The sequence below is a fragment of the Zingiber officinale genome, chromosome 6A (genome assembly GCF_018446385.1).
Source record: "Zingiber officinale cultivar Zhangliang chromosome 6A, Zo_v1.1, whole genome shotgun sequence".
NCBI lineage: Eukaryota > Viridiplantae > Streptophyta > Magnoliopsida > Zingiberales > Zingiberaceae > Zingiber > Zingiber officinale.
The window spans coordinates 150,621,794-150,693,230 of NC_055997.1; the positions used below are offsets into that span (position 1 = coordinate 150,621,794).

A 71,437-nucleotide genomic window follows, 5' to 3' on the forward strand; every position below is an offset into this window, starting at 1 on the left:
GGGATTGACCGGATACTTGGCACAGAGAAAAGTCCAAGTGGGTCAAAGGGATTGACCGGACACTTGGTAAGGGAGTCCTAGCAGGTCAAGGGAGTGACTAGATGCTAGGCATGACATACCAACAGGTCAAGGTTGACCGGATGTTGGTTTGGGAGGTTTGGGACTTGGTTTTGGACAAAAATCAAGTGCTGGATCGATCAGTGGATCGATCCAGACCTGTCCCAGCGAACAGAGAGCCTCTGGATCGATCCGTGGATCGATCCAGAGGTCCCAATCGATCAGTGGATCGATTGGGACGCGGCTGCTTCGCGCGATAAGCGCTGGATCGATCCGTGGATCGATCCAAAGCCTCCCCGATCGATTGGGAACATTCGAATCGATCGGGATCCGACCGTTGGCATCGATAAAGGCCGCAGGCGCACGATTCCTTCGGTATCTCTTCTCCCATTCACTCCAGATTTCTCGCCAGCTCCTCCACAGCACTCACAAAGCTCAGATCGCCAGTTCTTGAAGGATCTTGGAAGTTTTCCAAGTCAAGAGGCGGATCAAAGCCAAGAAGAGAAGCTAGGGTTAGGGTTTATACTCATTGTAAGCTTGTAAGCTTGTATTTCTTGTATCTTTTCCCTCTCTTCTTCTATTGAGTCTTGTAGGGCTTCTCCGCCCTTGGTAGTTACCATAAAGGAGAGTTTTATTTAGTGGAGGGTGTGTGTGTTGGTGTGGATCCTTGGATTAGTCACCTCTTGTGAGGTGGATACTAAGTAAAACCAACCGTGTTAGCGTTGTGTGTTTGTTTCTGTATTTTCTGCTGCACATCTTTGAAGGAACAAGCAACGCCGAGCAACGAGCGAACGCGACGAGCTATTCACCCCCCCCTCTAGCTACTTTTGGTCCTAACAAGTGGTATCAGAGTAAGGCCGCTCTTCACCGGAATCATCGCCGGAAGGGTCAAGCATAACAAGAAAAGCTAGAAGGGTGAAAAAGTTGAAGCAAATTCTTCAAGTTCAAGACTTTATCAAGCTCAACTTCAAGATGCAATTCCAAGATGGACTTGGATTTGACACAAGGGTGGCTCCACCATACACATCGGCAAGCTTCGATTCTTGGAGATCAAGAATCGAAAACTTTCTTATGATAGAGATAGAGCAATGGTTTGCTCTAATGGAAGGCTTCAAAGCTCCAACGAACTCCAAGGGCAAGCTTCTAAAGAAAAGCAGATGGAGCTCAGAGCAAATTCAAAGGGGCGAGGCAAATGACAAAGTGACCAAGCTTCTGGTCAACTTATTACCTAGCCACATCTTGGCTCGAGTTGGAGAATTTGAAGATGCTAAGGAGCTTTGGAGCAAATTGGCCAAGCTTCATGAAGAGATCCCCTCCACTGTACAAGATCATGAAGAATCCAAAGAGGGTGACTCTTTGGAGCAAGACCAAAAGGAGGATTCCGAGGTTGAGAGATGCTCAACCTCCGAAGAAGAGGAAATCCAAGATGCTTCATCCTCAAGGGAATGCAACGAAGGGAACAAGGAGGGAGCATACTCCTTGTTTCATATTCAAGATGATGAAGCCTCCACCTCTAGGATTGAGGGGGAGCAATCCTTGGTGACACCGGATCAAGAAGAAGGAGAAGCTTCTACATCCGGGTCAAGAGAAGAAGAGGAGGAAGAAGCTTCTACCTCCACAAGTCAAGAAAAATCAAATGGAGAAGAATCAAGGTCCTATCAAAAGGAAGTTTCTACCTCTGGATCCAAAGAAAAAGATGTCACCCCTACAAGCAAAGGTATGAATATTTCAATTAATAATAAAAATCATATAATATGTTTTGAGTGTAGGGAACATGGGCACTACAAGAGCAAGTGCCCTAAATTGACCAAGAAGAAGGGTCAAGTGGCACAAAAGGGCAAGGTGAAGCCCAAGGAGACTATCCCCAGAACGAAGAAGAGCAAGGAGCATATCATATGCTTCTCTTGCAATCAAAAGGGGCATTACCGAAGTCAATGCCCCAAGGGGAAGAAGGTGGTCACGGCTCAAGGAGGCACTAGTCAAGGGGGAGCCTCTAAGGTAAAAAGGAAGGTAACTTTCATTGAGCCTATTCTATTACAAAATGGTAAAAAGCATGCTAGGTCAAATTTCTATCATTTTAATGCTATTTACCATGAAAATAGAAAGCATGATAGCGTTAAAGAAAAACATATAGCTTTTCATGCTAAAACTACTACACCTAAGACTAGGAATGTAGGTAAAAGTCTAGGTAAAAACTCTAAGGATTGCAGCTACAAGCCTAGAAACAAAAATTCTCATGAACTTAATGGAAAACCAAAAACTAAGGACTTAGTGATGGAAAATCAAGTCTTGAGGTCAAGACTTGATAAAATTGAAAAGACCCTAAAAAGGATGGAAAATATCCTATTAGGGCAAAATGAGCATAACCTAGGTTTAGGGGTACAAAAGCCATCCAATGGTCATAGAGGCTTGGGATACAAACCAAAGGCTAAGAAGGATGTGCCCTCTTACCATAGAGTTCCATATAGTTATGGAACAAACCCTAGGTCTAGTGGTCAAGCCAAGAATACTAGGGAAGTCATCCCTAAGAGTATTTTTGCAATAAATGTGACTAAGACTTCTAAGAAGTCTAAGAAAGTCACAAAGAAGGTTACAAGGGAAGCTATCCCTAGAGTTGACATAGAAAATGTGACCAAGGCTTCTAAGAAGCCCAACAAGGTCACTAGGAAGGTATGTAGGGAAGTTATCCCTAGTGAGTACCTAGAGCATCCAAGGAGCACCAATAGGTGTTGGGTTCCTAGGAGCATCTTCTCTACCCCATAGATGGGTTAGAGAGTGTCAACTCCGATTAGAAGGGTAGTTAACCCAACTTTGAGGAAATTGACACTCAAGGAGCATTTTTAAGGTTTTAGTTAACCTTTGAAAATGAAATGGAATTATTGTTTACTCCTTGAAAGAGTAAAATGTGCCTGATGGTGGAAGAATTGATTTTAATCTTAAATGGCACATATTGGGAAATTCATAAGAACTATCAAGTTGGGATTTTGGTATGTTCTTAGGCAATTTAAGGCAATCCGGGCCTTAATTTAAAAGTGCTACTCTTGAGGAAAAATGGAATATGCCAACATTTGAGGACATGTTTATTTTCAATTGGCATACATTAAATCAAGGAAATTAGAAATGTCAATTTAGGCTTTGGCATTCTCTTGAAGCATTTTAGGGCAATCTAGGTTTAAGTTGTAAGTTTAGCTAAGACTTTAAGGATACTTAGATAGTTAATCTAGGTATATTTTATTTATGTTAAATCTTGCCATGATTGTTTGCCCATTATATGCCATGACATCATGTTTTATTTGTGCATTCATGACTTATTATGAAAAACTCAAGAATATCATGTCATGACATACATACATCATGTAGTTATAGGAAATTTTCTTCTGAAAATTATTTCCTTTTGATGTATGCCATAACATTATCATGCATTAAGTTTAATTCCTTGTAATTAAGGACGAATGACATTTAACGACACTTATTGACAAGTGACATCCTGGGTGGATGTCTAATATCTCTAAAATGCCTAGATAAATATGCATGATCCCTAGATTAGGGCAAAAACCAAAATCTACATCTCACAAAGACTATAAGGTGACTTGTATGTGTTTTAGTGCATATTATATACAAGTGAGATGTTAGGATGATGAACAAAGCTCAAGATGTTGATTTAGTGCATTCCTTTGAGTTTTAAATTCATCAAAACACATAGTTATGTGTTTTCCCATCATTGGGAAAGCTAATGTACAAGTCATGTGCATTATGCCCAAGGAACATGATGGGATATTGGTTTTGAAAATGTTTTCAAAATGATTTTGGAAAACCTTGGTGAAGGCTATCTTTTGATAGTAATCACCATTGAATAGTTAGACACAAACTTGAAGAAAACACTAAAGTTTTTGCAAGTTCTCAAGTTTGTGTCAATCTTTGAAAATATGAAGTATTTTCATAGAAAACTATTTTTTCGTGATAGTAAACGCCCTAAATAATGTCTACACGAAATTTCATAATTTTTGGATTTTTGTAGAATTTTCTAGGGGTTTCTGAAGTTGACTGAAATGGAATTTCAGCAACTATCAGAGCTCCGATCGATCCATGGATCGATTGGAGTTCCTGAATCGATCCATGAATCGATTCAAACGGCAATTCCCGCGAGCAGAAGCTCGCTGGATCGATCAGCCGATCGATCCAGGGAGTCTGAATCGATCAGTGGATCGATTCAGCAAGGTTCAATCGATTGGAACCCAACTTCAATCGATCCAAGTTGCTGGTTTTGGCTGGGAAGGCCTGATTTCAGCATCTTTGAACCTATTTTAGTCTAGGTAACCATTCCAAACCCCTAAAATACATTTGTATCCATAAAAAGGGTGTTTTCATATGAAAACAAGGATGGGTTGGTTAAGGAAGGCTAAGTTGAAGTTTAGGTTGAGGTGTGTTTCAAATTTTGAATATTTGAACCTCAAAACTTCTAAATTTGGGTTTCCTAATGTTTTAGGGACTCCAAGTCATTGTTGGTGCAATGACAGAAGTTACCACCATGTCTTTAGGGGGAGGGACTCTTTAAAGACATGAAAATTATTTTTTCATGAACCTTGGAAGGTGGTTAACCTTCTGTTGTGAACTTGCTCAAGGTTGAGCATTTAAACTTGAAATGGGGAGTGGATATCCTCATTATTTCAAGTGGAAACTCAAGTGGTTGAAAATGCTCAAGGTTGGGTATTTGTCAACATTGAGGGAGAAGTTAAGGTGATAATGACGGGTATGGGATCTCATTATCGTGTGATCACAATGAATGAAGTTGTGATCACGATGAGCAACTCTTCAGGGGGAGAGTCTTCAACAAATGGATTTGTTGAAGTGTGCCCAGAATTGGAGCATAGGTTGATGTGTGTCCAACGATGGGTTGATGTGTGCCAATAGGGGGAGAATGTATGGTTAAGTTTAGGCCTTCATTACCTATGGGAAGGTCATAGGGGGAGAATGAAAGGACTCATGAAAGGGAGTAAGTTAGGCTTTCATTACCTAGAGGGAGTTTGCCCTCTTAGGGGGAGAATGAAGAGCTTAATTTATGCTTTCATTACCTAGTGGCATGAAAAAGGAGGCTATGGGATTAGCCTAACTTACATATGGGATTGTAAGTGTTATTGTGGTATTGTCAAATATCAAAAAGGGGGAGATTGTTGGTGCAATATCCCTCAGGTCAAGGTTGACCTGGGTAACCAAGCTGAGTCTTGGTTTGGGTTTAGATGTTTGACAATAAGATATTGATTGAAGAAGAGTCAAGTAGGTCAAGGTTGACTGGATACTTGATTGGGAAGTCCTAACTAGGATGTTAGGCAAAATGAAAGACCTAGTGAGTGAAGCTAGGCAGTATGAAAGTCCTGGTGAGTGAAGCTAGGCAGAAGAAAAGTCCTGGTGAGTGAAGCCAGGCAGAAGGAAGTCCTAGTGAGTGAAGCTAGGCAGATGGAAATCCTGGTGAGTGAAGCCAGGTGAAAGTCCTAGTGAGTGAAGCTAGGCAGATGGAAATCCTGGTGAGTGAAGCCAGGTGAAAGTCCTAGTGAGTGAAGCTAGGCAGATGGAAAATCCTAGTGAGTGAAGCTAGGTGAAAGTCCTGGTGAGTGAAGCCAGGCAAGGGAAAATCCAGATGGATCAAGGATGATCGGACATCTGGTGCTGGGAAGTCCAAGTAGGTCAAAGGATTGACTGGATACTTGGCATGAAAGAAAAGTCCAAGTAGGTCAAAGGGATTGACCGGATACTTGGCACAGAGAAAAGTCCAAGTGGGTCAAAGGGATTGACCGGACACTTGGTAAGGGAGTCCTAGCAGGTCAAGGGAGTAACTAGATGCTAGGCATGACATACCAACAGGTCAAGGTTGACCGGATGTTGGTTTGGGAGGTTTGGGACTTGGTTTTGGACAAAAATCAAGTGCTGGATCGATCAGTGGATCAATCCAGGCTCTAGATCGATCAGTGGATCGATCCAGACCTGTCCCAGCGAACAGAGAGCCTCTGGATCGATCCAGAGGTCCCAATCGATCGATTGGGACGCGGCTGCTTCGCGCGATAAGCGCTGGATCGATCCGTGGATCGATCCAGGCGTTTTCCCAGAGCACAGAGGCGCTCTGGATCGATCCGTGGATCGATCCAAAGCCTCCCCGATCGATTGGGAACATTCGAATCGATCGGGATCCGACCGTTGGCATCGATAAAGGCCGCAGGCGCACGATTCCTTCGGTATCTCTTCTCCGATTCACTCCAGATTTCTCGCCAGCTCCTCCACAGCACTCACAAAGCTCAGATCGCCAGTTCTTGAAGGATCTTGGAAGTTTTCCAAGTCAAGAGGCGGATCAAAGCCAAGAAGAGAAGCTAGGGTTAGGGTTTATACTCATTGTAAGCTTGTAAGCTTGTATTTCTTGTATCCTTTCCCTCTCTTCTTCTATTGAGTCTTGTAGGGCTTCTCCGCCCTTGGTAGTTATCATAAAGGAGAGTTTTATTTAGTGGAGGGTGTGTGTGTTGGTGTGGATCCTTGGATTAGTCACCTCTTGTGAGGTGGATACCAAGTAAAACCAACCGTGTTAGCGTTGTGTGTTTGTTTCTGTATTTTCCGCTGCACATCTTTGAAGGAACAAGCAACGCCGAGCAACGAGCGAACGCGACGAGCTATTCACCCCCCCTCTAGCTACTTTTGGTCCTAACAGAGACCATGTCTCAGGTTTGTGTCTTAGGATCACGCCTCAAATTATGTCGTAGGATCATGTCTCAAGATCATGTCTTAGGATCACATCTCAGGATCATGTACATGATTCGCCGAGCAGGCAGATCGAGCGGTGAGGCAGAGCAGCCAAGTGACAGAGCAGCCAACTGGGTAGATCGGTTGAGCGGGTAGATCGACCGAGCAGGCAGAGCAACTAATCGAACCGAGCGACCCAATAGAAAAGCAGCCAAGTGGACAGTGTGGTCAAGTCACAGATAAGCCGACCGGTCAATGTGGCCGACTAGGTAGTGAGTTCAAACAGGTAGATAGGCCTATCGGGCAGTGTGACCGAGTCGCTGACCATACCGAGTGTCCGACGAGGCAGAGCAGCTGATCGAGTAGTGAGGCCAAGCAGGTAGATAGTTTTTAATTTTATTTATTCGTAAAAATTTTATCACTATTCTGGATTATTGTTTCTAAAAGTGACAAAAAATAATTCTAGAATTACTTTTTCAAAAACTAGTTTTTAAATCGTAAAAATTTAGATTTTTGAAAAATAATTTTAAATTTTTTCTAAGTGTTGATCACTGTTTTAGTAACCCTTAGATTTTTTTCTCATATTTTTTCATATAAATACTCCTATTTTTGATGTAATCAAAGGGGGAGCAATAAGGTTAAGTTTAGGGGAAAGTACATTTTTTTATCAATTATTTTAATTTGCATATTAACTATCTTAATTTGTATATTTATTTTATTTTAATATTTTGGTTTAACCCTAACTTAACTTGGGTTGATCCACATCAAAAAGGGGGAGATTGTAAATACCTTGTGATGATTTTGATGTAATCAACCAAGTTAAGTTAGACTCTGTATATTTGATGCCTTGCATCTGAGTGTGTAGGGACTTAAGAATGCAAGAAGTCGAGCAGAAGATGTGAGAAAGATGACACAGGATGGAAGTCGATAGGCTCGGTGCGTCCGAGGGAAGAGGTGTTGTGGAAGAGTACGTTGGCAGACAAGAAGAAAGCGCGCGGTGCTTCTGAGGGACGAGAAGCTAGAGCAGAAGACTGCTCGAGGAGAAAAAGTCTGAGTTGGGTTCAGATGAGCTCAACTCTGGATGGCCGAAAAATCACCCAAGCAACCAGAGAGGAAGATTGGACCACTTTGGTGCCACATAGGCGCCTTTTCAAATGGATCACCTTCAGGTCCACGTCAGCCCGGGGCGGGTCCGAACGACCAAGATTGGATAAATTTTTATCGTTTAGCCGTTGCATGGAGATAGAGATAATTGCCTCACAGGGGGCACCCAGAGAGGGTTCAGGCGCTCGGAGTCGTCACGTTAGTAAATGACTAATTTCGACTAGTGAGTTATAAATAGAACTCTGGTCTTTTTCATTCAGAACAACACTTACTGTAATCGAGCTTTCCATTCTAATTTTCATTTGCTTGAGTTGTCAACCTCCTGTATGAAACTTCTCCGCCTAGCTCTGACTCGTGTCGAAGAAAGAGGGGGCATATAGAGCTTCATTTACCTTGGATTAGCAATCTCCCCAGTTGCAAACCAAGAAACCTCAATTGTCTCATACTTATTTCTTAGCATTTTAGTTTTATTATTAAATTAAGTCAAAAGCTTTGAGAATGATACGTTTTTTATTTCAAGATATTCATCCCTCTTTTACCGACCGCACCGGGGACTAACAGCATATTGTATCTTTGTATGTGTGTGGTGTGTGTAATGTAATAATTATGAATTGTTATTATTTTTATTTTCCACTGAGCATATTTATGAAACATATTCTAGCACGCACCCCGTCGAGCTCCCTAACACCTGTCCCTTAGTTGCATTGTTATAAAGAGCTTGCGAATGACCTCAACGTCTCCATCACCCAGTCTCAACCTTCTTCTCTTCTCAATACAAGGCATCCTAAATTCTCAAGTCCACCAACTTGAACTTCTAGTAGCCTATATTCTTACATGGCCTTAGACCTGCAATGTCGTTAGCTTCTAACTGTCTCTTCATGTGCATTGACAAAGACCTATGTCTTGGTATTAAAATTGACATTTTAGGATTGAGATCATAGTTATGGTTTATGCATATTTTTAAAAGCACCCAACACCCATTTACTTGCTTGATTGCGTTAATTCTAGCTAGACAATCTATTCTCTTTGAAGAAATTTCAAACCGTCATTTTCTACCCCTATCACAAATAATCACCGTATACTTATCTTCTCCACTAACCTTGTGAGTTGCTTGCTCTCTTCGCAATGCTAAAGCCTTTGAGTCAGGCATGTTCTTGATAAGTGGTGAACATACTATCAATACTATCAAATCATACTAGGTGAAGGCTCGACTTCAACATTTAAATTATTCGAGAATCCTTCCACAATCTGGGTACTGCCGACTTTGCCTGAGTTGGATTCGTGTTCATGTTCTGAATTTTTCTCGAACAAACTTTCATCATCAAAATCAAAAATTTATGCTATCAAAGAATCCATATTTATGAAGTTTTCGATCTCCATAGTTTTTAATAGAGAAGAAGAATATAATTGACATTGTGATTTTCAACTTTCTGATCAATTTTATTTTTGAACTAGTTAAAGTCATCATCAAAAAGAGTAGCATAATTAAGAGATAATTACTAATTTTTATGGAAATGCAATTAAAAATTTTCAATAAATTTTTCGGTTGGTTTCAAATTCTATAAAAAATTGTAAAAGATGGGAATGATTAATAGTTTAATTAAGGGTTAATTAATCATTTATTAAGTGTAAATATCATTAATAATACCTAATTAATTTTTTAGCTGACCAGAATCATTTTCTAGTTGAACAAATTCTAACCATAAAGATTTATCCGCCGGTAATTAACAAACTCGATCATCAATGTGTTTATAGCTATCAATCGAGTGAAAGGTAACTGATTAAGCGACATCAATCATGCGAAATCATTTTTTGTCTCCTATTAAAATGGTGGAACCAAGCATGATCAGATGTATCATATATCCTTATACGCCAATAACTACCATGCATATATACATACCCTGATACACATACGAGCTGAGTACTTCCTCTTCCTTCCTTGCTCTCTAGCTATATATATCATACTAAGAGCAGCCATTGCATGCCCCAAACCACCTCTTAATTTTAACAAGTCAAACCCAAGCCCTAGCCCTAGTTGGCAAGTTGCTGTTGTTGTTAGCCATGGCAATAGCCGAAGAGTGTACAGAGCCTCTCAAGTACTAGGCACTCGTTAATTCCCCTTCTCCACCTAAACTTGCTATCTAGAAATCCATTCTCTAAGTCTTTGATTTTGTTGGTGCGTGTTCCAGACTTGGATTCTCAAGGTCTCCTATATATACTAGGCACTCGTTAATTCCCCTTCTCCACCTAAACTTGCTAACGTTACTTTTTAATTTGGTTGTGTTGATTGATTCAGGGGTTTACAAGACGACGGTGGATTCATAGCAGCACAAGGTGGTAGTGACTGGCAACGTGGATGCGGAGGTGCTCATCAAGCGCCTCCTCGTTAAGCTCGGCAAGCACGCCGAGGTGTGGTCAGATCAGAAGACGCTGCTTGCCGCCACAAAAGAGAAAGGTTATATAAAAAAAAAAAGGTAGAAGGAGAAGAGGACAATAATAAAAGAATAGATAACTAGAACATAATAATTTTTTAATTTCGATCAATTTTAAATTCGAGAATGAATTCTTTTTCACCCGAGACAACTGATGCAGCAAGATCACGGGAGGGTGTGCTTGTAGAGGTCGTAACTTTTGACATGGGATGAATTTTGAGATGTATTAGGCTCCAAATCGAAGTTCACCCATAAAATAAAGTCTAATTTCATGCCCCAAAAAAGACGTTTTAGGCCTTTTCAGAGTCTCGAAAGACTTTTTCTCCTTTTCAGAGGAAGGCAAAAGGGTTGAAAGATGAAGGGAAAGAAACGTTATCACTTTTTTAATACCAACATTTCCCACTCATCCAAGTCAAATCCATAAAGATCGTTTAGTTACAAAAACCATAGAAGAACATTCAATTCATATTTTAGAAAAAATGGTTCGTGCAATAACAAACACTTTGAACAATTATTACCAAGACAGTTATTACATTTAACTTAACTGCTCTATAGAACAATCTAAAACATTAATATCTTGCCTTTGCCCTAGATTAATCATTTATATTATCATTAATATTTCTAATATCTCATAATGACTATTATATCAAGAGCATGTTCAATATCTCCAATCAATATAATTATTCACAATCACATTTTAAGCACTCAAAAAAAAAAAAAAACTGGTCGACTAGTGAATAATATGTTGAATTCAGATTAGAATTCATATGTTGAATTCAGGATTAGACATTAGGTATGTCTAGATCAAAATCTGTACGATGTTAAAATTGAGAAAAACATGCGCTCTTTGTAGTAAAGAGAATAACATCGTAATATGTAATTCATACCACATATGCTATTGCGACAATAAAAGTAGTAGGAGAATGGATCCCTATTTCTCTACTATGTGAGACCGTTGAGATTATATGTTAATCTCAGTTTTTGCCTTAGTGACTATTTTGTTGTTTACCTGAAATTTTAATCAGTGTCTGCTACTTTAATGTGTATCCTATAGCTATGGATGATTCGGTCTATGGAGCATAACTAGGAAAACAACTGATTAAAATGAATAGATTCTAGCTAAAAAGGAATATTAAATATATTTACATCTTTTGTTGTTTTTCACTGGTCAACTCATTTCTGTTATGTATAGAAATGAATGTGAATATTGGATATGGAACATGCTCTTGATATAATGGTCATTATAAGGGATTAGAGATGTTCATATCGATGTAAATGAAAATTATTTAATCTGGATAAATAGCAAGACATGGATATCTCTAAGATAATGGTTGTGTGTCACTTGAAGATTGGATGAATCCTGGATAAAGGCTATGTGCCACCAAGAAAGAGGCTATGTGTCATGAAGAGTATGTCTCTAATTTATTTGAGCAGCTAAGTAAAGTGTAACAACTTTCTTAACATCGATTGCTCAAGGAGCTGCTAAGTCAAGGTGTAACAATCTTTTTAGCAACTATCGCTCAGTGTGTTTGTTGTCGCACGAACCATTTTCTCAAAGTATGGATTGGATGCTCTCATATGGTCTATGTGACCAAACTCTTTAATAATCTATGTGACTTATTAAGTCTTTGTGACTTACCTGACTAGTCTTAGTGACTTATCTTAGATGAGTGGGAGATGTTGGAAATGGGGAGAGTGGGGGCATGGGAACATGCCCACGTTCCCCACTAGTAATAATGGAAAAGTCCATTATGCCCTTGATTTATTTTCCTATATAAAGGGGGCGTCCAAGGATCGTGAGGGTTGTGATTGTGCAACACACACTACAAAAAAACCTGCAAATAACGACGGAATTACCGACAAAATTAAATTTCATCGGGTAATTCCCGACGGGATTTAATTCAGTCAGAAAATTACCGACAACATTTTTTTCAATCGGTAAATACCGACTGAATTAAATTTCGTCGGTACATACCGACGGAATAGATAATTCAGTCGGTATTTATCGACTGAATAAAATATTCAATCGGCAAATCCTTTAACGAATTCGGTAAGTGCTCAGGGTTAGGGATTACCGACAGAATTCCAATTCCATCAGTAACTACCGAAGGAATAACAATTCTGTCGGTAGTTACCGACGGAATTGGAATTCCGTTGGTAAATTAGGGAAAATTAGGGCACGGTAAGTGTACAGCGTTATAGGGATCTCCGACGGAATACCAATTCTGTCGGAAAATACCGACGGAATGGTTATTCCGTCGGAGATTACCGACGGAATTCAAATTCCGTCGGTAAATTAGAGTAAAAATTAGGGCACGGTTCCTCTTTCTTATCCGCGTGAACTTGATCTCTCGCATCCTCGGGGATCGGCAACCGACAACCGGCGATCTCGACGTCCAGCCTCGTGTCCTCACCCGTTCTCAGCGATCAGCAATAGGCGACTCTGGTATGCTCCTCTCCTCCCTCTTCTCTTCTGTACAGAAAGAGAGGAAGGAGAATATCTGAGACGGTGGGACTTGGTTTGTGGACTTGCAGAGAGCTTTCCGATCCTGTGATCGATCTTCTGACAGCGAGTTTTACTATTGCCGATTGTCAATCTGTGGGAGATTATTATAAGATTTTACCGTTTAAATTAATTCGTCTTTCATGCATTTAATATAACCTACACAACCAACATCATCTAGCTTTGGAGCATTTATGGCTGTCAACAGGACTAGGTTGACAAATGCCTGAACCTGATCAACTCAAATTGGCTGCATGCAATTCTTCATTTCAATGGACCAGGGAAGCCATGGCTTGAGATTGGACATGCCGAACTACACAGGATTTGACGAAGTCATTTAAACCATTCCGACGAGTTAATCAATGGGTAATGTTAAATGGTCAAAATCTGACCAATTAAAATTAATACATGCAAGTATACATATGGGTATTTTGGTAATATCATCTGTGTACATTAATTATATACATGTACATGCATACATTTTAATTGGAGCATAGATAATTCTAACTGACCAGATTTGACCAACAAGAATTACCGTTAATCAATAGCTGTATGGCTCGAGACTGGACATGCCAAACTGCAAAGAATTTGGCGAAGTCATTTAAACCATTCCGACAAGTTGATCAGCAGCTGTATGACCATACAATATGTATAGAAAAAAAAAAAAAAGACTATTCTTAATTACTAGTTTCATCTAAAGTTTGCACGCGAGGAGGCAGAAGATTTCCTCTGTATTAATCGTCTAATTAAGCTTTTATTTAGTGTCTCTGAAATTTAGTATTCTTGTCAAAATTTTAAATTGTAGGTTTAATGACCATACAATTGATTGATTACAGCTATGTATTAATTGCCAAAAGTTTGTCATAATTTTTTTAAGTTATGTTTTTTTTAATCCATATTAATAGCGTAATTTTATAAAATATAAATAAACACGTGGCGTCTGAGATAGGGAATAAGTCGTCGCCGGACACGTCGAATTGCATTCAACCCAGATAGAGTACGGTGGACGCGTGGCGAGCAAGGAAGAAGCCGGCGGAGAGGTGGGCTCGGTGGCCGTAAAGGTTGACTGCATGCGTCCAGCTGGCACGAGGCAAATTTAACTGGATATTTCGTCGCCCGGTATTCTTTGTTTTAAGAATTTTCTGATGTTCTGTTCGTAAAAAAATTTAAATTATTAGTTACAGATAAACTTGACAGGTAAATAATATTTTTTTTATAAAAAAGAAAATCAACCAACAGCTTAATCTTTACTGAGAGGTGCTTTTCGCACCCCTTTTGACACGCTCTCCTCCCGGCCCCATCTTCAATCTTTCACTTATACCCATACCCATCGATCTCACTTCTGTTCGTTTTTTTTGGTTTTTTTTAAAGTTTTGCTTATTTTTTTTATTGGTTTTGTTTTATCAAATTTTTTTTATTGGAAGAGGCAATGTAAAGAGAGGAATGCCCTTGTCAAGAGTTAGAGAGTGTAGTTTAAAAAAAGTGTGGTATTTTGATATATATTAAGGATTGAAGGATGAATAATTTAAGAAAGATGTTTTTTTTATCCATATATTTTTTTTCAGTCCCACCTTAAATTTTAATTTTATTTACGTTAATAAAAAGAAAATCAAACAACAGCTTAATCTTTACTAAGAGGTGCTTTTCGCACCCCTTTTTGACACGCTCCACTCCCGGCCCCATCTTCAATCTTCCACTTATATCCATCAATCTCACTTCTGTTCGTTTTTTTTGGTTTTTTTTTTAAGTTTTGCTTATTTTTTTTATTAGTTTTGTTTTATCAAATTTTTTTTTATTGGAAAAGGTAATGTAAAGGAAAGAATGCCTTTGTCAAGAGTTAGAGAGTGTAGTTTAAAAGAAGAGTGGTATTTTGATATATATTAAGGAGTGAAGGATGAATAATTTAAGAGAGATATTTTTTGCATCCATATATTTTTTTTCCAGTCCCACCTTAAATTTTAATTTTATTTACCTGTATACTTTTTGATTGGTTTAACAAGTTTATTTTATTTTTTTAATAATTTTTTTAATTATATGTTTGTAATCTTCATCGTAAATTATTATCGGTAAACATTATAAAAAAATATAATATATATATTTTAAAACTAATAAAAATACTAATAATTAATAGTAAATACATTAACTTATAAATAAATATTTTTTTAAAATAAAAATGATAATTCTAATTAGTCTCATTGATTATCCCTGGGTGACCGATCTGGTTCTACGAAAACTTTCCACCGGCTATCAGGATAAATTAAGAAGCTAGGAATTGAACCGCGGGGTGCCTAGGTAATAATTTAAATATCCTATCGCAGCATCATAACCCCGAGGACGGAGCCAGATCTTCTGGTCCACAAAAAAGTGGACCAGGGATGGACCACTCTTAATTGTGACTAGATCGTGATCATGATTCGGTCATAATTGATTGCAATACCTTCCTACGTTCACCGTACCCTCCAGGTTATAGTTTTTGGGTCGGAGTGGACAATCGAAGACCGCTTGAAAGCCGTCGAAGGTGGACAAGTGGCCAGGCTGCTGGGCGTCGAACGTAGGCAACTTTCGGACTACCTCCAGCCGCCCCCTCCAACACAAACTATAAGCTAGATGAGACGATGAATCCTAAAAGGTATTACAATTAATTGCGGTCAGATCATGTTCAAGATCCGACCGTAATTAAGGGTGGTCTATCCCTTGCTCTACTTTTTTTAATTAGAAGATCATATAATAATACACACACAAAAAAAAAAACCAAAATGTATAAAAATAAAATTTTTAATTAATATTGTCTTTAAATTTTGCTCCTACGTATTTGAATGTGTACCTATTATTTCGTATCATAAATAAACATGTGGCAAAAGGTGATTTGCTCGTCCTCAGCATCCCGTCAACCCGTCCCTAAGCCAACACGGAGGAAGTAAATCACGGATGACTACTAGCCATTAGTGTAAATGGCCAAGACATGGGAAGGTTAAGTACCATAAATAAACATGTGACATATAACGAGTGTCATATATTAAAAATTATATAAAATAAAAAAAATAATAAAAAAAATAATAAATAAAATTGATTAAAGAAGTTAAATAAAAAATAAATAAAATTGAAAACAAAAAATTACAAATAAAAGAGTTCAAATAACTTGTTATTAAGGAAGAAGGATAGAAAGGACATTTCAAAGGGAGACAAAGGGGGGGGGGGGGGTGTGTGTGTGTGTGTGTCAGGGGAGGGGGAGAAGCAATTTACTTTGCATTTGTAAATTACTTTTCCCACCCCCTCTGACAGCCCACCCCCTCTCTCTCCTATGTTAAATGACTTTTTCGCTTCCTCCTTTAAATCACAGGTTTTTTTTTTTCTAATTGTATTTACTTCTTTATTTTTTTTCAATTTTATTTACTTGTTTAGTTTTATTTTTTTAATAAATTTTGTTTATTATTTTTTCATCAATTTTTTTTATATTTTTTATCCATATTTTACTTTTAAATTTTTTATAAATAATAACCCCTAAAATATACTATTAAAAAAATAAAAGATTACAAGAAATCGAATCCTCTATTCCAATATCACTTGCTCTTGTTCTCACTCGTCGCCTCATCCCACCGTCGGAGGCCCTCGGTTGCCGCCTCGATTAAAATTATATTCTAGGGAGAATGTGAACGTAGTGAGGTCGCATCGGCGCGATCAGTGCCAAAATTTGGCCGGATCTGAGCAGACTTTCCTTCACCGTCGATCTGAGTCCCTGCTCAGATTCGGTCGAATACCGATGTCGATCGTGTCGATGGCGATATATCCCCTTGAGTTCATCTTCCCCCTAGGATATAGTTCTGATCGGGACGACGGCCAGAGGTCGCTAATAGTGGGCTGGAGGCGACGAGTGGAACACGGGGATAGAGAAAATTAGGGACATAGAATTCAATCTCAGATTACAAATATGATATTCTTGCAGAGAAAATACTTAATAAAAAAAATGGAATAAAAAAAATAGTATAAAGATAAATAATATAATGGAGCGGGAAGAGAGAGTGTGGAATGTGAAAATATACCATTAAAAAATAAATAAAATATTAAAAAATTATACTATTTTTTAATATTAAATAAATATTATTTACCATGGTAAATATATAATAAAAAATTATTAAAAAAAATAAAATTGATAAAAAAAATGATAAAAAAAACTGATTAAAAAATAAAACCGTTAAAAAAATTTTGATAAAAAAACTGATTAAAAAGAAATAAAAATTTGTAAAAAAAAACATGGACACAAAATAAGGGGTATAAAGGTAAAAAAATGGGTGGGGCCGGGAGGTGAGGGTGTCAGGGGAGGGGGGAAAAGCAGGTCTCTTGCATTTTCATTCCGAGTCCAGATCCTCTGCGCCCGCCTCCCGTGCGCCATCTGCGCCCGTCGCTACGCGACAAAAAACCCACGTGCTAAACACGTGCGTTTCTCCGCTCCAGTAATAAAACCCAACTCCAACGCACACATATCGCTTCCTGCTGATCGGAATGCTGATCGGTCTGCTGACCGATCAGCATTCCCTGCACCGCCCTCAATTAATGAATTTAATTTTGAAATCTTTCAAATTCACCCACGTTGTGACGTTTCACATGCTCGTCATATAAATTATCGGTGCCCATTGTATGGGAAACTCAAATTTAAAGAGCAGTAAAAGGATTAAATTATATAAACAAAATTATATATATATAAATTTTAACTCATACATACCTGATATATTAACTGATATATTAAGAATATCTAAAATACTATAAAAACAAAAATTACTAAAAATAAAAAAAAAATTTATGTGTAAGAGTCAACGATGTACTATATTATTTATTTTAGTCTATTTGAAGATATAAAATATTATTGAAAGAATTAATTAGAAAATGATCTTTGTCTCTAAGAAATAAGACTCATGTTGGACTTGATTTGAATCAAACAAGACCCGTAGTAATGCAAACTAGCATAGTCAACAGTGTCAATGTAAATTAAGCTAAAAATCAGCACTATAGTAGTTATGCACATACAAAGAGAGAGTAGAGAATAGAGAAAAAAAAGTTACATGCATAAAGGGTGTAAGAACATGAGATAAAGAAAAAAAAGTGAGATTTGACAAATGCACAAAATGGGAAAAAGGTGTTGCTCATTTATTAAAAAAAATTAATAAAGCTGGAATGCTGATCGGTCAGCAGACCGATCAGCATTCTTGCTGATCGGTCAACAGACCGATCAGTAGGAAGCGATATGTGTGCGTTGGAGTTGGATTTTATTACTGGAGCGGAGAAATGCACGTGCTTAGCGCGTGAGTTTTTTGTCGCGTAGCGACGGGCGCAGAGGGCGCACGGGAGGCGGGCGCAGAGGATCTGGACTCTTTCATTCCTTCCCGTCTTTCTAGGGTTTCGCTTGTGATCGGAGCAGGATGGTGTCCAGATCGTACTCCAATCTGCTCGATCCGGCGTCGGGGAACTTTGCGGCTCTGAGTCTGGGTGGCCGAGGAGGAGGAGGAGGAGGGTTGCGGCGGATGCCGCGGGTGATGACGGTGCCGGGGACGCTGGCGGACCTGCAGGAGGAGGAGCGGGCGAGCAGTGTGGCGTCGGCTTCCTTTCTCCTCCTCCTCCGGCGGCGGACGCTACGACCGCGGCTGGTGGGGAGGCCTACGTCCTCGCCAACAAGCTCTTCTCCGAGAGGGTCGTTGAGGTGATCAACCCGGAGGAAGACTACGTGTGGATCCACGACTACCACCTTATGGCCCTCCCCACCTTCCTACGCCGCCACTTCAACCGCCTCCGATTGGGATTCTTCCTCCACGTACCTTTCCCCTCCTCAGAGATCTACCGCACTCTTCCATTCCGCGAAGAGATTCTAAAAGCCCTCCTCAACTGCGACATTATCGGCTTCCACACCTTCGATTATGCCCGTCACTTCCTCTCTTGCTGCAGCCGCATACTCGGCATCGAGTACCAATTCAAGCGCGGCTACATCGGCCTCGACTACTTTGCCGCACCATCGGGATCAAAATACTGCCTGTTGGCATTCACATGGGCCAGCTCCAGTCCATGCTCCACCTCCCCGACAAGGAGTGGCGGGTCGACGATCTCGGCCAGCAGTTTGACGGAAAGACTGTGCTCTTGGCATCGATGACATGGACATTTTCAAAAGAATCAACCTCAATCTGCTAGCTTTTGAACACATGCTTAAGATTCACCACAAGTGGCAGGGGAGAGCTGTTCTTGTTCAGATTGCCAATCCGGCCAGGGCGCAAGGAAAGGATCTGAAGGAAATACAAGAAGAGAGCTGCCAAAGGATCAACAGGACCTTCGGGCACGAAGGGTACAGCCCAGTGGTTCTAATCGAGCGCTCCATGGCTGCTGTCGAGAAGATGGCTTACTATAGTATTGCAGAATATGTGGTTGTCACTGCAGTTAGGGATGGGATGACCCTAACTCCCTATGAATACATTGTCTACAGACTGGGGATCTTCGATTCTGCAGATTCAGAGGCTAAAAGCCCAGCAAAGAGCATGCTGGTTGTCTCAGAGTTCATTGGCTGCTCTCCGTCCCTTAGCGGTGCGATTCGGATCAATCCGTGGAATATAGAGACCACAGGAGAAGCTTTGAATGAGGCAATCTCTCTTTCTGATGCAGAAAAACAACTCCGGCATGAGAAACACTACCGATATGTCTCCACTCACAATGTTGTTTACTGGTCGAAGAGCTTCATGCAGGACTTGGAGAGAACTTGCATGGATCTTTTCAGGAGGAATTGCTGGGGAAGTGGTCTCGGGTTTGGATTTAGAGTAGTTGCCGTCGATCCCAATTTCAGAAAGCTTCATGCTGATGGGATTGTCTCCGCTTATACAAAGGCTAAGAGTAGGGCTATCCTGTTGGATTATGATGGAACATTGGTGCCACAAATATCCATTAACAAATTCATAGGGAGTTTTTTCATGCATCTAAAAATTGCAATTAAGTCCCAGTTTTAATAAATTACCGAATGAATTATTTTTTTCCATGGACTAAGGTTGAACTAATATGTGAATATTGGAAAAATTTTATACCAAAGGGTATAAACTAAGTTATCTAATAACAACTAAAATACAGACATTTAATGCAACGTAATTCTGCACGCCAAAGGACAAATTCCCTTCAGCGGAGACCGCCCATCGCCATCCTGACACCGGGGACCACACACAGACACGCCCTTTCTATCTCTCTCTAAAATGAGGGTCCCACGGCGGAGCTGCTAGAGACTACAGCACTGTTTCTCGGTTAATTTGATCCTATCTGTACAGATAAATCTCTTTCATGGTGAAATTCACACTTTTTTATCTTTCATCGTGAAATTCACACTTAAGTAGTGGGTCTCATCAATCATTGTGAGAGTTAGGATAATATCTCTATAGACAAGGTGAAATTTATCCTGTTTCTCCCACCCCTCTGACACATTCATCTCGCCTCACTAAAAATTTAATGATATTCACATTTATATCCTCATTTATACCTTTTTATGCTTTATTTGTTATTTATTATTTTTTTAATTAGTTTTTTTTTTTTGTCAACAATGAGAAAAAAACAAATTATTATTTTTATTTCTGCACCCCCAATATACAATTTTTTTGACCGGCCCTAATATTTTTTTTATTAGTTTTGTTTTTATTTTAAAAACAAAACTAATAAAAAAATAAGCAAAACTAAAATAAATTTTTTATGTTAACAATATTATTTTTTTAATTGATTTTTTTTTGTTAACAAAAAAACAAACAATTTTTTTTTTGGCTGGACCCAATATTTTTTTTTATTAGTTTTGTTTGTTTTTTTTAAAAAAACAAAATTAATGAAAAAATAAACAAAACTGAAATAAATTTTGGCCTTATTAGTTTTATTTAAAAAAAAACAAAATCAATAAAAAAACAAAATTAAAAACTAAATTGACCGGCCCAAACAATTTTTTATTGATTTTGTTTATTTATTTTTTTAATAAACAAACAAAACTTAAAAAAAAAGAAATCACAAAGGGTATAAGTGTAATTTTTGGAGTAAGGCCGGGAAGAGGATGTTTGAAAGGGTGCGAAAAGCTGGCCTGGTCAAAAGCAGGTGGCAGGCGTTGTCAGTTTTACTGACATGTTATTGGCTGGTAACTTTGGGTAGGTGGGTAGGTTTCGCTTTATAAGTAGAGGGTTAGAGAGTAGTCGTTGAGTGCAAAGTGGCGATGGAGAACTTTGAGCACTTAGCCGCTGCAGCAGTCAACATTGCAAACGAAGCCGCCGCCATCAACGCCGTCGCTGCCGCCGCTGCCGCCAACGCCGCCGCCAATGACACCGCCGCGGCCTCCGCTCCTGCTGCCGCAGCGGCCTCCGCTCCTGCTGCCGCCGCGGCCGCCCCTCCTGCCGCCTTCCTCGTCGTCCCTCCGTTCGCCGTCAGCGTTGTCTTCACCCATCCCGCAGGCCCGGCAAATGAATAGATATTAGGTGTTTTCACAAGCTTGATTCGTAAATTAAGTATGCAGTGTCAGTAGCAAATTCCAGAAAAACAAAAAATTTCTGTTGGTTAAGGATGATCATGCTGAAGCAAGCTTTTTCTCTCATGATTCTCCTATAATTTACCAAATTCATCTAAAATATCTTGCATAATTGTTCGAGCATTTTAGAGTCGTCACTAAATAGTTCTACAAATCTAAAATATCATACACGTATATATTTTTCTAATAAACCCGTTCAGTCCATCTGACATGTGAAGCCAACTACCGGTGATTTTGATGGTCTAACCGCCGGTTTGATTTTCAACATAGTTGCCGCATAATTTCCCCAGTGTAACATTTGCACCACAAGAGTTAATTAAGGGCGTAACCTAAAATTAGAGACAATAATTGATCGGATGAATCGCGTAATGCAGTTGTTGTGCCATTGAAATCAAACTAGCTGAAATCAGAGTCGAAGAACAGGGCATGTGAAGACATTCAGTAGGCCATTGAGTATTACTTGGGATTGTTCTTCGATGGGGAAAGACAGTTTTGACAGAAATTAATTGGTTTGCAGCTTCAGCATTGTAAAAAAAGAGAAGAATTTTGGAACAATATTTGTATTGAAAACTAACAAATGGAATTACTCAAGATGAGCAAATCAGACCCGCTGGCCATGCTTCTCCAACTAGAAACCAGAAAGAGATGGTAGTGCTGCCCTAGATACCAATGAAATGGTCACTCATTAATTTCCATGTAATTTACAATGTTTTCTTTTGGCTATAATACGACTTTGCGGTTCAGTAGTTTCTTCAGGAGATTGTTTGGAGATGTCTTAGGAGCCTAAAGTTCAAATGCAGTGTATGATTTTAAGATAACATATGTCATAGAGTTGGAAAGTCATGCTCTCACTTGAAATCAAATCCTTCTAATTTTACCTCAAGGGGAGCCCTGTTCACAATATGCACATTGAAGTTGATTCCAACAGCCACTTGGCTAAGCACAACCCTTTCAAAAGTCCTGCAGATTAAACCACACAGTATTGGAGTGATGGTATATTGATATGGCCATGAAAGTCATTGTTAAAAAAATGAAGCAAGCATCATAACAAAGGCAAGGGACAAAATCTTTACAAGTCAATGACCCAGCAACATGCAACTTGTGAGAGAATCTTGCATAATTGTTTACCAGCATTGTCACTGCAATGTTGTCTCCAAATATCACAATCAAATACCTTAAGACTTTAAAGTACATTCACTTATTTCCACATAATACATAGTACAGATCTGTTTACATTCACTGTTCTAGTACTGACTGAGGACACAAACCACAGACACAACAAGTTGCAGCATTGCACTCTATTGCGGCCATCAAAAACACAAAACAGTAAGAGAGAAGTCACAGTTCTCTCCTTGTACTTTAAGAACCAAAAGTTCCAATGTTAGTTTGCTTTGGAAGATGTATCAGATCACTGCAACTGCTACCTACTTTGACGAAATGCAACTTCTTGAGATGTCTCAATTATGTATTGTATCCATAGGAGTTGTTGATGGGCACGTGCAGGACAGCGACGAAGATTATGGAAGGGAATCGGGACCAACTTCAAGGGCTTCTGTTTTGAGGTAGGAATGCTGGATGGAAGTGGCAAGGGAGATGAGCATTGTTATGCAGAGGGGTTTCAGCTGCAGGGACTGCATTGCCGATACAAAATCATCTTCGTGGATCATAACTGCTTGAGCCCCATCATTATTATTTGAGCGATTGTTGTCGCAGAAAAAGTAATATTCATCTTTCCATATGTCTCCCTAAGATAAGATGAACAAGGAGGAATAAGATATAGAATATGAAATCCTTTGCAAGCAAAAAAAGATAAAACCGTCATCTCGACGGCCCCACCGTCTGGAAGGGAGGTAAATTACAGAGGGCTTTGCCCAGCAACAGCAGCTCGTGCAAGGAGGGGTTGAGGCAAGCGGGGCATTCCACGCTCGTTGATAATCGACCCTAGACCTATTGACAACAACACCCTTGCATGAACCAACTGCACCAGCCTGAAATCCTTGAATTGGCTGGTAGTGGTTAATTAAAAAGAATAAGTGCACATGCAGCTCACAACAAAAAGATTACAGGTGGTCTACTAGAATAAAGATGGTAATAACCATGGAACTGAGAAAGATCCTTCTACTATTCACTCAAAAAAGATCCATCTTCCTTGACTAGACTGTAAAGCTAATATAAATCAAAATGGAAAGAACAATACAATCATTCAGATGGTGCTATGATAAGATATAATTCACACAAGAGAGCCAAATCAAAAGCTGAATCATAAACATAAAAAAGAAATACAAAATGTGTGCCAAGGTTCCCCTAACCAACAATTAGCATCCAAAAATATACCACCAAATAGAATTTAATGCACAATTTTATAACTCCAAGCACATTTCTCAACTAACATTAGAAAATGAATCTTTTAGCAAGAAATATGGTGGATTGATCATAATGAATCTCTGTGTTCATAACATTACCTCAGGTGACAACCTTGTGATACCAGCCATCAGCTGTGATACAACAATAGAAGCACCTTTCCCTTTCATGCTCAGAACTTGCTATATTGATTGGAATGAGCAATTATGAGCAGCTAAACTAGTTCGAAAATATAATTTCCCTATGATTGGTATTGTCAGTGATGCTAGGACGACTTTTGTGGCACTTAAAGACATAACTTGAAGAGAAGGCCTTTACAAAATTACAGGGTAAAAAGCATCATTGACTTTTCAAAATCACCTCTTGAAGATCGACTCTCAGAAAATACATCCATAGATAACTTGGAGATCCAGAAAGATGATGTTTCATCTCATGATTGCTCCACAAGCTCAGAGAAGTAGATGTAGCCAAAACAGGTGTTTTAAAAGAAGTGGTAGTCTGGCTTTCATCCATGTGCATCTGAGATAATTTATTTAGGTATTTGTAAGGAAGTGTGCTAATATCTCTGATGGAGTTGGTTGGGCATCTGCATTCATCTTGGCTGCAGACAGCACTCAAGAACTTATGCTTGTGAAATCAAATTTATTTGAGCAACTAAAAGAAGTAAATAGTGCTAGAAATTGGCAGAGTTAGTAAAGGTACACATCAGCTAGATCTAGTTTATCACGTGTATGAGACAGCAGAATGAGAACACAGGAGTTGGTGATAAAGCAGGTAAAAGTTGTTGAGATGTTGTAGGCTTGACATTAATATTTGGTACATCTGTTAATTAAGGGTACCAAATCTTGCAGATTCTGTTAACACCTTCAAGAGCTTCTCAAATCCCATGATGACAACGGAAAAGTTTGGAAATGTCAACAACATTATCACACATATCAAAGGACTTTGATGATTGTTCCAAAAAACATAAAGTAGATATTTTCCAATGAAGTAGGAATATCTATTTTGTTCCTTGCAAGTTCTGTTAATGTTATTTTCTACTCAGTGCATCATGTCCACCTCACTATTCGGGTAAAGAAAGAGAGGATGTTCTGGTTGCATCAATTAACAGCTACATCACAAACAAAATTGTGGTTGCATGCCAGCCAAATTGGGTAAGCAGGCTCCTTTACATCAAGTTTTGGTTTGAGTAATTGTGAGATCCAGAAAGGTGAAATTTAATAATCAACCAGACTAACTGTGAAGTCTGCTTCCTTTAGTAAATAGATGAGGTATAACATATGAAAACCTTCAGTTTAACAAAAGAAAAGAACTAAAGAACCTAAACTTCACAAATTATGATTCTTAAACAGCAGTTATTGGAAAATCAAAATGATATCATCAGATTACTGTGGTCTAAAAAAATCTCTCTCTTTTTTTTTTTCTGTACTAACTATAAAATATAAGTTTTCGAGTACTAAATCTCACACGCACACATATCTTTCTGCTGATCTTTATCTTAGCTGCAACATATATAATATTTTTTATTCCATGCCTTCTTGCATGGTTACAGTTTGATGAGTATCAAAAGAGTGCTGATAGACACAGGCATTATGCCAAATCACCTATATGTTGTTGCTGGGAAGCCTTGTTGACATGAATGATACAGTACTTACATAAAGAAAGTGCATCAACATGAACCAGCATATATCAAGCCTTAAAATGGGAGAGATTTTGAATCTTAATTTAGTTTCAATTAAAGGCTATAAGCTGATTAAGGGAATTCTTCAGGCAAGATGGGTCTTCAATAAATAAATAGCATGACTGTTTTCACATAATTTGAGCTAGACCTACCAAGGAATGGTCAATTATAGCATCAGGACAATTGACTCAGTATCAAATTTAACATCGACAATCAACTAAAACAAATAGCATATGATATAAACATCCTTCCGAGAATGTGATTTCGAAGAATAGATCAAGAAAAAAAGTATGCAAAGTTTGTTTAATCCAAATGTCTGGTTTTCCAACCTAGGCCTGCATAACCATCCTGTTTCCATTTCCTTATTCTTACCCATTTTTAGATCAGCAACGAAATTGGTAACTGTAACAGATTAGAGAACATTGCAGCCAAGAAGTTTCCCAGACCACATTTTCCCTTAGTTTAACCCTTTCCGTTTCATCGACTCAAGTGCAATATTACGAAACATCAGCAAGTACTCGTTAGTCAAAGGGACCGTGTATGCAAAGTAATACGAATAAGATAAGTTAAAATACCAGAAAAGAAAGCACACAAGGCGGATCATATGGTATTCACCGATGAAGCCTTCACATTCGTCTTCTACTCGGCCTCGGAATCCTCGCACATGACGGTGCCGTAGTGAGAGTACCCGAAGGAAAAACTGAAGCATCATGCACCATCTACCTCATACGCAGGAAATCGTGGGGAAGACCAGATGGCCACTTCCAGCGGAGGAGCCATGGCGGCTCTCCGGCGATGGATGATTTCGATTCGGCGATTCGAACGTGATCGTTGGAGTGGAACGGCTCGAGACTAGCAGAATCAAAAGGTCTTGCAGCCATTGCCTTGTCGGGCTGTCGTCTGTTATGAGTTTATGGGCTTCAAAAGGCCCAAATCGTCTTTCACAACTTGACGTGTAGGAGCCCGAGATAAGTTTGTGACATCATATCCCTTTATCCTTTCCGCAGGTAATGCGGTGCGGTGATTCTACTGGACGAGGTTTCGACTTCGAGCCCAAGGGTTTATAGATTCCGACGAAAGGAAGCCGGTGAGTTTGCTTCTGCCGACGGATTTACATCCAGAAATTTCGTGCTTTTCTTAAGGAACATGAAACCGATTCTTTAGCTCAAATTTATATATATAATGTTCCTATTTTTCTCCGATTTACTTAGCGTTTTCGTTGAAACTGGAATTTTGATCGAAGCATATACTCTGTTACTGCTATTCCTGGAATGCCGGGCGCATTTGGTTGCTTGCCGAGCCAGATTTCTTCGACTACCAGCGTGCATGATGGCACACCTGCGCGTCGTAAGAAGGACCAGAGTCAATTTTATTTTGTAAGATTTCGCCTTCCACCAGCAAGGAAGCTTAGGTCTTATGCAAAACTGAATTTTGAGGTTAAAGCTGTGCCTGTTAAATCGGAAGCGAGGAAATCATCAAAGTCGGTTTCATATGGAGGCTGCATCCCGTCGATGTTGCTAGCACTGGAAACTTGTGAAGATCTGGATGAGGCTTTGAAGCCATGGGAAGAGAATCTTAACAGCAAGGAGAGGACCATCATCCTAAAAGAGCAAACAGATTGGAAGAGGGCTCTAGAAATCTTTAACTGGTTCAAGAGAAAGGGCTGCTACGAACTGAATGTGATTCACTACAATGTTATGCTAAGGATCCTTGGGCAAGCACAAAACTGGGATCTCATTGGGTCATTATGGAGGGAGATGCAGGCAAATAGAATAATTCCCACAAATTCAACGTACGGTACATTAATCAACGCTTACTGCAAAGGTGGCTTGAGCAAGGAAGCACTTGTTTGGTTGAGCGATTTATACAAGCAAGGAATGGAGCCAGATGAAGTGACAATGGGAGTTGTTCTTCAGACATATAAGAAGGCTGGTAGCTTTCAAAACGTGGAGCAATTTTTCAAAAGGTGGTCATCTGATGTTTTTGATGATTGTGAATCTCAAAAGTGTTACAGCTTATACACGTACAATACATTGATTGATACTTATGGTAAATCAGGGCAGTTTGAGAAAGCTTCAAGAACTTTTGCACAAATGTTAAGGGAAGGTATTGTTCCAGACATAGTTACATTCAATACAATGATTCATATGTATGGCAATAATGGTCTGTTAGAAGAGGTTTCTGCATTGATGATGATAATGGATGAATACCAATGTGTTGCTGATACAAGAACATATAACATACTTATCTCCATTCATCTAAAGATCAATGACCTCAGCATAGCAGCTGGTTACTTTTCTAAGTTGAAATTGGCCGGTCTAGAACCAGATGTTGTCAGTTATCGCACTCTTTTATATGCATATTCTATAAGAAACATGGTTGGGGAAGCTGAAGCTCTTATTGTGGAGATGGAATGTCAAGGCCTTGAGATTGATGAGTATACACAATCAGCTTTGACTAGGATGTACACAAATGTAGGAATGATGGATAAATCTTGGTCTTGGTTTGAAAAATTCAGCGATAAAATGAATCCAGAATGGTTTGCTTCCAATATCGATGCTTTTGGAGAGCAAGGACACGTTTTTCTTGCCGAGAAAGCTTTTGCTTGTTGCTTATCCAGGCAAAAGTTGAGTGTTCTCACGTTCAATGTTATGATAAAAGCGTATGGAACACAAAGGAACTATACCAAGGCTTGTGAGTTGTTTGATGACATGATAGAGTATGGTATTCATCCTGACAAGTGCACATGCAATTCTCTAATACATATTTTATTGTCTGCTGATCTACCTCATAAAGCAGTATGCTATTTACGAAAAATGCAAGAGGGTGGCTTTGTTAGTGACTGCATTCCTTATTCAGCGGTGATGACTAGTTTTGTCAAGTTTGGTGAAATACAAATTGCAGAAGATATATTTAAAGAAATGGTTAGCTTTGGATTTCAACCCGATGTTGTTGCTTTTTCCATTCTAATAAATGCATTCACTGAAGTTGGAAATGTTTCCAATGCTTTGAAGTATGTTGATGCAATGAAGAAGGCTGGAGTTGTTCTGAACCCAGAAATTTGCAACTTGTTAATCAAACTTTATGCAAAAAATGGATATTTGAGAGAAGCACAAGAAGTATATGAACTAATAAAAGTTTCTGAGAATGGTCCAGACATTTATGCTTCAAATTGCATGATTAGTCTTTATTCTGAGAATACTATGCTGAATGAGGCAGAAGCTATCTTTTGCGATTTGAAAAGCAGTGGAAAGGCAAATGAGTTCTCTTATGGGACTATGCTGTGTTTGTACAAAAAACTGGGTCATCTTTGGGAAGCTGATCTCATTGCGCAAGATATGCAAGCCTTGGAATTGCTATCCAGCACAGTCAGTTGCAACAATTTAATTGCATTATATGCAACTAATGGGAGAATGAAGCAGGCTGTAGAGATATTCCATTACATGTTGACCACTGGGATACAACCTGATGAGTCTACATTCAAGACATTTGGGCATGCTTTGCTTAAATATGGAGTTTCCAAAGAAGCTGTAAATCGACTAGAATCGATGAAAGCAGAAAAGTCCAGAGTTGGCTTGGATGCATGGATTGATGCCTTATGCTCGATCTTCAGGCTGGATTCTGCGGACCTAAAGCAGGCAAGTAGAAATATGAATTGCTATATTAAAAACCTTAAATTGTAAGCATGTGCAGTGTGCAGTCATGAGTGTGATCCATTGAAGGAAGAAGGAACCGTGGGCAACTTCAATGATGTTGGCTATGTATAATTATAGAACCTTGATTCAGAAGCTTTGACGTCAGAATCTTGCCTGCAATGGATGGCTTCCATTTATTCTGGAGACCTAGGCCTTTCTTGTCTCAGGGGTGAGTCTTTATCGTTCCGAATAATCGAATAGCATGATGCAGATAGATTTTAATATTGTCATGATTTAGGATTGGCGTTATGTAGTTTATTTCCTATGCTTTCTGTTGTTTGGAAAAGGCAATTAATACTCTTTGTAGTTCACCAAGCTTTGCAATTAATCCTTATCTTTGTACTCCAGCGTCCAATATTGTCAATGTTAAATAACTTGAAGGATGAGAGCTTGGAACTCGACGCCGATGGACTAATCTTCACTCTGAAAAATCTACGCTGACAGGATGCGGAAGAAATCTTTTACAATTTGAAACATGGTGGAAAGGCAAATGAGTTCTTGAGTTTCCACAAGCAATTTGGTCTTCTTCAACCAGACATCATTGCTTCAACAATGCAAATATTTCAGACTGCAAACCACAGCACCGTGAGATGTTTAGTTTCTGGAACAGTGAAGCAAGCAAGTTATACCGCACGTGATTTATCTCCTTTGATATAATCTTGATTCTTGAAGCATCTAGGATGATATTTTGGTACAATTAAGAGGTAGGTTTTTTCATGAATAAATTTGATACTTTGATGTCTTTCTTGCTTTAGGAGGTCTTGTCGATCTAATTGTTCTATACTGCAAACTGCTGTTGGTGTAATTTGAAGGCTTGCAATAGTCTATGCTTTTATATGTACTTGGAATGTGAGCTTCAAAAATAGATATAGTCGGTTGCTTCAAGGAATCAATCAAAGCTAAAGAAAAGAAGATAAAAAGTCGAACGGATAGCTTGTATACTTAAATTCCTATCCATCATCAACAACTTGAACATTACATTTCTTTGTTGCACTTATCAGTCATGGTTCTTAGGGTCTAAGAAAGTAACTTCTTTCATCACAAAAAAGAAGGTATATATACATATCTTACTATTTTATTAAAAATCTTCTCCCTTTATTAATTAATTTTGGTGAAACCTAAAATGTATTTATATTAATGTCTTTTTTTTTATTCATACTAAAAATAATTTAAAAGTTTATTAGTAATTCCACAAGCGAAACAATCAAGGATTTAGAGTTCGAGACTCAGCTATAACGTATTATTATGAATTTTTCTCATCATTAATTTTCTCTGGTTGTTTTATATATAAAAAATATAGTTCTTTTTAGTCCCATATCTTAGAATTGATAACACTATGATCAAAGAAGTTTTATAAATATTTTAGGCTGACGATATTAAAAAATATACTATTCTTAATTTTTTTTACTAAGACAAATATAATATTAAATTAAAATAATTTTTTTCATAAGGAAATCCGTTATAGTAGTTTGTTACTGGGATTCTCTAATGTCACTAAGGATGACACTAAGAAATTCAAACAATTTAGATTTTCAAAACTCCAAATAATTTATATATTATTACACACGCAACGCGTCTGCACGATCACACTAGTATATATATAAACATCTGTTTGATATATATTCTTGAGCGATCTTTATAGGTCTGGGTGTTCGAGTGCACTCACGGGTGTCTGGATTTGTAAGTATTGTCTAGAAATGTATATTGTATATATATATATCCGTTCGATATACATTTCTATATAAAAACCCGGGTGTCTGGATTTGTAAGTATTATATATATATATATATATATATATATCTCGTTCGATATACATTTCTATAAATAAACGATCGAATTTAAGTCTTTTTAAACATGAGTCCTTAAAGACAGCCTATTTTAAGTAAAACGTATGATCCATTTATTTAATTGAACAGATCGGGTTAGCAAATCCAAAATCATTCATGATTTTTGACTTGTTTACGATTAATTAAATTGTCACCGCTAATCATAATAGCAACTTGATAATCAAATTCAAGTATTACTCGACCGAGCGTGGGCCCCAAATTAACGACTTGTAATTATTCTCTCCCCACTATCCGAATTGTGGCGGTTGGGCCACAGTTAACAACACTAGCAGGGATCTCAATTTACTATTTATAATTATAGTTGCATCGTGATAATGATTTAATTATAATTAGTTATAATTTTTTTCTAAATTTATTATTTTAAAATTATAGTTTAAATTAAAGTGTGTGGTCGAAAGTCGTCGGTAGTAGGATAGTGGCTAGATAGCTAGGCGTCAAGTGATGGGGCGCCTTTCCGATGACCTTTGGTCATCTGTTCCGACCCAAACTATAACTTGGGGACGATGAACATAGGGAGGAATCGTAACCAATTATAATTGGATCACGATCGCAATCCAACCATAATTACAAGTGGTCCATCTCCTGATCCAAAAAAAATGGATCAGGAAATCTAGGATCCTAAAGTTATAACAGTCGTCTTTGGTCTACATTTTATGGATCACGAAATGATCCACAATATAATTGTAGTTGAATCGTGGTTGAGTGCCAAGTCGGGGGAGTCTCTGTGTGGTCTTTGGCCATCCATCTCGACCTAAATTATAATCTGGATGGAAAGATGAATCCAAAAAGAATCATAATTAATTGTGGTCACATCGTGATTACGATTCAATCACAATTAGTTGTAATCCTTTTTAAAATTTATTTTTTTATTTAAATTATAATTTAAGTCTGGTAACGAGCATAGACTGCTAGTAATTATGGTAAAAGACGAATACTCTCATCTCTAGTGCCCCCGTCAATCCGTCTCAGGATCAACACGAAGAAGATAAATCACAGACGATTACTGTAACAAGTCAAATACATATCGCCTTTTGTTATATATAATGTACATGAATTAGTTGACCAAACCAGGTTTTGGCCAAGCTGTCGTTGTCCTTTATCAAATCCGAAGATGGGAGATGCCCTAAGATTGTTTGTGTCGCTTTGAAGTGTTTTTTTTTTGGATAAATACATGTATTCATGAGCTGTATATTTCCTGCATTTAAAGGAGCTGTTGTGTATCTCTATCAATCGGTTGCTCTCCATTAATTGTTCACATCTTTCTCAATAAATAATATTGATCTCAAAGAATATAAATTCCAACTGCATAATTGTCGTCTAATTTATCTGTTTATTATATTTATCTATAAGATGAAATAAATTAAGCCTAAAATATAATATTTATGGAGTTTTTTCATAGAAAAATAATTACCGAGGGGATTTCGCTCCGGTAGTTGCATGCTCCTGTTCGTCTTCCCTCCTCTGTTTCCATATCTTAAATACGCTCCCGCTCCTCATGGCCACAGCAACGCTCCACCTCCTCCTTCGTCGGCCATGGCGGACACAGTCACTCCGGCGAGCTCTGACAGTTATCTTCTTCGAAACTTCGTCCTCTCCCTCATCAACCCTAAGCGCCTCAAGCTCGGCTACCACTACTTGATCTCCCACGCACTGCATTTCATCCTGCTCCTCCTCCTCGCGGCCTCAGCCGCTAGCCTCACCAGACTTACTTCCGCCGAGGTCCTCCAGATTAGGGATGCCCTCCGCCTCCACCTCGTGCCCGTCGTCGCCTGCTCCTTGGCCGCTGCCTTCCTCGCGGCTCTCTACCTCACGAAACAGCCGCGTCCGGTCTACCTCCTCGACTTCGCGTGCTTCAAGCCGGCGGCGGAGCTCAAGTGCAGCCGAGAATTCTTCGTGGAGCACTCCATGAGCACCGGTAGACTAACAGAATCAAAGGTCTTGCAGCCATTGCCTTGTCGGGCTGTCGTCTGTTATGAGTTTATGGGCTTCAAAAGGCCCAAATCGTCTTTCACAACTTGACGTGTAGGAGCCCGAGATAAGTTTGTGACATCATATCCCTTTATCCTTTCCGCAGGTAATGCGGTGCGGTGATTCTACTGGACGAGGTTTCGACTTCGAGCCCAAGGGTTTATAGATTCCGACGAAAGGAAGCCGGTGAGTTTGCTTCTGCCGACGGATTTACATCCAGAAATTTCGTGCTTTTCTTAAGGAACATGAAACCGATTCTTTAGCTCAAATTTATATATATAATGTTCCTATTTTTCTCCGATTTACTTAGCGTTTTCGTTGAAACTGGAATTTTGATCGAAGCATATACTCTGTTACTGCTATTCCTGGAATGCCGGGCGCATTTGGTTGCTTGCCGAGCCAGATTTCTTCGACTACCAGCGTGCATGATGGCACACCTGCGCGTCGTAAGAAGGACCAGAGTCAATTTTATTTTGTAAGATTTCGCCTTCCACCAGCAAGGAAGCTTAGGTCTTATGCAAAACTGAATTTTGAGGTTAAAGCTGTGCCTGTTAAATCGGAAGCGAGGAAATCATCAAAGTCGGTTTCATATGGAGGCTGCATCCCGTCGATGTTGCTAGCACTGGAAACTTGTGAAGATCTGGATGAGGCTTTGAAGCCATGGGAAGAGAATCTTAACAGCAAGGAGAGGACCATCATCCTAAAAGAGCAAACAGATTGGAAGAGGGCTCTAGAAATCTTTAACTGGTTCAAGAGAAAGGGCTGCTACGAACTGAATGTGATTCACTACAATGTTATACTAAGGATCCTTGGGCAAGCACAAAACTGGGATCTCATTGGGTCATTATGGAGGAGATGCAGGCAAATAGAATAACTCCCACAAATTCAACGTACGGTACATTAATCAACGCTTACTGCAAAGGTGGCTTGAGCAAGGAAGCGCTTGTTTGGTTGAGCGATCTATACAAGCAAGGAATGGAACCAGATGAAGTGACAATGGGAGTTGTTCTTCAGACATATAAGAAGGCTGGTAGCTTTCAAAACGTGGAGCAATTTTTCAAAAGGTGGTCATCTGATGTTTTTGATGATTGTGAATCTCAAAAGTGTTACAGCTTATACACGTACAATACATTGATTGATACTTATGGTAAATCAGGGCAGTTTGAGAAAGCTTCAAGAACTTTTGCACAAATGTTAAGGGAAGGTATTGTTCCAGACATAGTTACATTCAATACAATGATTCATATGTATGGCAATAATGGTCTGTTAGAAGAGGTTTCTGCATTGATGATGATAATGGATGAATACCAATGTGCTGCTGATACAAGAACATATAACATACTTATCTCCATTCATCTAAAGATCAATGACCTCAGCATAGCAGCTGGTTACTTTTCTAAGTTGAAATTGGCCGGTCTAGAACCAGATGTTGTCAGTTATCGCACTCTTTTATATGCATATTCTATAAGAAACATGGTTGGGGAAGCTGAAGCTCTTATTGTGGAGATGGAATGTCAAGGCCTTGAGATTGATGAGTATACACAATCAGCTTTGACTAGGATGTACACAAATGTAGGAATGATGGATAAATCTTGGTCTTGGTTTGAAAAATTCAGCGATAAAATGAATCCAGAATGGTTTGCTTCCAATATCGATGCTTTTGGAGAGCAAGGACACGTTTTTCTTGCCGAGAAAGCTTTTGCTTGTTGCTTATCCAGGCAAAAGTTGAGTGTTCTCACGTTCAATGTTATGATAAAAGCGTATGGAACACAAAGGAACTATACCAAGGCTTGTGAGTTGTTTGATGACATGATAGAGTATGGTATTCATCCTGACAAGTGCACATGCAATTCTCTAATACATATTTTATTGTCTGCTGATCTACCTCATAAAGCAGTATGCTATTTACGAAAAATGCAAGAGGGTGGCTTTGTTAGTGACTGCATTCCTTATTCAGCGGTGATGACTAGTTTTGTCAAGTTTGGTGAAATACAAATTGCAGAAGATATATTTAAAGAAATGGTTAGCTTTGGATTTCAACCCGATGTTGTTGCTTTTTCCATTCTAATAAATGCATTCACTGAAGTTGGAAATGTTTCCAATGCTTTGAAGTATGTTGATGCAATGAAGAAGGCTGGAGTTGTTCTGAACCCAGAAATTTGCAACTTGTTAATCAAACTTTATGCAAAAAATGGATATTTGAGAGAAGCACAAGAAGTATATGAACTAATAAAAGTTTCTGAGAATGGTCCAGACATTTATGCTTCAAATTGCATGATTAGTCTTTATTCTGAGAATACTATGCTGAATGAGGCAGAAGCTATCTTTTGCGATTTGAAAAGCAGTGGAAAGGCAAATGAGTTCTCTTATGGGACTATGCTGTGTTTGTACAAAAAACTGGGTCATCTTTGGGAAGCTGATCTCATTGCGCAAGATATGCAAGCCTTGGAATTGCTATCCAGCACAGTCAGTTGCAACAATTTAATTGCATTATATGCAACTAATGGGAGAATGAAGCAGGCTGTAGAGATATTCCATTACATGTTGACCACTGGGATACAACCTGATGAGTCTACATTCAAGACATTTGGGCATGCTTTGCTTAAATATGGAGTTTCCAAAGAAGCTGTAAATCGACTAGAATCGATGAAAGCAGAAAAGTCCAGAGTTGGCTTGGATGCATGGATTGATGCCTTATGCTCGATCTTCAGGCTGGATTCTGCGGACCTAAAGCAGGCAAGTAGAAATATGAATTGCTATATTAAAAACCTTAAATTGTAAGCATGTGCAGTGTGCAGTCATGAGTGTGATCCATTGAAGGAAGAAGGAACCGTGGGCAACTTCAATGATGTTGGCTATGTATAATTATAGAACCTTGATTCAGAAGCTTTGACGTCAGAATCTTGCCTGCAATGGATGGCTTCCATTTATTCTGGAGACCTAGGCCTTTCTTGTCTCAGGGGTGAGTCTTTATCGTTCCGAATAATCGAATAGCATGATGCAGATAGATTTTAATATTGTCATGATTTAGGATTGGCGTTATGTAGTTTATTTCCTATGCTTTCTGTTGTTTGGAAAAGGCAATTAATACTCTTTGTAGTTCACCAAGCTTTGCAATTAATCCTTATCTTTGTACTCCAGCGTCCAATATTGTCAATGTTAAATAACTTGAAGGATGAGAGCTTGGAACTCGACGCCGATGGACTAATCTTCACTCTGAAAAATCTACGCTGACAGGATGCGGAAGAAATCTTTTACAATTTGAAACATGGTGGAAAGGCAAATGAGTTCTTGAGTTTCCACAAGCAATTTGGTCTTCTTCAACCAGACATCATTGCTTCAACAATGCAAATATTTCAGACTGCAAACCACAGCACCGTGAGATGTTTAGTTTCTGGAACAGTGAAGCAAGCAAGTTATACCGCACGTGATTTATCTCCTTTGATATAATCTTGATTCTTGAAGCATCTAGGATGATATTTTGGTACAATTAAGAGGTAGGTTTTTTCATGAATAAATTTGATACTTTGATGTCTTTCTTGCTTTAGGAGGTCTTGTCGATCTAATTGTTCTATACTGCAAACTGCTGTTGGTGTAATTTGAAGGCTTGCAATAGTCTATGCTTTTATATGTACTTGGAATGTGAGCTTCAAAAATAGATATAGTCGGTTGCTTCAAGGAATCAATCAAAGCTAAAGAAAAGAAGATAAAAAGTCGAACGGATAGCTTGTATACTTAAATTCCTATCCATCATCAACAACTTGAACATTACATTTCTTTGTTGCACTTATCAGTCATGGTTCTTAGGGTCTAAGAAAGTAACTTCTTTCATCACAAAAAAGAAGGTATATATACATATCTTACTATTTTATTAAAAATCTTCTCCCTTTATTAATTAATTTTGGTGAAACCTAAAATGTATTTATATTAATGTCTTTTTTTTTATTCATACTAAAAATAATTTAAAAGTTTATTAGTAATTCCACAAGCGAAACAATCAAGGATTTAGAGTTCGAGACTCAGCTATAACGTATTATTATGAATTTTTCTCATCATTAATTTTCTCTGGTTGTTTTATATTATAAAAATATAGTTCTTTTTAGTCTCATAGATAACACTATGATCAAAGAAGTTTTATAAATATTTTAGGCGACGATATTAAAAAATATACTATTCTTAATTTTTTTTACTAAGACAAATATAATATTAAATTAAAATAATTTTTTTCATAAGGAAATCCGTTATAGTAGTTTGTTACTGGGATTCTCTAATGTCACTAAGGATGACACTAAGAAATTCAAACAATTTAGATTTTCAAAACTCCAAATAATTTATATATTATTACACACGCAACGCGTCTGCACGATCACACTAGTATATATATAAACATCTGTTTGATATATATTCTTGAGCGATCTTTATAGGTCTGGGTGTTCGAGTGCACTCACGGGTGTCTGGATTTGTAAGTATTGTCTAGAAATGTATATTGTATATATATATATCCGTTCGATATACATTTCTATATAAAAACCCGGGTGTCTGGATTTGTAAGTATTATATATATATATATATATATATATATCTCGTTCGATATACATTTCTATAAATAAACGATCGAATTTAAGTCTTTTTAAACATGAGTCCTTAAAGACAGCCTATTTTAAGTAAAACGTATGATCCATTTATTTAATTGAACAGATCGGGTTAGCAAATCCAAAATCATTCATGATTTTTGACTTGTTTACGATTAATTAAATTGTCACCGCTAATCATAATAGCAACTTGATAATCAAATTCAAGTATTACTCGACCGAGCGTGGGCCCCAAATTAACGACTTGTAATTATTCTCTCCCCACTATCCGAATTGTGGCGGTTGGGCCACAGTTAACAACACTAGCAGGGATCTCAATTTACTATTTATAATTATAGTTGCATCGTGATAATGATTTAATTATAATTAGTTATAATTTTTTTCTAAATTTATTATTTTAAAATTATAGTTTAAATTAAAGTGTGTGGTCGAAAGTCGTCGGTAGTAGGATAGTGGCTAGATAGCTAGGCGTCAAGTGATGGGGCGCCTTTCCGATGACCTTTGGTCATCTGTTCCGACCCAAACTATAACTTGGGGACGATGAACATAGGGAGGAATCGTAACCAATTATAATTGGATCACGATCGCAATCCAACCATAATTACAAGTGGTCCATCTCCTGATCCAAAAAAAATGGATCAGGAAATCTAGGATCCTAAAGTTATAACAGTCGTCTTTGGTCTACATTTTATGGATCACGAAATGATCCACAATATAATTGTAGTTGAATCGTGGTTGAGTGCCAAGTCGGGGGAGTCTCTGTGTGGTCTTTGGCCATCCATCTCGACCTAAATTATAATCTGGATGGAAAGATGAATCCAAAAAGAATCATAATTAATTGTGGTCACATCGTGATTACGATTCAATCACAATTAGTTGTAATCCTTTTTAAAATTTATTTTTTTATTTAAATTATAATTTAAGTCTGGTAACGAGCATAGACTGCTAGTAATTATGGTAAAAGACGAATACTCTCATCTCTAGTGCCCCCGTCAATCCGTCTCAGGATCAACACGAAGAAGATAAATCACAGACGATTACTGTAACAAGTCAAATACATATCGCCTTTTGTTATATATAATGTACATGAATTAGTTGACCAAACCAGGTTTTGGCCAAGCTGTCGTTGTCCTTTATCAAATCCGAAGATGGGAGATGCCCTAAGATTGTTTGTGTCGCTTTGAAGTGTTTTTTTTTTGGATAAATACATGTATTCATGAGCTGTATATTTCCTGCATTTAAAGGAGCTGTTGTGTATCTCTATCAATCGGTTGCTCTCCATTAATTGTTCACATCTTTCTCAATAAATAATATTGATCTCAAAGAATATAAATTCCAACTGCATAATTGTCGTCTAATTTATCTGTTTATTATATTTATCTATAAGATGAAATAAATTAAGCCTAAAATATAATATTTATGGAGTTTTTTCATAGAAAAATAATTACCGAGGGGATTTCGCTCCGGTAGTTGCATGCTCCTGTTCGTCTTCCCTCCTCTGTTTCCATATCTTAAATACGCTCCCGCTCCTCATGGCCACAGCAACGCTCCACCTCCTCCTTCGTCGGCCATGGCGGACACAGTCACTCCGGCGAGCTCTGACAGTTATCTTCTTCGAAACTTCGTCCTCTCCCTCATCAACCCTAAGCGCCTCAAGCTCGGCTACCACTACTTGATCTCCCACGCACTGCATTTCATCCTGCTCCTCCTCCTCGCGGCCTCAGCCGCTAGCCTCACCAGACTTACTTCCGCCGAGGTCCTCCAGATTAGGGATGCCCTCCGCCTCCACCTCGTGCCCGTCGTCGCCTGCTCCTTGGCCGCTGCCTTCCTCGCGGCTCTCTACCTCATGAAACAGCCGCGTCCGGTCTACCTCCTCGACTTCGCGTGCTTCAAGCCGGCGGCGGAGCTCAAGTGCAGCCGAGAATTCTTCGTGGAGCACTCCATGAGCACCGGTATCTTCACCGCCGACAACCTGGCGTTCCAGAAGCGGATCCTGGAGCGGTCCGGGCTGGGGCAGTCGACCTACTTCCCCGAGGCTATGCACAAGAAGGCGCCCAAGCCGTGCATGGCGGAGGCGAGGGAGGAGGCGGAGATGGTCATGTTCGGCGCCGTCGACGAGCTGCTGGAGAAGACCGGCGTGAATGCCAAGGACATCGACATACTAATCGTCAACTGCAGCCTCTTCAATCCCACCCCCTCCCTCTCCGCCATGATCATCGACCACTACAAGCTCCGGGCGAACATCCAAAGCTTCAACCTCGGCGGGATGGGCTGCAGCGCCTGCCTCATCTCCATCGACCTCGCCAAGCAACTCCTCCAGGTCCCTGTCCATGAATTCACGCACTCTGTTTCACGTTATAATTTTCACGTACTCTGTTTTCGACTACTCGAGCAGGTGCATAGGAACGCGAACGCATTGCTGGTTATCACCGAGAACATCACGCTCAACTGGTACTTCGGGAACGACCGGTCGATGCTGGTGCCCAACTGCCTCTTCCGGGTGGGCTGCGCCGCCGTGATGCTGACCAACCGACGCTCCGCCCGGAGGCGGGCCAAGTACCAGCTGATCCACACGGTGCGCACCCACAAGGGCGCGGACGACCGCAGCTACGGGTGCGCGTCCCAGGAGGAGGACGGCGAGGGTAAGATAGGGGTGTCGCTTTCCAAGGACCTGATGTCCGTCGCCGGCGAGGCGCTGAAAACCAACATCTCCACGCTGGGCCCTCTGGTGCTGCCGCTCTCCGAGCAGTTGCTCTTCTTCCTGACTCTGGCGTCGCGGAGAGTGTTCCGGTGGCGGAGCGTCCAGCCGTACATCCCCGACTTCAAGCTGGCTTTCGAGCACTTCTGCGTGCACGCCGGCGGGAGGGCGGTGCTCGACGAGGTGGAGAAGAGGTTGGGGTTGGCGGAGGCGCAAATGGAGGCGTCGCGGATGACGTTATACAGGTAGTTAGAGTACCGTCTCTCTCAATATATCCACGTCATATAATTAATTATATAGTCATTTAAACAATCTAACTAACTTTATTCGTCTGATCTCATATCATATTGTTAACTCTATGAATAGATTTGGTAACACTTCTAGCAGCACGCCTTGGTATGAGCTGGCGTACACGGAGGCGAAGGGGAGGATGAGGAAGGGGGACCGGACATGGCAGATCGCGTTCGGTTCGGGGTTCAAGTGCAACAGCGCCGTGTGGCACTCGCTGCGCACCGTCGACCCGAAGGAGGAGAAGAAGAACCCATGGGCCGACGAGATTCATGCTTTCCCGGTTCAAGTCCCTACAGTGGAAACCATCCATTAGATTAGATTAGTTGCTTTTACAGAATTGAAGAGCATGTTCATTCTTCAATTAATATCAATAACTCTAATAATTAAGTGAGGTTTGTAAAATTATATGTGTAAAAATTATCATAATTATTTTTAAATTGTACATTGTGTGTTTTTTTTTAAAAAAATCTTTAATAAATATAAATTTATGGAGGAGAAAACAAGGACAACAGTGACAAATGATTAACGGAACAAATCAAAATTTATTATTCACATTTCAATCAACTTAGAGAAACTTATAATTACGTGTCAAATCAATATAATATTTATAAAGAATAATTAACTAGGGGTATTTAATATATATATATATATATATATATATATATATATATATATATATATATATATATATAGGCCTATTATTGTCTTTTCAGAGCCCTCTGTGTTATTTCTTTATCCTATTTCGTAGAAACGCGCTCGCTCTCAAAATAAGGAAAGCAGGACAGCATCGAACGAGAAGGTACGCTTCCTTTTCCTCCCGTAGAATCCTCGATTTGCTCCGGATCTTTTCGTCTTCCCTCGAATCGACTAGGGGCTATTGCCCTCCGTGTCCTGATCTCCTCTGCCATCTCTTTCCCTTCGTATTCGGCGCTCGATTTGGGGTTTTCGCTGGATTTTGTCTGCCTCTATTTTCGTGCTACTTCTGCCGTCCGATCCTCGTTGGGAAGGCTGCCCGCGCTCGATTTGAGGTATTGGTTGCGGTATTTTGAGGTCGGCCTGTACTGTTCTGATCTGATTTTTTGGATGTAGGGAGGAGGGATGGCGGGGAAGGGTGGAAAAGGACTTCTCGCAGCGAAGACGACGTCGGCGAACAAGGACAAGGACAAGAAGAAGCCGATATCCCGGTCTGCTCGTGCGGGGTTACAGGTAATGCCAGTTGACACCTTCCTTTTGTTGTTTGCCTTGTCTACATCTACTCATCTTGTCTGAGTGCCCATGAGACTTTGCTGTTTTTGTTCTCCGCTCTCTTTTGTTCGACATTGATTTGGATGACTAGCAGATAATAACTTCATCATTGTATGAATTCCGAAAGAACAGTGATCGTCTAGTGTGCTATTAGCATCCATGCAAAAATTTTAGCGCGAGAATATATTTTCTAGCTATTTAGATTGTAGTGTGGCTTTTATAGGAGTTTTTCTTCTTCGCCCTAGGATGTACAGACGGGTAAGTGGATTTGTGAGGTTTCTTGCCATTACTTTATGTAAGCTTAACTTATATGTACGCCGAGCAGGGCCATTTTTCTATGATGTATCTACCTTCACTTTTCCGATTCTCCATTTGGTCCCATATGACGTGGATTAATCTTGTCTTGTAGCAATCAAATGATGGTTTTTATGCGCTATGCAAAAATTGTAGTTCAAATAGTAAGGGTGCAATCAATGATTAAGCTAACGACCATTGGTTTGCTTCATAGTTAAGATGATTAACTATCTTTTTTATCCATCAAAAACATTATTTTTAAGTTTGAGAGTTGGTTATTTGCATTACTATTAGGCAGTGATTTTATTAGTGCATGGACCCTTTTTTTTTGTCTTCACCATGAGATGTCCTGACACCAATTTAGATGTTAGACTAGTTCTTGGTGGAAGCAGTAAAGTTAAATTCCTTCCAACAATGTCACTATACAAATTTGAATCACAGGCCTTAGTAAGCAAGCCCTCCAAATCTTGCTTGCTTTCCACTAGACCAAGCAACTTTTGGTAACATTTTATGGATTTTGATAGACCAATATATTGATCATGTTCCAGAGAATTGCATATGTACTTTTTATAGGACAGCCATCTTTCTATCACGTATTTGGCTCCTATTTTGATGAACCTCCCCATCTGGTCCCATATGATTTGGGTTAGTCTTGTCCTCTACCAATACAATGATGGTCTGTCTGCAAAATGAAAGAGGAAAATGAAGTTAAGATGGGAATGATGTAGGAATAGCATTAACGACTGATCTGACAATCATTAATCTGGTTCGAAGTTGAGATGATTAACTACCTATAATATCCATCAAACTTATCCAGTTGGACAGTTGGTTATGAGAGTATCAGGAGTTGAAGTCTGGTATAAATTTCTGAATTCTGACATGGAGGTCAAAGTTACACAATCTGTGCATTATAGTATTTGGTGTTGGGTTTCATTATAATATTCTAATCCTGGTAGGCATAGATGAAGTTATGGTCGAGGTTTTTTTGCATTAACGTACACGTTGATAAGAGTTACCTTACTTTTTTACATTAACATAGATGAGAAATAAACAAATATATTAGATAAGTCAACAAAAATTAAATAGCGAGTCAACGAAATGTACATGCATAAAACCCAAAATATTATAATAAAAAATTTATCAGACTCGGATAATAAGTTCATGGGTGGTTGATATCGATATGAATCATCTAAACTGAATTGGTATTGGAAAGACCAATACTATCTTTTAGAGAAAATGTCATTTCAAAAAAGATTGTTGGAGTATTTAAAGAAACTAGCAATCTAAAGACTGGAATGGTTGCCTCACAGTCTTCTTTCCCATTACCTAATCATGTCGGCAATTGGATCTCTATCAGCTTGTTGTTTTGCTGCTTTTTCTTTGCTAATGTGTTCGATGTATAATCCCATGTTTCACATTCAGAAGATAATTAATTTAAATTCAATTAGCAACATATCTCACATAACCTTAGCAACATACATCACATAAATCAAGTAGATAATTAATTTTTGAAAAGCAATGTTTGAAAATGATCAAATTCATGCACTAAATATGTTACACGCATTACAACTGTACTATGAATTCAGTACAGAGACATGCAAAACTAAACAACTTACAATTTTATTCCATCAAAAATTGGGAATGTAAAATTAAACAAATGGTGTTAATTTCTATAATTATGAAATGGCAATGAATGTGATAATCTCAAAATAATTAAAATATTTGTCAAATAACAGTATTTTTTATAGTGCATCTAAAATCTTAAGTTGTATTTTCATATTCCTTTTAGTTTGCCTTTGTGATTGGTCTAATCTGCCCATTGTTATCCAATTTAAATCTTTGACTTTGCCAATTATCATTCTATAAACCAAATCCATTATGTGATCTATGGCTTATAGAACAAAACTAGGTGATTGAGTTAAATAGATGCTTTGATATTTATGTTATTCGTATCTATATTTAGATTGAGGAAAACTTTACAAAATAATTGTAAGATTAGCTCATCTTCTTTTTTTCTGTAATGCTAAATTTTGTGAACTGAGGTGTTGTGCAGATAATAAGCAATAATTATTAGTGATGGAAATGTGGAGATGGTTCATATATCGTGTGAAAATTTTAAATTGTTATTAGGTTGGAATCCCGGTAGTTGATAAGCATCTATGAAAATGACATACTGGCTTTGAAGTCAAGAGCCTAAAATCTAAACTGGCTCGATTTGCTAAATGCTTTCGCCCTGTGGATAGATGAACATTATTTACTTCTAAATGGTTTATGCAGTTTCCTGTGGGTCGTATCCACCGGCAGCTGAAAACTAGGATTCAAGCAAATGGCCGTGTCGGAGCGACCGCGGCTGTGTACTCGGCTGCTATACTGGAGTACCTTACTGCAGAAGTCCTGGAGCTCGCTGGAAATGCAAGCAAGGACCTCAAGGTGAAGCGAATCACGCCGCGCCATCTTCAGCTAGCCATTCGAGGGGATGAAGAGCTAGACACCCTCATTAAGGGCACCATTGCTGGTGGTGGAGTGATCCCCCACATCCATAAGTCGCTCATTAACAAGTCCTCCAAGGAATAGGTAGTGATCTTGCCAGTTAACTCCATAAGTAGTTATAATTATTCAACATCTTTTTGCTCTTTTTTTGTGGACCTGTAAGCGGTTCGAATGGTCTGGGTTGAACGGAATGCAATGTATTGGACCTCTTGATGATCTTATTTAGGAACATCAAACCTTGTGTTTAGTGAATTATGATCATAACTAATTAATCCACAAGCTCACATTATGATCAGAAATCAAGATCAAATCATCAGGAAAAACAAAACAGATAAGTAGAACAACTTACCTCCTCATCTCCTTGATGAACCCTAATGAATTAGGTTTGTGGTTTGCTTGTGTGCTCCCATCAGCAGATGAAACTGCCAGATGATCTGATCATTAACTTCTAGTTGTTTCCTTGAAGATGAAGAGGTGATCAGATCATGCTGGCAGCTTCATCTGCTTGTGGTACACCAAAATAATTAGTCAATAAAGCACCAGTTAATTGCAAGGATTATGTAAGGAGAGGAAGATTAATCAAAGATAAAAAAAAGGAGGAAAATTAGGGTTTTTGTTTGAAGGCTCGATGAGGAGGAAGAGCTGAAGAGAAGTGAAATTTATAATAGGAGAAAGAGGTGATAGTTGAAAGGGATGCCTTAGAGCATATTTTGAAATTTGTCATGATTCTAAAAAGTTTATATGCTTTCTCTGATTTTTTATTCAATGTTATTGTAACACTAAGAAGAATGATTGCTTATATGGTACAAAACATCCAATTAATTAAATAGAAACTAAAAGTAATGCTATCTAATTGAATGTGTTTAAATTTAGGTGTAACAACTGGTACCACAAGATGTGTAATTAGTCTTTAAATAATTAATGAAAGAGTACATGGGATGTTAATTATAGTTAATGGAGAGTTTATTAGGCAATTAGTCGCTAGCTATCGCAATCAAGACTAAATTGATAGGAAAATAATTCATTGCTGTTTGCCAAACCAATTATTGTAATACTTTCAACAAGACAATTAGCTGAAACAACAATAAATGTACATGAACACGTGAATCAGTCCTTCAAATATAGTCCAATTCGTAGCAGTAGATTGAGGATAATATCAGTCCATGATGTGATGGAAACAGAGATGGTAAATAACATGGGAACTTAAGCCTGAGAACAGAGCTGAACTCATAGTTGGTAAGTAAAGCTCATCTTTTTGTATTAGAGGATGATTCCTCACTTCCAAGACAAGGACTGGATCTTAATGATAGTGTTTGATCACTACAAATTCCAATATTCCTGGAATGGTTTTTTTTTTGCCAAGTTTCTTAAGTGTGCAGGTGTTGAACTATACTCGATGATAGTGTTTCTTCAGGCTCTGCTTGGACTATACTTTCGAGGTCTGTCGCAGAGTACTGCATCCTAGCTGGGCAACCTCTGCAGGAACTTCCTTTTACTACACCAACTTCATCTCGTTGCCGGAGGGCTACTTCCAGACGGTGATATGCAACTCCAAGGACTTCTGAGACACTGCAGTGAACCATGTCCTGCACTGCATTGTGTGGGAGAATCCTCCGAAGCAGCACCCCTTGAGCTTGGGCTTCAAGGACTATGGGAGGATGATCCTGAGCAGTGTTCTGTTCACAAGGAAGTTCAAGAGGAGTGACCCAGTGCTTGACAAGATCGACCGGGAGCTCCTCCGGCGAAGGAAGGGAGAGTTCAGCAAGGGAGGATGGAGCTTGGATGGCAACCGAAGGGGTTGCTCTGGGCCCACTGATGGTAGAACGAGCTCTGGAGTTCTCAAGCCTGGAGCAGGCTCTAGCAGACTCAAAGCTTTGTTAGCAAAGCTGATTTCCACAAAGAAAAGGCAATGCGGGTAAATTTTGTTAGAGAATTGGACATCCTGATTGAATTTTGGGATTGAGGAGGCTTTTGGAGGGACAAAGTGATGAGTTTTGTTAGAGAAACGAAGTCCAGGTTGATAATTGTGATACTTGCAAAACAGAGGATTTTGTATTAAAAATCCAATCTTGATCGCTTTCTTGACTGTTTTGAGGATGAAAAGAGGCAAATTTGTGATCCTCTTCTTCCTGTAAAAAAAGTGGCGTGGCGTCTTTTACTCTCTCTCTGCGAGAGGCTCCTCCAAAATACGGCGTTAGGGAATGCCGGAAAGATCTTCTTTTCCGCAGCCACAATCTCATCCGATGGCGACCTCGCCGGCCACATTTTCTCCTCCGCCGCCGACCTGGTGAACTCGCCGTGGATGCTGAAGTCGTTGCCTACGTTAAAGCTGCCAGTTTCGTATCTTTTACTGCAAGAAAATCTTCCTGCGCCGACGAACAGAACGATGGAGTATCCGCTCCTGCATCCTGAAGGCGGCGACGACCGACGAGGAATGGCAGTAGCAGAGAATCTATTTGTTGAGATAGAATAGATTGGAATGGATATTAAACTTGTTGCCATACATTTTAATTAATTCTATAAAACCTACTTGTAAATGAATATGCATTATCAATAACTAGTGTCATCAATAACTAGTGTCATCGAGCACATGCATTGCATGTATAATATAATAATATATAAATTATTTGAATCTTTAAAAATTCAAATTATTTAGATTTTCTAGTATCATCTTTATAAATTAAGAATTAATTATTTGGGTAATATTCGTCAGACCTATGCAATAGTGACTATTGTAACGAGCTTCCCTATGCAAAAAGTTATTTTAATTTAATAGTATACTTGTCTTAGTAAAAAAAACTAAGAAAAGTATATTTTTTAACATCGTCGACCTAAAATATTTATAGAACCTTCTTTGATCATAGTGTTGTCAATTCTAAAATATGAGACTAAAGAGAACTATATTTTTTTTTTATATAAAACAACCAAAGAAAATTAATGATAAGAAAAATTCATAATAATACGCTGTAGCTGAGTCTCGAACTCTAGATCAATGATTGTTTCGCTCGTGGAATTACTAATAAACCTTGGAATTATTTTTAGTTAAATAAAAAAAAGGACATTAACGTAAATGCATTTTAGACTTCACCAAAATTAGTTAATAAAAGGGAGAGATTTTTAATAAAATAGAAAGATAATAATTATATATATATATAGAGAGAGAGTGTGTGAGAGAGAGAGAGAAAATAGATAAATAATTTACCTCTCATAATTATAATGATTCTACTTAGATAGAGTTAAAAGAAAATGATTAATTAGGTTGGGTAACGTCGAGTCTGGGATGACTGGTCCGGTCCCATGAAAATTTCTTATCGGCCATCAGGGTAAATCAGGAAGCGCACGTGACGATCAACCCAGAGTCTAGTATCCTTTGATTACGCCCCCTATTTGGAGGAAAAATTTCTGTAAATACACCGTAACTGAGATTCGAACCGCAAATATCTGGGAGATAACCTGAATGTCCTATCACGACACTATAGTTCCGGGGACTAAATAGAGTTAATGAGAGTGATTCACAATACTCATCATGTCATTTTAATATTTCCTTTTTTAATAAAAATAATTTAAATAAAATAGTAAAAATCTAAAAATTGCACCTTTTTTTTTTTTCATTTTGGGCTTGGAAAGTTTGTGAAACCATGTTGGACTATAAAATGGCCAAAGATTATAGCCCTAACCATTTTTTTTAAAGATTGTCTTGTTTGTCATCTTCTGTAGAGGTTTAACCTACTTGACTTTGTCCTCTTTCAGTGGTCCTATTTTTGGATTTAATCTGCCCAATTAGTTCAATAGATGAAAAAGAAATATGGTAAAATTGAGACACATGAAAATATACAAAAAAAAAAAAAAAAAAAAAAAAAAAGTCGTGAGTGTATATAATCCACTTTAACAAAAAATCTACATCTCTTCAATTGTTTCATAGTTTGTTTAAATTAAATTTATCCGTCTTGATCAAATTTTAGTATAATATACCATTATTATTAATGATTTAATAAAAATTAATTTTTGTGGTTTGACTTCAATACTTTCTACAGCAGAAATCAGATGCTACGATACATACTGTAGAATTATTAAATTGGGTTAAAGTCAAATGGTCGATTGATTTCATAAATAAAGTTAAGAGGATAGATTGATATGATGGTCAAAATTAAAAAAAAAAATAATCTTTAAAATTAGTGTAATTAATCATCTTAGTCAAGAGATTATCTAATCAGATTATTGGGTTGATCAAACGCCAAGTCCATCAAGATTATCCATACGTCAAATCCATTAAGTTATCCGACCATACCTTTGAGCCTGTCGGAAGCCGAGTCTCTAAATATTGATGAATAACTCAAGACGAGTCAGTACTCTCAGAGCTAAAAATTATTTGTCACTTGAAGATAACATGATTAACTAATCAGATCGAGTAATCCGATCGAACAGAATAGATACCCAATTCCACTTGGTCCTAATTGAATCCTTTTACTAAACAAATAGGCCGAGTGAATGATGAGTTCCCAACAACACTCTAAGTCTAATTGGTTGGTCCTTATGAGCGATTATTGATCGGGTCACAGAAGGAACTCAATCAGCTGGCCATGTAAACATATTGTGGGCCCCTTAAAACAATCTTGTATTTCTTTTTAATGTTTTATGCTACGGAGAACAAAGAATATTCTACCTGCAGGCTGTACATTAGAAGCTTTCTCTCTACCAAATGTAGAGATTATGAGTTTATTTTGGAAAAGGTGTCAGGGTATTTTTATGGTATGCCCTTTTTTGGACATGCTTTGAAATGCGTACACAGGCAAATAATAATACTATAAAAGGGGTCTCCATATATAGGCATAGATACGCAATGCTACGCAGTTTAACATACTCATAGCTGCTGTTCCTCTTACTATTTATCTACTCGACTCAATTACTACCTTGAGCGTTGGAGGGCCTACACTAGGACCTCCTCTCTAGCCTGGTCACTAACACTCTTTTTGATACGCAGGACTGATGGGAGCCACTTTTTGTTGAATTGGAGTTTTCAAGCAGTCAACATCATAGCTACATTCTCAGCCAGTTATCTTCTCAGCTTTTAGACGTCAAGCTTACCTGGGGAGTTAGTCGATTGGTTCAATCAAGACATCATTGGGTTAAACTTACTTTACACTTCTACATTCTCTTTTCTTATATACTTCAGTTAACCCTTTTATTTACTCTGATAGTTTTGGGTAGATTATCTGGCTCTATGCCAAAAGTTAGCCAAGTTGAACTATGATCACAAGATTTTGTAGGTCTCGGTCGAGGGTGACAACAGAAAGGAGATGGGTTGTGCTGGAATGGCTTTGGTCGACAATTCAGAGAGCGATGGCGTCCACTCAGATGAAGCGAGAGTATGCCCGCCGACCGCCAATTCAGGGACGTTGAAATTTAACTCTCTCCTCACTCAAAAGGTGCTCGTGCTACTGAGGCTTCGATGGAGGTTTGTGGTAGAGAGGTGCCTGATTGGATAGGTGTGTCCAATCGACTGTTAGGGTTGATTTGTAGCTAGAGGGGGGATGAATAGCTCGTCACGCTTCGTTTGCTTGTTTCGGTGTAGTTGATATGTAGCAGAAAGAACTCAAAACAAGACTCATAACGCTAACACGTAGATTTACTTGGCATCCACCTCAAGAAGAGGTGACTAATCTAAAGATCTACACACGACGTACTCTCCACTATGAAAAACACTCCTTCTCGGTAACTACCGAAGGTGGAGGAGCCTTGAAGAATCTCTTAATACAACAAGAAGAAAAGAATAAGCAAGTATAAAGAAAATCTTACAAGATTTTATACAAATGAAACCCTAGATAGCTTCTTCTTGTGTAAAACGCCTCTTGACCTTGGAACTGCAGCAACACTTTGTTCCAAGAAGTTTCAAGAACTGGCGTAAACCTGTGAGAAATGATCGCAAGAAGTGGAGAGTGAATTGAATCGCTGCGAGGAAGAAGGCTTTTGTGCGCTTTCCTTCACAACAGTCATATCCCAATCGATTGGGGAGGCTTGAATCAATCGGTTGATCGATTCAGAACGTCTCTGTGCTCTGCTAAAAACTGTCTGAATCAATCAACTAATCGATTCAGGCTTTCTCGCGATCGCGTGAGAAAACCAGCCCCCACTCGATCGACCGATTGATTGGCGGTGCCCAATCGATCGGCCGATCGATTGGGCTACATTTTGTGCTCACAATCTAAGCTTATAATCGATCGGTTGATCGATTGGGTGGTGTCGACCTTTTTGCATGTCACAAGGCACCCCAAATTGATAAAGATTGGAACTCATTTAAGCTAAAGAAAATGCGTGTAGTGAGAAGTCCCAAGTCGTATTTTTCCAAGGATAACTAATATGTGTGTGCATTCTAGAATTGGTTCCAATCAAAGTATTACATCACAAGATCAATTTAACTTTTCATTTAATTAACACTTCAAACTGATTCCTTCCACAATCACAAATAGATCAAAGAATGTCCATTCCCATCTAAACATGATCCATTTCCTTCTCATCAAATAAGCATCAATTAAATTCAGATTTAAATGCACCATTGAATCAATTAATGCAATTCCCTCATCTTCAATCAACAATCAATTCATAATTGCATTCAAATTCAACACTTAACTCATCCACCAAGTCTTCACTTCTCACTAACAATCAACCACATTCTACAAAGGTGAACAATGAAAAATTTAAGTGATTCATTCATCAATCAAGCTCATTAACAGCCACCTCAACATTCAATGAGTCAAACAAGTATTTCCTAAATTCATGAATTGACTAATCCTAACTTATAGAAACCGAAGCAAAGAATTTCAAGTAAAATAAAATTGCAAACCAAGTTAGTAGCTAACATTACTGTAATTGCAGAAATCTTAAGGAATTAGAATTCAAATCAGAAATAAGAACTGGGTTTTTGCAACAAAGTGTTGGTGCAATCGACCTAGGTTTTGATGTGTGTGTCAAAGAGTTTAAGTTAGGCTTTCATATGTATTTGATATGTGTTTGAGTCTTGCAGGACTTTGTGGAACACATGAGAACTTGGTGCGGCCAAGTGTGGGAAGCTCATCCAAGGGCTCGGATCGTTGAGCCAGTGAAGGGTGGTGTGGAAGACATCCGAAGGACCGCAAGACGAGGAGTAATGGAGTGGAGCCGAGGGAAGTGGACTTCAAGGCAGCGTGAATGATGGCACGGAGAGGAGCCGTGGGCTCGGGTGCATCTGAGGGACGAAGGCCGAGGAAGAGGACTTCAAAGGCGACTCCGGAAAGGATGAGAGGAGTGAATGTACTGGGACCAGTCGACTGATCCAGCTTCACAGAATGCACAGAAGCATTCTGTGCTTGTCGACTAAATGGACCAGTCGACTGGTCCTAAGACCAGTCGACTGGTACATGACCGTTGGCAGAAAACGGGCTCTAAAGAGAGCCGTTGGCGTTGCCTAACGACTAGCACCAGTCAACTGGTGCATGGACCAGTCGACTGGTGTCAGGGTTTGAGTTGATTGGTGATCAACTCTTTCCTCTTATTTAAGGGGAGCTTTGGGGCATTGAAGGGACTACTGATACTCATTATAAACCTTCTGAATCTTGCCCAAAGCTTCCAAGCCAACTATCTTCCTTCTAACCCTAAGTTTCATCTTGTAAAGAGGAAGAGAACTTTGTGAGAGGTTTGCTCCACCGAGAAGGAGAAGCTTTAGCCGGAGATTGCCGGAGACTGATCCACCAAAGGATCAAGGGCTCGTCCACCTCAAGGACACGTCGTGGAGTAGGAGCAAGCAATCTCCGAACCACGTTACATCAAGCGTGTTAGCGTTTGTATTCTCGTTTGTGGTTCATTGTTTTAGTTTCTATATTTCCGCTTGCGCAAACTAACGTACTGTAGAGAAGAAATCGATTTGGGGATGGCCTAGCTATCCAACCCCCCTTCAAGCCGGCCACCGATCCTCCAACACAAAGAAAATCAAAACAGAATTGCATAAAAAAAAACTCAAACAAATTAAAATAGCAAAGTAATGGATCAGATCTGAGGATCTGAACAGGAACATCAATAATTCAAAGACAAAACAAATAAATCTAAACCCTAAGCATTCCTCAACCAAATCCCGAACTCAACCTTCTTCAATCTGCCAGGAAACCTCCAAAATAGAAGTGCTCTCGGAAACCTCCTTTCAAGCACCCAACAAACAATTCCCGAGCTTTCAGCTATTACCAGGGAATGATCCTAGCTCCAGGAAACCTCCCTTCAGCTCACATTCCTCTGATAACCTCACCAGCCGAAAAACGGAGCATGAATCTGTGAATTTGCAAACCGGATCGAATTGGCCGCATCGTCCAAGTATTGCTGTGAAATGGAGATTGAAAAGAAATCTGTAGCTTCCAGGAGACCTCCCTTAAGCATCTGATGGATGCGAATACGCCGATCTGGAAACCTCCTCAACCGGGTATGCGGCGGCGGAACAGATTCAAAATCGCCATCTGGAGACCTCCTTCAAGCTCTCTGATCACCGGCAGCTGGATGATTGTTGTCGTTGAAGAAGAAGAAGCACCGGATCTGGAAATCGGAATGGGAGCGTCGGCGTCGCGCGAAGAAGAAGACGGCATTGTAGCTCAAAATCGCGAACCGAGCTCACTGGCTACTGTAGCTTCTCGGGGTTTTTAAACCTCCTCAAAACTGATCGGACGGTCCAGATTGATTTGGACTGGATCAACGGTCGGATCGTCTCTGATCTGGATCAAACTTCCTGGATCTTCATCTACGGATGTGATCTGCTCCTTATTAGGTCGGATGGACCAGATTCTCAACGGATGGCTAGATCTGCTTGATCTTCAATGGACGGTCCAAAACACTCCAAGGCTTGATCGACTTGATTAACCCTTGATTTGAGCCCAAGTGTGGTTTGATTTGATCGGGTTCATGACCCTTTTGATGCCTACAAAATAATAAGCAAATATTATCATCAAATACCATGAAAATTCGCCAATTTGCAATTAGGTCCAAGATCACATGCAATTATGAATTATGATGTAAATGTGAATTTTATCTATGAAAATGATCACTAAAAATATGCATTATGAATTAAAACAATATAGCAAAATCATGGTTATCATTGGGCTGCTGTTTATTGCAGCACTATGCCCAATCAATCAGCTGATCGATTTAGCTTGGTTCAATTTGATCACTTGATCAAATTGACCAACTCTAGCTTGCCCGAGTCAAGTCTAGGGCTCCCAAACCCAAAATTCGGTCAATCGTGATCTATTGGGACTCTTTGTGCCTAACATCTGGTCAACCTTGACTTGCTGAGATTTCTTCACCAAGTGTCCGGTCAATCCTTTGACCCACTTGGACTTTTCTCCTCGTGCCAAGTGTCCGGTCAACCTTGACCCACTTGGACTTACTATCTCGTGCCAAGTGTTCGGTCACTCCTTTGACCCACTTGGACTTTTCTCCTCGTGCCAAGTGTCCGGTCAACCTTGACCCACTTACACTTACCATCTCGTGCCAAGTGTTCGGTCCTCCATGACCCCCTTGGATTTCCTTCCATCAGATGTCCGGTCACCCTTGACTCATCTGGATTTTCTTATGCTAAGTATCCGGTCACTCCTTTGACCTACTTGGACTTCCTAACATCAGGTGTCTAGTCAATCTTGACCCACCTGCATTTCCACGTGTCTGACTTCACTCACCAGGACTTTGCATTTGCCTAACTTCACTCACTAGGATTTTTCATCTACCTAACTTCACTCACCAGGACTTTCCATCTGTCTGGTTTCACTCACCAGGACCTTCACCTAGCTTCACTCACTAGGATTTTCTCACTGCCCGGCTTCACTCACCGAGACTTTCACATGCCTAGTTTCACTCACTAGGTCTTTCACTTGGCTTCACTCACTAGGATTTTCCAATTGTCTAGTTTCACTCACTAGGTCTTTCACTTGGCTTCACTTACCAGGATTTTTAATTGTCTAGCTTCACTCACCAAGACTTCTCTTTGCCTAATCTCCAGTTAGGACTTTCATAGTCAAGTATCCTGTCAACTTTGATCTACTTAACTCTTCTTCACATCTAACTGGTCAAACCTTGACCAGAGGAGAATTGCATCAACAATCTTCTCAATCGGACGACTGCATTTATAATTTCCATATATTGTCAAATATCGAAACTCAAACATCGAGACTCAAACTTAAACCAACTCAAGCTTAGTTAACCTGGTCAACCTTGACCCAGGGGATATTGCACCAACATCGACATCTTTTGCAATGTTGACGGTGGATCAGGGGTTCAACAGAAGTTATGGACTTGGAGGAAACAGCTACCGGCAGCAAGGAGTGTGGAGGTGGTAACTCGTCAGTATTGGTTGTCGGGTCATTACAGGAGACTCGACTTGTCTCCTCTTCATTGGTTGGCTCCTCGAAGGGGCCAATCAACAATAGTCCACGCGTTACTAGCTTGGCTTCTCCCCAAGCATCCATCTCTTATTTTGTTAACTTTGTGAAATCACTTAGTAAAGTCTTCCACATGGTTTAGTTGCAAAATAGGAAAAGAAATCAATTAGATCCAACAAAACTAAGAGGATGAATGACACACTGAAGTTGTCGGGGCAGTCAGGTTTGGATGAGACTCAATCCGAACATATACAACACTCTCTGAGTCAACAACTTATGAATATGATACTTCAGACCGACTAGCTGAGCAGAGACCTCGAGGTAGATCGACTCATTTTATACTTGCTTAACTCGAGAGGGTTAGGCAATTCCATTTGCAACCCGGTCGGGAAAGTTACATGAGGGTCCGGTCGGAGGAAGAAGTATCGGGATTTTCAGTCTTTATTAGAGGAGGGTATTTTATCAAAAATTACTACACCCACTCGAGCCTGCAATATAAAAATATCTGGCTCAGATTTCTTGGGATAATAAAAATAGTGGAAGACGTGGAGGTACGAGGGGATTCAGTATACACAAAATAATACAATGACCTCATACAGTTGCCTAATGAAGTTAAATATTAGTTGTTGCAAAGGGATATGAAAATACAAGCAAACTTCAAAGAAAAACGGGTGTAAAGGAAAGTGAAGGCCAGCGAGGAACTAGTCCTTGGAAAAAGTGAGAAAGTCGGGAGGAGGAAGATGGGGACGATTGTAACCAGAAGGGATGACGATTCGACAAGCAAGAGGAATATGATATGAATGGCGCATCTCGTCAACCTCCACCCTATCAAAATCAGAGGCGATAGAGGTGTACCAGAGCCCATGGATAGCGACAGGTGGAGAGGAAGCCATGAAGAGAGGACAAAGAGGACAAGAAGAAGGAAAGGAGTGGAACTTACTAGAAACTAGAGAAGCAAAAGTTCGAACGATCACCAGTAGTAGCAAGTAGGGAACAAGGAAAAAGAAGGTAAAGAGAGGAACACGAAAATGATAAAGTAGCAGTGAAACATGAAACTTAAAAACCCTAGTGACAGTTGCTTACAATTTTTCAATCAAGGAGATGAAGGAGAGATAATCAATCCAGATTGTTGAATTTAAAACTGCCAGTGGTCACATCTGTCGGATCGAAAGCGCAAGGGGGGGTGAATAATGCTCATAACTTTTCACATTTTTTTTTTGTAAAACACAAAATACATAGCGGAAGTAAAGAAGTAAAAAGCTAACATAATTTGGTTTTACTTGGTTCAGAGCCTGTGACGACTCCTACTCTAAGGCCTGCAATCGACGATCACTTTCGTTGGTCAATTCACTATCAATTCTGAATATTACAAAAATATATTACAAATAAGTACGGTAAAAATAAACTTTTTACCAACCACTGTATTGATCAGATATCTTGAGCTTGGTCATCGGAGCAGCATTTAGACGTCATAGAGTTATTTCCAAGGCAGCGCACAAGAGATAAAGTCATTCGAATTGATGTTCTTAAGGTGTTGGTTGAACCCTATTTTTATAGCCCCGTCTGGAAGCCTAGATGGGTCCCTGGGCGTTCCCAGAGTGTTGACGTGACGTGCTCTCATCGAAAATCTATTTGGTGAATTTTATTCATCTCCGATCGCCTGGACCCGTCCGAGCACCTAGATTGTGACCAAGGCCGGTGAATCAGTGCGCGCCACCTCAGCTCCTGAGGTCTCCCGTTAGGTCCCACCCGGGTGCTTGGACCACCTTCGGGCGCCTAGACGTCCAAAGTGCTTGGACAACCTTTTTCCAGCTTTTGATTTTCTACAATACAAAGTTAGTCCAACAAGCAATAATATATAAAGTAGAATAATATTTGACAGTCTTCAGATTGTTCAGTCCTGACTTTAAGTTTCGCTAAAACTCTAGGTCGTGTTGGTGCAATATTCCCTGGGTCAAGGTTGACCTGGTTGACTGAGTTTGAATTGGGTCAAGCTCGAGTCTTGATGTTTGGGTTTCGATGTTTGACAATACATAAAGACAACACATGGAGATTGCAGGTGCAATTGTTCATGTGGGAGAGGATGAAGGAGAGTCAAGTAGGTCAAGGTTGACTGGATACTTGACTGGAAATCCTGGTGAGTGAAGCCAGGTGAAAGACCTAGTGAGTGAAGCTAGGCAGTTGGAAATCCTGGTAAGTGAAATCAGGTGAAAGACCTAGTGAGTGAAGCTAGGCAGTTGAAAATCCTGGTAAGTGAAGTTAGGTGAAAGACCTAGTGAGTGAAGCGAGGCAGTTGGAAATCCTGGTGAGTGAAGCCAGGTGAAAGACCTAGTGAGTAAAGCTAGGCAAAAGAGAAGTCCTGGTGAGTGAAGTCAGGCACAGGAAATCCAGATGGATCAAGGTTGATCATACATCTGGTATTGGAAGGTCCAAGTAGGCCAAAGGGATTGACCGGATACTTGGCACGAGGAAATCCAGATGGATCAAGGTTGACCAGACATCTGGTGGAAGTCCAAGTGAGTCAAAGGGATTGACCGGACACTTGGTGAGGGAGTCCTAGCAGGTCAAGGGTGACTATATGCTAAGCATGATGTACCAACAGGTCAGTGTTGACCGAATGTTGGTTTAGGGGACTTTGGACTTGGTTTTGGGCAAAAACCTGAGTTGGATCGATCAGCCGATCGATTGGGAGCTGTGATTCTGCGCGATAAGCCCTGGATCGATCGACCGATCGATCCAGGCAATTCCCAGGAGCACAGAGGTGATCTAGATCGATCGGTCGATCGATCCAAAGCCTCCCCAATCGATTGGGAGCACTCCAATCGTTTGGGATATGACCGTTGGCGCAGGATATAGTCGTTGTCGAGCTCTTCCTTCGCCAAGACTTGCACTGTTCAGCTCCGATCTCACAGCAGCTTCTCCATAGCGATTTTCACTCTCACCGCCAGTTCTTGAAGGATCTTGGAGAGACATCCAAGTCAAGAGGCGCGTCTACAATAAGAAGAAGAAGCTAGGGTTAGGGTTTTCATTGCATATCTTGTAAGATATTTCTTGTATTTGTCTTCCCTTGCTTTCTTCTTGTATTGAGAGTATTGTAGGGCTTCTCCGCCTTCGGTAGTTACCGAAAAGGAGTATTTACATAGTGGATGGTACGTGAGTGTGTGGATTCTTGGATTAGTCACCTCTTCTTGAGGTGGATATCAAGTAAATCATTTGTGTTAGCGTTGTATGTGTTGTTTCTTTGTATTTCCGCTGCATATCCTTGAAGAAGCAAGCAACGACGAGCACGAGATCGCGCCGAGCTATTCACCCCTCCTCTAATTACATTTTGGTCCCAACAAGTGGTATTAGAGCAGGTTGCTCTTCACCAGAATCATCGCCGGAAGGGGCAAAAAGCTAAAGGGTGAAGAAGTTGGAGCAATTCTACAAGTAGAAGACTTCATCAAAAAGCTCAAACTTCAAGATGGAATTCCAAGATGTCCTTGGATTCGACACAAGGGTGCCTCCATCATATGTATCTACAAGCTTCGATTCTTGGAAATCAAGGATCGAGAATTTTCTTATGATGGAGATAGAGCAATGGTTTGCTCTTATGGAAGGCTTCAAAGCTCCAACAAATTCAAAGGGCAAAATCCTCAAGAAGAGCTAATGGAGCCAAGAGCAAATCCAAAGATGTGAGGCCAATGACAAAGTGACCAAGCTTTTGGTCAATCTATTGCCGAACAATATCTTGGAGAAAATTGGAGAATTTGAAGACGCCAAAGAGCTATGGAGCAAATTGGAAATGATTCATGAGTTTCCCTCCACTGTACCAATCTAAGAAAAATCCAAAGAGGGAGACTCATTGGAGCAAGACCAAGAAGAGGAGAATTCCGAAGTTGAGAGATGCTCAACTTCCGAAGAAGAAGTCCAAGAAGCTTCATTTTCAAAGGAATACAATGAAAAGGGCAAAGAGGGAGCATACTCTTTATTCAATATACAAGATGAAGATGTAAGTATAAATATTTTATCTAAAAATAAAGATCATATAATATGTTTTGAATGTAGGGGGCATGGGCACTACAAAAGCAAGTGCCCTAAATTGGCCAAGAAAAAGGGTCAAGTGGCACCAAAGGGCAAGGAGAAGCTCATAGAGATCGCTCCTACAACAAAGAAGAGCAAGGAGCACATTGTGTGCTTCTTGTGCAACCAAAAGGAACATTATCAGAGCCAATATCCTAAGGGGAAGAAAGCGGTCAAAGTCAAAGTCAAAGGAGGAAGCACGAGTCAAGGGGGAGCTTCCAAGGTAAAACGTAAGTATCATTTATTGAACCTATTCCTTTGACAAATGGTAAAAATCATGCTAATTCCAATTTTTATCATTTTAATGATATTTACCATAAAAATAGAAAGCATGATAGCTTTAAGGAAAAACATGTAGCTCTTCATGCTAAAACTACCACACCTAAGGTTAAGAAGGTAGATAACCAACTAGGAAATAATTTTAAGGGTTTTAAGCATATGCCTAAGGAAAGGAAAAAAATCAAGATTTTAGTGAAAAATCTAAGGTTGAGGAACTATGGAAGGAAAATCAAGTCTTAAGGTCAAAATTTGATAAAATGGAAAGGATCCTTAGAAAAATCACAAATGAAACATAAGGATCCAAAAATCATAACCTAGGTCTAGGAGTACAACAAGGGTCATCCAAGGGTCAAAGAGGTTTGTGATACAAACCAAAAATCAAAAAGGATGTACCTTCTTATCATAGGATTCCATATAGCTATGGAACTAACCCAAAGCCTAGTGGTTAAGTCAAAAATATTAGGGAAGTTATCCCTAAGAGTATTTTTGCAACAACAAACGTGACTAAGACTTCTAAAAAGTCTAAGAAAGTCACTAAGAAGGTCACAAGGGAAGAAAACCCTAGAGTTGACCTAGAGAAAGTGACCAAGGCCTCTAAGAAGCCAAACAAGGTCACTAGGAAGGTATCTAGGAAAGTTATCCCTAGTGAATACCTAGAGCATCCAAGGAGCACCAATAAGTTTTGGGTTCCTAGGAGCATTTTCTCTACCCCTTAGATGGGTTAGAGAGTGTCAACTCCGATTAGAAGGGTAGTTAACCCAACTTTGGTGAAGTTGACACTCGGAGAGCATTTTCAAAGTTATTGTTAACCTTTGAAAATGATATGGATAAATGAGTTACTCTTGGAAAGAGTAAAATGTGTCATAATTTAAGTATTTGGATATAATTTTAATTGGCACAAGAAACCAAATCATAAGAAATGTCAAGTTGGAAGTTTGGCATTTTATTAGGGAGTTAAAGGCAATCTAGGACTTAAATTTTAAGTTAGCTAAGGCTTAAGGAAACTTGGATAGGTAATCTAAGGAAATTTTATTTATTCTAATTTGTCATGTTTGTTTGCCTTTAATACGCCATGACATCATATTGTTGCATTCATGCCTTATTATGAAAAATACAAAAATACCATGTCATGTCATACATACATCATGTAGTTATAGGAAATTTTCTTTTGAAAATTATTTCTTTTTGATGTATGCCATAACATATCATGCATTATGTTTAAATTCGTTGCAATTAAGGACAAATGACATTTACTTATAAATAACATCCTTGGTGGATGTTAATAATTCAAAATGCCTAGATAGATATGCATGATCCCTAGATTAGGGCAAAACCAAGATATTACATCTCACTAAAGAACTATAAGGTGACTTGTATGTGGTTTCGTACACATTAAATATAAGTGAGATGTTAGGATGATGAACAAAACTCAAGATGTTGATTTAGTGCATTCCTTTGAGTTTTAGGTTCATCAAAACACATAGTTATGTGTTTTCCAATCATTGGGAAACCTAATGTACAAGTCATGTGCATTGAGCCCAAAGAACATAGTTGGATATTGATTTTGAAATACTTTTGGAAAACCTTGATGAAGACTATCTTTTGATAGTAATCATCATTGAAGAGTTAGACACAAACTTAAAGAAAACACTAAAATTTTTACAAGTTTTCAAGTTTGTGTCAATCTTTAAAAATATGAAGTATTTTCTTATAAAACTATTTTTTCATGATAATATATATCCTAAATAATGTCTACATGAATTTTCATGATTTTTGAAATTTTGTAGAATTTTCTAGGGGTTTCTGAAGTTGATTGAAATGAAATTTCAGCAACTTCAGACCTTCAATCGATCACCCGATCGATTGAAGGGTCTCAATTGATTGGGCGATCGATTAAGAGTGAGCTTTTCGCGAACAGAAGCTCACTGGATCGATCCACCGATCGATCCACACTAGCTGAATCGATCAGTGGATCGATTCAAGCAGGTTCAATCGATCGGGACCCAACTCCAATCGATTGGGGATGTTGATTTTGGCTGGGAAAGCTTATTTTCAGCATTCTAAACCACTTTTAGTTTAGGTAACCATTCATTACCCCTCAAAATACATTTATATACATTTAGGGGGAGTTTTCATGACGAAAACAAGGATGGATTGGTTAAGGAAGACTAAGTAGAGGTTTAGGTTGAGGTTTGGTTTCAATATTGAATTTATGAACCTCAAAACTTCTAAATTTGGATTTCCTAAAGTTTTAGGGATTCCAAGTCATTGTTGGTGCAATGACAGAAGTTACGCGCATGTCTTTAGGGGGAGTTACTCTTTAAGGTCATGAAAATCTATTTTACATACACCTTGGAAGGTGGTTAACCTTCTTTAGCAAAAATGCTCAAGGGTGGACATTTGAATATAATGGAAAGTGGATATCTTCATTATTCAAGTGATGTATGCTCATGGATGAGCATTTGATGATAATGAAGGGTATGAGACCTTCATTTGAATCGTGTGTGAATATACCAGGTGGTATATGCTCAAGGGTTGAGCATTCAGAATAATGAAGGGTATGAGACCTTCGTTATTATGTTATGAACAACGAGTAAAGTTGTAAACAACGTTGGGTAACTCTTCAGGGGGAGAGTTTTTGATGTGTGTCAATAGGGGGAGAATGGGTGGTTAAGTCAGGCCTTCATTATCTGTAGAGGAAGTTTACCCTCTGGTAAAGGGGAAGAATGAAGAAAACCATTATTATCATTCACATATTGGCATGAAGGGAGTTGAGCCTATGGGATTAGCCTGACTTAAATGTGGTATTGTCAAACATCAAAAAGGGAAAAATTATTGGTGCAATATTCCCTGGGTCAAGGTTGACCTGGTTGACTGAGTTTGAATTGGGTCAAGCTCAAGTCTTGATGTTTGGGTTTCGATTTTTGACAATACATGAAGACAACACATGGAGATTGCAGGTGCAATTGTTCATGTGGGAGAGGATGAAGGAGAGTCAAGTAGGTCAAGGTTGACTAGATACTTGACTGGAAATCTTGGTGAGTGAAGCCAGGTGAAAGACCTAGTGAGTGAAGCTAGGCAGTTGAAAATCCTGGTAAGTGAAGTCAGGTGAAAAACCTAGTGAGTGAAGCTAGGCAGTTGAAAATCCTGGTAAGTGAAGCTAGGTGAAAGACCTAGTGAGTGAAGCGAGACAGTTGGAAATCCTGGTGAGTGAAGCCAGGTGAAAGACCTAGTGAGTAAAGCTAGGCAAAAGGGAAGTCCTGGTGAGTGAAGCCAGGCACAAGAAATCCAGATGGATCAAGGTTTATCATACATCTGGTATTGGAAGGTCCAAGTAGGCCAAAGGGATTGACCGGATACTTGGCACGAGGAAATCCAGATGGGTCAAGGTTGACCAGACATCTGGTGGAAGTCCAAGTGGGTCAAAGGAATTGACAGGACACTTGGTGAGGGAGTCCGAACAGGTCGAGGGTGACCAGATGCTAGGCATGATGTACCAACAGGTCAGGGTTGACCGGATGTTGGTTTAGGGGACTTTGGACTTGGTTTTGGGCAAAAACATGAGCTGGATCGATCAGCCGATCGATTGGCTCATGCCCAATCGATCGGCTGATCGATTGGGAGCCTCCAATCGATCGGCTCGATTGGGAGCCTCCAATCGATCGACTGATCGATTGAGAGCCTCCAATCGATCGGCTAATCGATTGGGAGCTACAATTCTGCGCGATAAGCCCTGGATCGATGGTCGATCGATCCAGGCAATTCCCAGGAGCACAGAGGCGATCTGGATCGATCGGCCAATCGATCCAAAGCCTCCCCAATCGATTGGGAGCACTCCAATCGATTGGGATCTAACCGTTGGCGCAGGATATAGCCGTTGTCGAGCTCTTCCTTCGCCAAGACTTGCACTGTTCAGCTCCGATCTCCACAGCAGCTTCTCCACAGCGATTTTCACTCTCACCGCTAGTTCTTGAAGGATCTTGGAGAGACATCCAAGTCAAGAGGCGCGTCTACAACAAGAAGAAGAAGCTAGGGTTAGGGGTTTCATTGCATATCTTGTAAGATATTTCTTGTATTTGTCTTCCCTTGCTTTCTTCTTGTATTGAGAGTATTGTAGGGCTTCTCCGCCTTCGGTAGTTACCGAAAAGGAGTGTTTACATAGTGGAGGGTGCGTGAGTGTGTGGATCCTTGGATTAGTCACCTCTTCTTGAGGTGGATATTAAGTAAATCCTTTGTGTTAGCGTTGTATGTGTTGTTTCTTTGTATTTCCGCTGCTTATCCTTGAAGAAGCAAGCAACGACGAGCACGAGTTCGTGCCGAGCTATTCACCCCCCCCTAGCTTCATTTCGGTCCCAACAGGTCGGATTGACACCTACTATTAGGGGTGTAAATGAACCAAACCGCTCGTGAACTATTCGAAGTTCGATTCGATAAAAGCTCGTTTGAGCTCGTTTAATGAAGCTCGTTAAGATAAACAAACCAAGTTAAAGCTTCACAATATTCGGCTCGTTAGCTCGTGAACATGTTCGTTAAGCTCATCAATCAACTTTTAAATAAAAATAATAATAGTTTTGATGTTGAATTTATAGACTTTACACTCTACTTATGAAATATATAGACATATATATTAAATTTATTTATCAGAATAAAATTATAAATTTTAATAAGAATATTAAAATTTTCTCTAAATATATAATTTAATTTTTAATGAATATTTAATTTTATAATTTTTATTTATTAAACTCGTTTAAGCTCGATAAAAGCTCGTGAGCCATGAATATATTCGTTAAATAAAGCTCGAGCTCGGCTCGATTATAAACGAGCCAAACTCAAACATTCAAGAGTTCGGCTCGACTCGGCTCGGCTCGATTACACCCCTACCTACTGTTCCCTCTTGTTAGGATGTATACTAAAAGTCTAGCTTTTGGTATAATTATTTATCTAGAAATAAGAATCACATTCGTCAAATGTCTACATTTATGATAAATGTAGCTGTTCAATTAATTTATATTGTAGATAACATGGTGTGTGGTGTCACACACAGAGGATCATGTTATCAGTACCTTATAAATTATAAACAGTAGCTCACGACCAAGATGGAAAGGAACAAACATTGGAAGGTCGTAGTGTAATTAGGTATTAGTTTATCTTAACTTTATAATTACACTAGTACACTTAGAGTGTATTGAGTAGGACCATTAGAGGTCGTTTCTTTTTATACTGACTTTATAAAGGAACAAGAACCTCAGTTATTATGGAAGTGTGTGCTCTTAATCCTAATATAATAACAAGCACATATATTTGATATTTATTTTCTTTAATTTATCAATGGGTGAGATTTAGTTCGATAAATCAATAAGCCCGATAAGTTGAGAAATGATATCACTTATAGTGTGTGTTGTTGATTATAGAAGGAAATTGTGTCCTAGTGATCTAGGTTGAGAATGTCCTCAAGAGAAGCTCATAAGGATTGTCATGTTAAACCCTGCAGGTGGACTTAGTCCGACATGATAATAAGATTGAGTGGTACTACTCTTGGACTAAGATATTAATTAAGTGAGTTGTCAGTAATTCATTTAATTAGTGGACATTCATTATCTTAAATACAGGGAGACTAATACACTCATAATAAGAAGGAGCCCAAAAATGTAATTTGGGATTGGTGCGGTAGTTCAATAATAGTTCTCTAGTGGAATGAATTATTATTGATAAAATTAAGTTGTGTGTTCGGTGCGAACACGGGATGCTTAATTTTATCGGGAGACCAAAACCAATTCCTCCTCTCGGTCCCTATCGTAGCCTCTTAATTATAGAGTACTATACCCACCTATACCCACCTTCTTACCCATCCTATAGGGCCCGACCAAGCTAGCTTGGAGACCAAGCTAGGGCCGGCCATGGCTTGGTTCATGGGTGAATTCATGTGGCCGACCCTAGCTTGAACTCAAGCTTAGGTGGCCGATCCTATTAAAATAAAAAGGAATTTTAATTTTAAAATTTTTTCTTATGTGGATAACATGATTTAAAAGAGAGTTTAAAAATTTAAATCTTTCCTTTTATAAGATTCTACAAAAGATTAAGAGAAAGCTAAATCTCTTTCCTTATTTGTAGATTAAAAGGTTGATTTTAATTTTGGTAAAAACTTTCCTTTTAATCATGTTCATGATTTAAAAGAAAGTTTAAAAATTAAAAATTCTCTTTTATTAGTTTTTACAAAAGATTAAGAAAAGATTTAATATCTTTCCTTATTTGTAAATTGAAAGGAGATTTTAATTTTTAGAGATAACTTTCCTTTTTGAAAATTATCCACATGTTTAAAAGAAAGATTTTAATTTATAAAATTTCCTTTTTATTAACCAATCATGAAGGGATAAAAATTATTGGAGAAATTTTTATAAATTTCTAGAAACAAATTAGGAAGTTTTAATTCTTGTTTTAATTAAAACTTTCCTTGTTTTGGGGAGAAAGTGACCGGCCATATAAGTTGGAAAAAGAAAATTAATTTTTAATTAATTAATTTTTCTTTTTCATGGCAAAGGAATTAAGGAAGTTTTTATTTAAATTTCCTTATTTGCCAAGACCAAGGATTATAAAAGAGGGGGTAGAGGTGCCTTAATAGCTAACGACTCTATTCTTTTTCTTCCTCTCTTTTCTTCCTAGGTGTGGTCGGCCCCTAGAGGTTCCCCTTCCCCTTCTCTCTTCTCCTTCTTGTGGCTGAGACTTCATCACCTCTTGGAGACATAGAAGTGGCCGGATCTAGCTTGGAGAAAAGGAGAGAAAGGAAGCTTGTTTCTTGCATCCCTTGGAGCTTGGTTGGTGGAAAAAGTTCTTCATCCTTTGGAAGTTTTTGCTTGGCCGAAACTTGAAGGATGGAAGAAGAAGGTGTTTTGGTGGTTCTCATCTCGGAAGATCATTGTCCACACAATGTCTGAGGTTAGAAGAGGAATACGTTAGAAGATCAAGAGGTTATTATCCACAAAGAAAGGTATAACTAATAATTATTTTCCGCATCATGTTAGTTTTGTTTCTTTGTAAAAATACCAAATACAAGAGGCATGTGATTCTAGTTTTTTGAATTAGTTTTCGAAGTTGTGTTCTTTTATTTATTTTTTTCTTTTCCTTGTGATTTGATTGTTCTTAGCGGTTAACCTAGGGTTACTATGGGAAGGTTAAATATTTAATTTCCTTAAAAGACTTTATCTAGTCGGCGGTGGTTGCTCCCATATCCAAGAAGGCCAAGTGCCTCGCCATGCAGTACTGGAAGCTAATTTTGGAAATAGATATTTAATTGTCTTCGTGACCTAGGTGATTTGGATCGAACGTGTTAAGTTCCGCAGGAGATCCAAGTCTAAACCTGAAAGAACAAATAAATTAAACTTAGGATCAAACGTGTTAAGTTCCGTAGGCGATCCAAGTTTAATTTAAAAGAACACATGGTAGCTAGGAAAAGGTTCAGACCTTTGTACAAAATTTTTGTACAGTGGAACCGTTAGGTTTTCCGAGTAGCAACCAACACCTCTACGGAGAATGCATCCTCACATAATCCTCTCAAAAGAGTTTATCTTATGTCAAATCGGTCCTCCAGACCGTTTGGACTTTTGCCCAACACTCGAGACTTCAAGACTTTCTGCTAGACGTCTGATCCCCGACCCGTCCAGTCATCCGCTTGGTGTCTGTGACCCCTAGGACTTTCACCTAGTGTCCCTGACCCTAGGATTTTTTTTCCTGACGTCCTTGACTTGTCAAGATTTTGCCCAGTCCCACAGACTAGGACTTCCTTGCCTAGTTACAACTAGAACTTTCCACCTGCCTAGTGTCTACTAGGACTTCTTTGCCTAACCTCAACTAGGACTTTCACCTTTCTTAAGATCACTTAGTATTTCCTACACACTTAGTCAGACTTATCAATATAATAATAAGACTTAACTTTAAGCCTTTTACCAATATCAGAACTCAAATTCGATCATATGGTACTCCTTACACCAAAAACATCGAATCTCAACAGTCATCTATCACATCGGATATTCTTTAGCACAGGCGTACAATACGTGCTAAACAGATACATGCGACATTTATTAGGGATGAGAGGCAATACACAGGCTTATGATAAAAACGCATGCTCATTGTATTTATCATTAATGATGAGTGATGTATCATGTTTCCAAGGTGTCAGAGTAAGGTGCTCGAGCCGAGCGGTGGTGCAAAAAGAGGAGCGCCCAGTCGAGAAATAAAGAACACCAAAAGTATCAATAAATAAGTGCAACATTAGCTAGAGTTGAGTGTCACAAAAAAAGACGAGCGTCTAATCGAAGGACAAGGGAGCACCACCAACACAAGTGTCTAGTCAGTCAAACTTATAGTTTCCTTCGACTAGATTTGAGGGAGAGGTTTGTGATACAACAGATAATGTGAAGCTGCTAAGTTGGGTCAAAGTCAAGAGGGACGACTGACATGGCGGTCAAAGTCGTCAACCTTTGAAGTTAGCGCAGTAGATCATCTCAGTTGAGAGGTTATCTGACCAGAGCATTAGGGCGGTTGGATGCCGAGTCCATCAGGATTATCCAAACGTCGAGTCCATCAGGTTATCCGATCGGATCATTGGGCCGGTCAGACTCCAAGTCCCTAAATATTGATGAATAACTCAAGACGAGTCAGCACTCTTCAAAGTCAAAACTTATTTGTCACTTGAAGATAACACATTTAATCAACCAGGTCAAGAAGTCCAGCTGATAGGCTTTATAGTTCGATCGGACAGAGAGGACGTTAGGTCCTAATTGAACCCTTTTGGCTAAATAAATAGGTCAAGTGAAGGACAAGTTCCGGACAACACTCTATTAATCCTATCGGCTTGTCCTTATGAGTGATTGTCGATCGGGTCACGAGAGGAACTTGGTTGGCTGGCCATGCATGCATATTGTGGGCCCCTTAACCCCAACAACCTTATATTTTGTTGTGGCATTTTATGCCATGGAGGATAAAAAATATTCTACTTGCAAGTTATACATTAGAAGATATATCTCTGCCAAACGCAGAGATTACAGGTCTATTTTAAGAAAAGTGTTAGAGTATCTTTATGATGTGTCCTTTTTTAGACACGTTTTGAGATTCGTACACAGACAGACAATAACACTATAAAAGGGATCTCCATATATAGACTTAGGTACGCGATGCTATGTAGTTTTACACACTTATAGTTAATGTTCCTCTTATTGTTCATCTACTCGACTCAATCACTAACTTGAACATCGGAGGACTTATTTACGTCGGGGACTACTTCCCTAGCCCGATTACTAACACTCCTTTTGACACGCAGGATCGCCGGGAGCCACTTTTTGTTGAATCAGAATCTTCAAGCAGTTAACATCACAACTACCTTCCCAAACAGTCATCTTCTCTATTTTCGGACAAAATCAACCGACTTGTTCAAAATAAGTGCATTGTCTGTTAGTTAGAGCCCTAGAGCCAATCATTTGATGATTGTATGGACTCATGTATATCATATTCATGTATATATATTAAGGCATTTGGTTTTTGGTTATTATGCTTATTTGTATTAGTGCCAGATAAAATAAGTATAGTAACGTCCTAGAGTAGAAAGGTTCTTACCTATATCAATCGATTGGTTGAATCGATAGTGAGATGATATAGGGAACACTACTCTAAATCATTCCTAGTCGAGTATTAACATTCAGGGACAATGTTAATACAATAAGACTAGCATGTAGGTCAGCTCGATGACTTGATCTCATAAGTCATGGATATAGAGATATCAAGCTGACACATGGGTATGCATTAGAGAATGTATACTGAATGACCCGCCATGAGAAAGTATCATGGATCGTTATATGAGTGTCATATACTTTCTCATGTGACTATTAGTCCTTTGACCTGAAGTCACCATGGATCCCTACATAAGGAGTTATGTACTTTGGTTTCGTCAAACGTCACCCGTAACAGGGTGGACTATAAAGGCGATTACTGGGTATGTAATAAATTATGCAGAGGGATGTGAGTGATGTAGATGGGATCTATCCCTCCCATATGACGGGAGCGACATCAATATTCTTGATAGAGTTAGACCACGAAGTGCATGGCCATACCCAAATGAGTCAACATGAGATGTTGAGCTCATTTGATCGAGTGAGTCTACTTGGAGTTCAAGATTTAGATTGATTAGAGGATGACACGGTCTATACCTCACATTGATCAATCTAGATGTCAAGGATAGAAGGACATTTGACATATTTTGTGAGAAGTCACAATTGGTAGTCACAAGGTGATGTCGGATCTCGACATTCTTGTAACTTGGGTAGTAATGATGTGTTGCTAGATACCGCTCATTACTTATGCTCCTAAATGGGTTTAGGGCATTGCCAACGTTACAAGAACCTATAGGGTCACACACTAAGGACAATTAGATGGAGATTTAGTTCATATGATGAACCAAGAGGATTAGATTCATTTGATGAATCATATTGGATTAAGAGTAATCCAAATTGGGCTAATTGAGTTGGACTCAAGTTGATTCATGTATTCAATGAGTCTAATTTAGATTATGACTCATTAAATCAACTTAATTTAATGAATTAGATTCATTATATTAAGTTGGCTTGAATCATATGGTTGGATTAGATCAACCATGAGAGAGATTTGATCAAGTTTGACTTGATTTGAGAGGAAGAGAAAAAGTCATGTTTGACTTGACTTTTTGCCACATCACTAGTGAGTTGGCAAGATGTGGACCAATAGGATTGCTCCACATCATCAATGTGTGCCACCTCATGGAGGTTACAAGCCTCCATAGCATTTAATGTGGCCGACCCACATTAAATGAGGAGGTTACACTTGTTGCCATGTCATTTAGTGAGGTGGCAAGATGTGAACCAATAGTGTTGATCCACATCATCCTAGAGTGCCACCTCATGGGGGTTACAACTCTTGATGGTCTCCACATTAATTGGAATTAATGTGGGGGTTACACCTCCTAGAGTGGTCGGCCACTTGATGACTAAGGGGTTTTTTGAATTTCCTCTCAATTGATTCATTCACTCTTCTTCTCCCTTGGGTGCTCTCTCTTCTCCTTCTCCCATTCCTTGGCCGAACACTCCATTGGTGCTAGCACACCTTGTGTTTTGGTCATCTCTTTCTACTTGTGTCCGTGTGGATACATATAGAGGTTGTCTACTTTGACAACTAGAGATCCGGCGACATCTTGGACAAGCGGGAACGCGAAGGGCTTCGCTACAAGGGTAATGATCTTAACTTTAGTGTAGATCTAAAGTTTTTACAAACTCGTACAAGAAAAGGTTTTTCGAAAATTTTGTTTACGAATCTTTGCACGAGATCCATGGCTTTGGGTGAATCGGGGTTTCCGCGACACGAAAAAGCGGTTTTCGCGGCCCGAAGAACCCAACATTATCACCTTTGCTCTTTTGTTATTATTGACAAGCACATATCTCTCTCTATATATCCATTGTCTTATTTTTCTTTTTGAAATTATATTATTGATGACCACTTACTCCTTGTCGGAACAATTAGTGTGAAATTTCCATGAGATCAAATTGATCTCATTGTTCATCTCATATTTGATATTATCTGATCATTAGTAGAGCTATCTTAGTAGAGCTATCTTAGTAGAGCTATCTCACCTTGTGGACAAAATATCAGAGGCCAATAAAAATAGGATAAAATAAAAATCAAAACCTAACAACATGTCAATGTTGAAGAAAATGAATTCCCTGACGTGATTAGGGCTTAAATTTTGGCGTCAATTTGCAAGACAAACTTGACCTTGACTCACTTAAATATGCGTGTTGTCTGCTTGTGCAATTAATTCGACGATTTCTCCTATTTAAGAAAATAAAGAAATGAAATATATTATCTTAATCATATGCATGAAATGAAGGAAAAAACAATAATATAAGGGAGTTTATCATTTATGTGCGACTATTTTTGTTAAAAAAAGAAAGCAAATGAGAAAAAATAGATTTTATAATTTTAATTTGAACTGGAAGACAAAAAAACCACCAGCTATTCCACATGCTACTTAATTGACAATTCAATCAAAAATTAATTGCTTTCTTAATTTGTCCTTTGTTAACTAATTTCCCTTAGCTTGATTTATAAGGTTTCCATTCAATTGATCCACCTAATCCTAATGATCCTCTTCCTATTAAACAATTAATCTAATTATTATTAATATGGTAAACCCCACC

The 71,437-nt window shown here is 39.1% G+C and overlaps 4 protein-coding genes and 3 pseudogenes across 14 annotated transcripts; 6 read left to right on the top strand and 1 right to left on the bottom strand.

The window, feature by feature from the left end:
* The first annotated feature begins 18,223 nt into the window (after positions 1–18,223).
* LOC121998789 lies at positions 18,224–19,837 on the top strand (annotated as a pseudogene).
* Positions 19,838–22,424: 2,587 nt separating this feature from the next.
* On the bottom strand, positions 22,425–26,242 carry LOC121998790. 7 transcript variants are annotated; one of them, XR_006116600.1, is made up of 4 exons: positions 25,949–26,242; positions 24,053–24,293; positions 23,191–23,278; positions 22,425–23,076 (listed from the first exon to the last, which is right to left on the bottom strand). XR_006116600.1 is itself a non-coding variant. In XM_042553846.1 (4 exons), the coding sequence occupies exons 2-4, from the start codon at positions 24,209–24,211 to the stop codon at positions 22,849–22,851; spliced, it is 534 nt and encodes a 177-aa protein (XP_042409780.1). In that variant the 5' UTR covers positions 24,212–24,293; positions 25,989–26,242; the 3' UTR covers positions 22,425–22,848. The 7 variants fall into 7 exon arrangements, 5 of the variants coding, with proteins under 5 accessions (XP_042409780.1, XP_042409776.1, XP_042409775.1 ...); XR_006116599.1 differs by having other exon boundaries at positions 23,168–23,278; XM_042553846.1 differs by having other exon boundaries at positions 23,191–23,337; positions 25,989–26,242.
* Positions 26,243–26,349: 107 nt separating this feature from the next.
* Positions 26,350–29,909, top strand: LOC121998791 (pentatricopeptide repeat-containing protein At3g23020-like). Of its 3 annotated transcripts, XM_042553848.1 has the most exons (4): positions 26,350–26,460; positions 26,585–29,011; positions 29,096–29,237; positions 29,417–29,909. In XM_042553848.1, the coding sequence occupies exons 2-3, from the start codon at positions 26,645–26,647 to the stop codon at positions 29,138–29,140; spliced, it is 2,412 nt and encodes an 803-aa protein (XP_042409782.1). In that variant the 5' UTR covers positions 26,350–26,460; positions 26,585–26,644; the 3' UTR covers positions 29,141–29,237; positions 29,417–29,909. The 3 variants fall into 3 exon arrangements, with proteins under 3 accessions (XP_042409782.1, XP_042409781.1, XP_042409783.1); XM_042553847.1 differs by having other exon boundaries at positions 26,617–29,237; XM_042553849.1 differs by lacking the exon at positions 29,417–29,909 and having other exon boundaries at positions 29,074–29,234.
* A 3,049-nt stretch (positions 29,910–32,958) lies between these two features.
* Positions 32,959–36,517, top strand: LOC121998792 (annotated as a pseudogene).
* Positions 36,518–39,030: 2,513 nt separating this feature from the next.
* On the top strand, positions 39,031–40,869 carry LOC121998793 (3-ketoacyl-CoA synthase 20-like). 2 transcript variants are annotated; one of them, XM_042553851.1, is made up of 3 exons: positions 39,031–39,795; positions 39,871–40,418; positions 40,540–40,869. In XM_042553851.1, the coding sequence occupies exons 1-3, from the start codon at positions 39,046–39,048 to the stop codon at positions 40,775–40,777; spliced, it is 1,536 nt and encodes a 511-aa protein (XP_042409785.1). In that variant the 5' UTR covers positions 39,031–39,045; the 3' UTR covers positions 40,778–40,869. The 2 variants fall into 2 exon arrangements, with proteins under 2 accessions (XP_042409785.1, XP_042409784.1); XM_042553850.1 differs by having other exon boundaries at positions 39,031–40,418.
* A 304-nt stretch (positions 40,870–41,173) lies between these two features.
* LOC121998795 (probable histone H2A variant 3) lies at positions 41,174–44,740 on the top strand. Of its 2 annotated transcripts, none has more exons than XM_042553852.1 (3): positions 41,174–41,263; positions 41,554–41,670; positions 44,281–44,740. In XM_042553852.1, the coding sequence occupies exons 2-3, from the start codon at positions 41,563–41,565 to the stop codon at positions 44,575–44,577; spliced, it is 405 nt and encodes a 134-aa protein (XP_042409786.1). In that variant the 5' UTR covers positions 41,174–41,263; positions 41,554–41,562; the 3' UTR covers positions 44,578–44,740. The 2 variants fall into 2 exon arrangements, with proteins under 2 accessions (XP_042409786.1, XP_042409787.1); XM_042553853.1 differs by lacking the exon at positions 41,174–41,263 and adding an exon at positions 41,270–41,492.
* A 1,020-nt stretch (positions 44,741–45,760) lies between these two features.
* LOC121995513 lies at positions 45,761–46,573 on the top strand (annotated as a pseudogene).
* Positions 46,574–71,437: the final 24,864 nt, after the last annotated feature.

Excerpts from the sequence above, each read along its gene's own strand:
- LOC121998791 (XM_042553848.1), top strand. The coding sequence starts at position 26,645 with ATGCCGGGCGCATTTGGTTGCTTGCCGAGCCAGATTTCTTCGACTACC. Across the intron at positions 29,012-29,095 it reads ATTCTGCGGACCTAAAGCAG|GAAGAAGGAACCGTGGGCAA; the intron begins GCAAGTAGAAAT and ends GATCCATTGAAG.
- LOC121998795 (XM_042553852.1), top strand. The coding sequence starts at position 41,563 with ATGGCGGGGAAGGGTGGAAAAGGACTTCTCGCAGCGAAGACGACGTCG. Across the intron at positions 41,671-44,280 it reads CTGCTCGTGCGGGGTTACAG|TTTCCTGTGGGTCGTATCCA; the intron begins GTAATGCCAGTT and ends TGGTTTATGCAG.
- LOC121998793 (XM_042553850.1), top strand. The coding sequence starts at position 39,046 with ATGGCGGACACAGTCACTCCGGCGAGCTCTGACAGTTATCTTCTTCGA. Across the intron at positions 40,419-40,539 it reads TCGCGGATGACGTTATACAG|ATTTGGTAACACTTCTAGCA; the intron begins GTAGTTAGAGTA and ends CTCTATGAATAG.
- LOC121998790 (XM_042553841.1), bottom strand. The coding sequence starts at position 26,085 with ATGATGCTTCAGTTTTTCCTTCGGGTACTCTCACTACGGCACCGTCAT. Across the intron at positions 23,338-24,052 it reads TGAGAGTCGATCTTCAAGAG|CCAATTCAAGGATTTCAGGC; the intron begins GTGATTTTGAAA and ends AACCACTACCAG. Across the intron at positions 23,077-23,190 it reads GTTGCTGGGCAAAGCCCTCT|GGAGACATATGGAAAGATGA; the intron begins GTAATTTACCTC and ends ATCTTATCTTAG.